The following is a 69,380-nucleotide window of genomic DNA, read 5'->3' on the forward strand; positions in this document are numbered from 1 at the left end:
GCCTGCTTTCACCTGGCTTCCTAGTGAGTTCATGAACCTCTGCCTGGGCTTTTCTCTTTTTTTTTTTTTTTTTTTTTTTTTTTTTCCTGCCCTTTGATGCCTCCAGGCTAATTCTGTGGGGGTCAGTGATCAGCTTCGGGCTTACTTTACCGGCTCCACCGTTAGTGACCACAGGCCTGTTGCAGAAGAAAAAAGCTTTCCTGGTGGGCTGTGTAATGGAGAGAAGCATAGAAGATCCGCTGCTCTTTACAGCCAGCTCTGCAGCCTGGCCCTCGCATCTTAGGGGTTCAGATTAAATAGAAAGTACCTTGTTTTGACTCCCTGCTGCATTTTGTGAAATCAAAAGTACTGTTACAAACTTGATGCAACTTGTTTGTTTATTACACGGGTGTGAATGGCCAGTGCGCGTAGATGATAATTATCAGGTATGGGATTTTAAAACCCTATTTGTTAGGTAAGTCGTAACAGTAGCTAATCCTTGTCTAGCATAATTCCCAGTTTCTCTAGATAGCGATGTCAAAAGACAGACTAGGAAGAGGTGCAAGCCCGTCGAGACAGTGCTCAGCCAGATGGTCGCAAATGGTGCGTGAGTTCGGTGGGGTTCCTTGCATGTTTCGCGTGGGATTCATTTAAAAGGAAGCAAATCCGTGAAGAAGGGAAGGAGGCGGCTGAAGGCAGGACCGAGGCAGAAGGAAAGGTAAAGGGAAGGGCACGAGATGTGGAGGAGAGCAGCGAGATCGAGGTGAAAGGGCTGAGCGCAGGAAGAAGCTGGAGCGAACGCCAGTCAGCGCAGGGCAAGGGAAGTCCTGCCAGAGCGCTGCCGCATTGGGCTGGCACGGCTTTATGCCCGAGCCAAAGCTCTGCTAAATCCCTGTGTGCTTCTTGCCTGGTTTTATTCAGCGATGATGCAACCCGGTTAGTGACATCAGAGAAATACACCTACAAGTGGTGTTACAGAGTCTAGATTGTGACCGGCAGATTAGTCAGCGGTGTCACAATCCGGTGTTTATATCATTGTCTCCTGAACGTGGAAGTGATTGCTGTGTTGATAACTAAGTTTTCATCGGCGGCTCAGGCTGTTGAGAAAAGCCGTCTCTTTTGCAGAGGCAACAGCTTTGATTTATTTGGAATAAAATCATGGTAAATTCTAGCCAAGTAGAAATACCAAGCGTGGCACATCACGAAGATTTTAGCAATTCGGGTGCAATGTAAACATGTGACTGAACTTCAGCACATACTGCATCTGGCTCACTTACAGCTACGGGGTAGTATTATTATATTTTATTGGTAATGAAAAGTATGCACGTGTGCCAAAAAGCAGCGATTGTGTCTGCACATCCCAGAATTCTACGAACGGAAGCGGGGAGCGTGAGGAGTGAGTAACACCTGAGAAAGTTAGCAGTCCTTTCCAATACTTGCAATTTTGAGCTGGTTTTGTAATTTGTTTCGGAAACAAAGCGAGCTATGTTTGTTTGGAAAAATGTAATTTTCTGACATCTTAATTGGATGTCAGTATTTTTTTCATATGTGGGAGCAGATAAGAAATTTTCTTCTACGTAATCTCGAATTAGATTTTAAAGTGGGTTAAAAATACAGAATACCTTTTATTGCATGTCATAAAGAACAATTTACATCGGTTCATTTCACTTTGTAAGGCAAGATCCTGCTTCAGTAATGATATTTATCTTTTGCCATCCTAATGGCAATGTTTGCAGATCCAAACAAAGCATTTTGTTTCTAGAACACTAGTTGTAATCCAGTCAGAGGATATTAAGCAACTTCCAGGATTAGACCCTTAGTGAAAGTTTGTTCGCTTTAGTTTCATATTTCTCTTCGGTTGGCTGCTTGAGTTATCCTTCTATAATTTTGCATTGGAGTATATCCTGTACAAATAGGGAACAGATTTTGACCTAGAAGGAGAGACCTCTTATTAGTGTGCATACTTTTAAATTACAGTAGCTATCTGAAGCATCTTGACATATGATAGATCGCATTGTTGCTATATGGGTTTGATTCAACTTGTTACTTAAACAAGCAACCTCCCACCCTTATTTCTCAAGGAGAAACTTAAGACTTTTCTGATTTAAGTTCATCTGCGCCACTTTGAATATATCCAGTGTATTTGTGCTGTTGCTTCTGCTGTTAAACCAGAGGATTTAGATGCATTTCTAGCAGTAACTCCGTCGTAAACCTCCCTTTCTCAGCTGAGGCACGTACCGATGCTAGGATCCACTGTGCTTTGGCAGCCGGCGCAGTGCTCGTGCGAATCCATGCACCTTGTGCCGTCTTTAGACTTTCCTAAAAATGGGTTTAGTGCAGGAAAAAGAAATAAGGTTATGTGGGGTGGGAGAGGGAGAAGGGAACCCCATTTTTAGGGCGAAAACGATCCCGTGAGGCGGTACCGGGCCTTGGGGCGAGCGGGCGGCCCTCGGGGACCCTCGCCTACCGCGGCCGGGAGCGGAGGGCTGGGGACAGCGCCTTAGCCCCCGCGAACGCTGTACGTGCCGGGGGAGAGGCGAAACCGGGGGGAAAAAGGGGCTTTTTCCTCAGGAAATCGGCCTTGGACAGCGGGGCGCGCTGCCGGGCGGGCTGGGGGCCGGACGCCAGCCGCGGGGGCGCACCCTGCCCGCCAAGTTTTACTCGTCCCTCACTTGCGCCGTCCCCAGCGTTGTAACGAAGGGGCCGCGGCCAGCACCCACCGCGGCCCGGCCCGGGCCCTCCGGGCCGCCTCAGCGTTGCCTCGGCCGCCGCCGCCGCCGCCCCCCGTCCCCCGCGGAGCCCCGCACGGGCGCCGGCACCGCCCCCCCGCGCCCCGCCGCCCAATGGGGGCGCGGCGGCTCCGCCCCGCGGTCGGCGGCAGCCAATGGGAAGCGTCGCCCGGCGCCCGTCCACCTGCGGCTGCGGGAGCCACCTGAGCGGGCGAGAAAAGCCGACAAAACCCGTCGGTGCGGCGGGCTGCGCGCTGCTCTCTCCGCTCGCCCCCGCCTCGCCCTCCCGACCAGCCGGGCCAGTTCTGCCGCCCGCTGCCTGCGCCAGACATGACACAAGACTACGACAAGTGAGTGAGCCGGGTGGGGGGAGAACCGGGTCCGGTCTGACCGGTGCTGCCGCCCCTCCGGGGGGCTGCGGCGAGAGGGACCCGCCGCCCGCTCTCCTGTGGGGCCGGGCCGGGGGGGAGCCGCTCTCCCCGGGGGCCCGCCCCCCTCCATCTTCACGGAGGAGTAACCGGAGGCTGCGGCGGGGCGGTGCGAAATGGCGGGGGGTGAGCCCCGGGGTGGGGGGGCCGGCGGCGCAGCGGGGCGACCCCGGCGGCCACCCCGCCCCGCGAAGGCGATCGGCGAGGCAGGGCCGGCTTTGAAACCCGACACCCGCGGCGAGGCGTGGGTCAGCGCCGCCGCCGTCCGCCCCCCGCCCCGCCGCGCCGCGCCTTAAATGCGGGCGGCGGCGGCGGCGAGCGGGCCGCGCCGTCGGGAGGAGCGGGCGCCGCCGCCGCAGCGCCGGGCTGCCCCTCTCCCGGGGCTGAGGGAGGCGGGCGGAGCCGCAGCGGCGGGCTGTGCCCCCCGCCCGAGCCCCGCGCCGCCGCCCGGCGGCCGGAGCGGCCCCCATGGACTTCTACGAGGCGCACCCCTCCGGCAAGGTGGATTTCGGCAGGTACGGGGGGCGGCGGGCGGGCCCCGGCCCCTGCGGCGGGCCCACCCCGCCGGCGGCCGAGCGGGGCCGGCGGCGAGCGGGGCTGCGGCTGCCTCGCACGACGCGAAGAGGGTGTTAAAGAGCTCAAACTGGGCCGAAAGCGCGTTTCGTGTAGCTTGGCGGCGTTGGACGCCGAGGCGTCGCCTTCGAAGGGGTCCCTGGCGGCGTTGGAAGGCGCGGGTTTGCCCCTGCGCCTGTCGCCGTGTCCGTCTGGGGGCGGCGGCCGTGGGCGCTGCGAGTTGATAGAAAACGGGATAACTCTGACGTGATTTGGAGAACCGATTATAAAATTACTGTATTTTGGACGATCGGTGACTCAAATGCACTCATTTCCTAGGGAAAGCCTAGGATTTTTACCAAAGGTGTTTTTTTTTTTTTTTTTCCAATATACTACTTTCTAGAAAGAGGACCTGTGCAGCAGCTCACTGACTTCACCCTGTGATTAGCATTTTTCGTATGTTTTTTTACCTGCAGTGATGCTTAATAGCTGAGGCCATTAGTAATTTAGGTACATGCGCTTCACTTTTCTGGCACGTAGAAGCCGGCGAAAGAAATCGCTTCTGCTGCCTCGGCGCTAAAGGTGTGCTCTGTGCAAAGACCAGGCGTAAAGCACAGCGCGGCCGAGGAGCTCTTGAGGTCTGGAGTTCAACTGCTGCTGCGCGGCGAGGGGGAGCAAGGGTGGGATTTGGGTCGGTGAAGTAAGTGGGAATGGTTTCTGTGATCCCAACGCAGAACGTGGCGGGCTGGGGGATCCTCGCAGGCAAAGAGAGACTGTCCGCTTTTTGTGATACTCCTCTGCTTCCACTTCGGTCGCGTAGAACATAAAATTCAGAAATTATTAAGGCTGCAGTAGGAAACTTATTTCCAGCCTTTGCTGGACGTGTCTGCTACTTTGTGAGCAGATCCACGTGCTAGTAATCTTGAAACCTAAAACTTAGGAAAAATAAATGTTTGCCTTCTCTTATTAGTATGTTCTCATTCTCCTGAAAGAAGCTGTGGTTCTGCTAAGGGATCGAGTTACTGCCAAACCCTGAGCTTCTCTTGATAATTCTGCAGATAATTCTTTCTATACTGCTTTTAGGGGGGTAGGTTACCTTTAGGGCAACGTGCATTATATTTAGGTGTTGCAATGACAAAGAAATCACGCAAAAATACGTAGTTTTTGCACTTGCTACGTTTCTGGTTAGTGGCTGCTTTAGTTCTCGGTATTTTTGGTTCTCCCTTGGTTCTCTCTTTCCATGTGAGCGTTGCATTGCTGGAGGGAATCAGCTCAGTGGTCTTGTGAGTCCCAGCAAGGCTGCCTTAGCCCTTCAGCTTGGCAGAGATGGATCAACTGAACTTCAGTTGCCTTTTTCTTTGCAAGTGACTTTAACCGGAGGATTTACCCGTTTGCTATGGATATTCGAGTTTTCTCTTATCACATTGTATAAGAATAGGAGCGTGTACCATGTCCCTAAAGAAAATTCCGCTTTGTCTTCTGCTGTGCAGTCTTTGGTACAAAGTGGATGTCCTCGATACCAGAGCTACGCTGCATTTTGGTATCTGCGTCAGTGTGTACACAAATATGTACAAAGACCTAAAGAAAGGGCTTGGTGTAAGAGCTTGTCTCTTTTGTTGTTGTTGTTTGCTTTTTTCCAGCTATATAATACTGATTTATAGCCACAAAGCGCTCTTACAAGTCCTGGAAACTCCCACTTGCTTTAAGTGTCTTCAGCTCAGTGAGACTCCTTGTGTAACTGATAAAGGATCGAACGCGTAATTTGCAAAGTGCTTTGCAATCTTTTTGGTAGAAGGTGGTGATAAATGTAGGATACTGTTAAGCTGATTATAGTGATTAGAGTATTTCACAACTTTATATTTCACAACGTTTTGTATTTGTAGTATATTTCAATCTCTGAATGCATCTGGGTAAACAGAAGAAAAGAATGCTTATCGACTGGGGAAGGGGTGTGATGGTGGTGGGGAGCTGGTTTTTGTGGGGTTTGTCTTTTTTAAATAATTACTTATTTATTTCAAACTATTACCAGTTCATTAAAAAAAATGCAGAGTTTGGGATTATTTAAGAAAATAAAAAAAGCCTCCCTTCTCTCCTGCCAGTCTGTGGTAAACTAATGTTACGCTTGCACTGGAAAGAAAACTGTTTGTTTGAACTAGTTTAAAAGGCAGATTTAAACAGCATTAGCTTTAGCTGACTTGAAGTGTATATTTTAGCAATAGACCCAAAGTATATTAAGTTGTCTAAGCTGGTAGGACAGCATTTTCTCCAGGTGTCCCACTTTCATCTGTGGGCAGAAGGTCCAAGTCATCTTGTTCCCAGCAATCTCAAAATGTTCAGAGTAAATTTTTTTTTATATATACTACAGCATAAAGGGAAAAACTCCCTTTTTCTCTTTATTCCCCAGTCATCTGTTGAGGGTGTTGAAACTAGTGTCACAGATTATTTCAGCAGTAAACAGGCAGGAGGTCTTTTGGCTTCCCTTGTCAGAAAAATTCACTGCCAAATTGATTTGAGGTCCCTTTGACCAATTTCCCTGTGTAGTTAGTTAGTTTAGTTATAACTAATCAGTGGCTTCTAGGTGGTGTTTTCAGGTATACTCTGAGAGGGAAGACACCTTCTGAAAGCTCTGGGAGAAAGAGATGTTTCATTAATTCACGTTTTCTAGTCCCACGTGGGAACTGGAGCAGGTTGCGGCTCGGTAGTATTACGTGGGATGTGCTAGAGGTTTCGTAGGTGGTAGGCCAGCAAGCGCGTGTAACTTTTTCTGGGTTGGATTCAGAGTGTGAGCAGGTCAGCGGTGCTCTTAAACGGCTTTGCGATTTTTATATAGGCTGGTGTAATCCAGCTGAGTTTGGTCAAATTAATCCTGATTTACATTGAGCGTGAGTGAGATCAGAATTAGGTTTCTGGGCTTTTTGTGTTGACTAATCCTTGCAGTGCACTGAATCAGAATATGAACCCTGTGAAATTGGGGCAGCTAATTTTGAAGAACTTTAGGAATGTTTTTCATGTGTTCTAACAGGTGGCCTTTTTCTTTCTGCTTTTTTTTTTTATGATTCAAGTAAAAGACCTGTGTTGGTTCTTCAGAATGACTCTCTCTACTCTCAGAGACGTCCTTACACCAGTGAAGATGAGGCCTGGAAAACCTTTCTTGAAAATCCCCTTACAGCAGCTACCAAAGCTATGATGAGCATCAATGGTGATGAAGACAGCGCGGCTGCCCTCGGACTGCTGTATGATTACTACAAGGTAGATTGGTGTGGGTGTGCTCTGGCAGCCAGCGGAGCTCTTGTTCCGCCTATGGAAAAGGTGTCATTTGCTAGAGGATTTTACAGAAGCTATGAATAGATCACGAGTGGGTTTTAAATGGAAAAAAATTCCATGTCCCTTTTTCTGAAAATTGGTTTATTTTTAGCTCAGTAAAATAAAATCCCCTGGATCTTAATGTAATGGGTCAAAAGCCTCAGTTGCACTTTGCCTGTCGACTCCAGGTTCTGCAGGAGGCAATGTACTCTAGAAATAGTCGTGAAGAATGAGACTTTGGGAGCATGTCCCTATCTGAATGTAAATACACATGGAGAAAGAAACTTCTCTCCTTTTGCTCGCGTGATCCCTGTTCTGGTGGGACTGTTGGCTTTTGCTGGGGCTTTGATGTGCTACCTTAGTCTCAGCTGATACTAAGGTATAACTACAGATTTTTGGTGGTGTGTGGGGCAGAAGTGTCCATGTGAAGGAGTTGCTGTCTGCATCCCTCTAACCTTCAATGAGCTTCAGCTGCCGTAATCTGTTAATTCTTTGGCAACTGTGGTTGTCTTCTCCGGTGGTCACAGTCTTCTCAGAGACATGTGCCTTCCTAGATGCTCACAGGTGAATTGAACACGGTCAAACAGATGACCTGGTTTGTGTGGGATACATTTTGCTGAGCTTTCTTTCCGAAATACCAAAAGTCTAGGCCAGGGTAGTTATCTCCGGTCCGTGTCCAAGTCAGTGGAGACCAGCAGGCACTTCCAGGCAGGGAGGTGTCCTGCTTGTGTTAGACACCTGCATTACAGTAGCCTGGCTCACCGGGTGGAGATGCCTGTTTCTTCTTTGCTGAGCGTGCAGGGAGGCCAGAAGGCTGACTTGGCTCGCGTGCCGGACGCTTTGGCTAGTGTCTTTTAACAGTAGTGAGTGCAATCGCCAGCCTCGCTATGTTCTTCAAGCACGAGGAGAGGCTGCCCTGTGCATACAAAATCCTTGCCTGTCCTTTTAAGAGTTGAACATGTTTTACGTATCAAAATATTCTTGTAATGCTTAATATGGTGATTAGCGCTCCACACACACACACGGCAAAATGCCACGAACTCACTGATGTGGATGTTATTCAGCTAGTTTTGTGAGAAAACTGGCTTTCTGCTTTGTGTGTGCACTTGCTATGCTCTTAGAAAAAAAACCCAACACTTTCACCAGAACGATTTTAATCCACAAAATCGATTTTGATTTCTAAACCTGTAGATTACAAAGAGAACGTTGATGTTGATCCTTCACGCTTGGCAAAGCAAAAGGGATTTGCTGTACATTAATGTCTAATTCGAGGTTTCCTCTTATGTTTGGGTATCAGCGGGTGTACAGAAAAATCAGTGGAAGAACAGGTATGCTGCACACTTGCGTGAAGCAAAATGGTTAGAGGTTGAAAGATTTATTGAGGGCTGTTAGGAAGTAACGCTAGAGGGATGATGTCTAGGCATTTCTAATACGCCCCCTCTGCAATATTAAAGGCAGCCGATGAGATCACCTTTGTATTTAAAAAAAAAAAAAAAAAAACGAAACAACAAAACCAAACAATTCAAGTTTTTTTCCATTTGACTAATGGGCTACCCTGATAGCTCAACTGTGGTTAATAAGGCCTTATGAGAAACAAATTTTTGATCAAAATTTAGAGTTTAGGAGTGTTGGGCTTGAGGCCAAACGCAGCTTGGAAGACCTTTTTTTTTTCTCAGTGACTAGTTAGCGTTGGCCTCCTAGCAGTCTCCAGCTAGAGGTTCTCCAACTTCTGCTGGTTACCGTGGAAACTCCAACAATTCTGGTGTTACTGGAGATTCCAGGTTATGTGGAAGAGCCAGGACTTAGGTTTTAGTCGGGGGCTGTTTAGAGAAATATGCTGTTCACACAGATATGCCATCAGTTTTTGAGTTAGCAGTAAAGCGGTGGTTCCCCGCGTTGCACCCAAGCTGGCAAATGCAGGCAGTATCTGAGCAGGCTTCAGCAAAGGAAAGCGGTGGGAATTTACTCCTCCTTACACCGCAGAGTGTTTGCTTTGCTCATTCAGGAGGTGTGTTGAGGATGACAAAAGTCCTGGGCACCATGTGTGTGTTCACAGAGGAGCTTGTGTGGACTTGCTGCATGGCCGAGAGGACCTGAGCACCACGGGCTCGTGCCAGCAGTGGCGAGAGCCGTTCAGGGCACTGGGGTGCTGGCTGTGTGCTCTGCTGAACTGAGCTGCCATAAGTCAGAGAGTTCTTCTTCTGCGTGCCTTGGCCTTGCAGCGCAGCCAGGAAAATGGCGTGCGTCTGCGTGTGGACGAGGTGGCTTGTGTGATCAGTGTTGCGGTGTGTGGCGTTTTCAGGGCAAATCCTATCCACAGCATAAAATACAAGGAGCAGTATTGAGCTGTCCTAAATCCAGAGCACTGGTGGTTACCTTTCCTTTATAAAAGATTTAATAAAGTTTGGGCCAGTGTGTTGTGTGTGGCCATGCACAAAAATGAGCTGTAGCATCCCAGTGCACTTATTGACCCTGGTCCTCCCTGAATCCCCTGGTCTCCGAGGAGAAAGGAGAGCCTCAAGTGGTCTTTGAGGAAGTGGCCTAGAGAGCACGTGTTCGTGGGGAAGGGGCTGTGGAGCAGCGTCCTTTCACAAGCCTTGAGCTCATCCAGCAAGCAGAGGAGAAAACCTGCCAGCCTGCAGAGGAGAAAACCTGCACTGCCAGTGCAAACCTTGGGGGCTCTCCTCCTGGTCCCGTTCACCCCGATGCTAGTGCTCCAGCTGGGGATGGCCAGTTTTCTGCACTGGTTTTCCCACCAGCCGGCGCTGGCAGGAGCCCAGGGCTGGCACAGCTGGCTGGGTCGGCTACATGGCAATCTGTGGAGCATCACCTGGGGTGGGCCTGGCATCCCAAAGCCATGCAAATGTCAATCAAGCTGTAGTGCTAATAATGACTGGTATCAGAGAGCAATGCTTTCTTAATTTGACCAAATGGCTGTGTTTGGAGGAGCTAATTTTTTTTTTTTTTTTTTTTTACGGGAGGAAGAATGCCATTATAGTATGTCTTGTATTTCCTAGGTTCCAAGGGAGAGGAGATCTTCAACAGCTAAACCAGAGGTAGAACATCCTGACCAAGACCATAGCAAAAGGTATTAGTTTTTATTATTCCGTGTCTGCTTACCTCCTAGACCCCAAAGCTGCTGAAGGAAAGTAACTTGCTGCGCTGTAGTGTTGCGCTGGAAGAGAGAAATTGTTTGCTTTTACTCTGTGCCCCAAATTCCTGTGCTGCCCCAGGAACAGGATGGGGGTTGGACCATGATGTGGAGAGCTGAGGCTCAAACTGCTTCTCATTGCCATCCTTCTGCTTTCTACGTACTGGCGTCATACAGTCAGTGTAGCAAAAGCTGCTCTTTTGCTCTTATGCTGCTCTCTTACATTAGGCACAGCCTGGTAGCACAGGCACCCCTTCCCAAGGCTATGGAGGTGACTGATGACCCTTTTATTTTTGCATGTGGTTGCTTCAGTTGCTCACTGCTGATTTTGTTCTCGGGCACCAGCAGCATGCTTCTTCGTGCATGGGCTGATAGGGAAGGAGTTCAAAGTGCTTGTGAATTAGTTTTGGTTTTGTATTGTTTATGGACTTCTTTTGTATCCTCTGGAACTCCTTTCTTTCTTCCTCTTCCTGCCCTCCCTCTCTTGTGCCTCCCAAGCAGAAGAAGATACTGAGTAAGTAAATATTACGAATGCGAGGTTCATTCAAGCCAGGCTTCCACTCCTACCATCCTCTTCCTTTGGACAGACTAGAATGCTTTAAGGACTGAAGGTGAGGTTTTGTGGTCTGGCTGAGCCGACTGAACGACTCGTTGAGAAGAGCGGTCTGGTTCCCAGCCATGTGTTCACACTGCTCCCCTCGTACCAGCTCCGGTCTTCCACTGACCCATAACCTAGCAGGAAAAAAAGAAGTGGCTAGTTTTCTGCCAGTGGAACAAGCCGAGCTGGCTAACCAAGGGGACAGGGAAGCATCAGAATTGGTGCAACAGAGAGGGCAGGACCCCGTTGTGGGGAGGGAGAAAGGGAGGGCAGGCTGACTTAGTGGCTACTAGCTATGAGCTCAGCTCGGCCACGGACCTCAGTGTCGTCCTGGCAGAAATGAGTGTGGTGGGGTGGAGGGTGTGAAGTTACGCAAACCACTCCAGGGAGTCTCGGTGTGGATTTTCTCGGGGGTTTGTGCGTGAAAGAGGGGTGTAATTTCCCTATTAGTGCTTCCCGGGTGGCGCGCAGTCCTAGGGCAGAAGAGCAGCAACCTTGCTCTCAGTCTTCCTCCATCCGCCAAAGAGCAGTTTCATGGAGCCCGTGTGTGCCGATGCATGGTGGGAAGGGCCTCAAAGTGCTTAGTTTTGGACCGCTGTTTTCCAAGCAGTGAGGATCTGGGCTGTGAACCCTCACCCTGTGCTCCAGGGTAGTTCATCTCTGAGGTGGGGTTGTTAGCAGTGGGTGAGGTTTCTTTTTTGAATTAGTTTCTGAGCTTTTCAGGTTAGGATTGAGCTGTTCTCCACAAGCAGGAGAGTTGATATCAGCTGTCCCTGTCCAAAAGGCTGAGAAGTATTTCTAGCTCTTGTTTAATGAGAAAACGAGCTGTATAATTTATGCATGATTTTTTTTTTCTTTGTGCTTTAAAGGAACAGCATCCCAAATGTGACAGAACAGTCGCTCATTTCTGCTGGAGAAAACAGAGTCCAGGTTCTGAAAAATGTGCCTTTCAATATTGTCCTTCCACACACACCCCAGATGGGCATGGACAAGAGAGGCCACCTCACAACCCCTGACACGACGGTCACGGTTTCAATCGCCACGATGCCCACCCATTCCATCAAAACGGAGACGCAGCCCCATGGCTTTGCAGTGGGCATCCCACCAAGTGTCTACCACCCCGAGCCCCCCGAGCGGGTGGTGGTCTTCGACAGGAACCTCAATCCCGACCAGTTCAGTTCCAACGCCCAGCCTCAAAACTCCCAGAGGCGAACACCAGACTCCACCTTCTCAGAGACTTTCAAGGAGGGTGTACAAGAGGTACCAAGAGAGGCAGTCGCTATGTGTGTGCGTGCATGTCTTGATCTGGATGGAGAGATCCAGTCCCACCTTTAATTGTTCTTGTTACATGAGCCCAAAATCTGTCCAGTGATTTAGGAATAGAAGACTTTCTCAGAAAGGGCATAAGTATAACTTAGTAAATAAAACCTTCACAACATGAAATCATTATCAAAAGCAAATGACTAATCTTACTAGTGACAGAGCCTTTGGCTTGCAGAGTGTGGAAATAGTTATCTTGATCCACAGCACTGGGCCAGGTTTTGCAAGAGCTCAGCACTCCACAGTGCCTTTGCAGGTACTGAAGTGACGATGTCTGTAAGCTTCCTCACTGTCAGTTTCTAGGCGTGGTGTGTGTCAGTGGAAAACAGTTGGTTTATTTAGGGGCCTTGAGTGAAAGTTAAACCTGGATGAAAATCCGTGTTTTTTGTTTTGTGGTACCAACTGAAAACAAGAGCGTAACTGTTCTGATTTTTTTTAAGCCAGACCTCAAGGAACTGTGTGGCTATGTCCTTTCTTTGAGATTTGGGAAGGCTTTAAAATGTTGCCCTAAGCTGAGTCAGAAGGCTTGTGAGATGTTGTGCTTAGCTGACACCCAAAAGTTTTGGATTAAAACCCTACTCAAGTGTCCTGTTTGTACAGACCAGAAATCAGTTGTTACCTGATGATCAGTTTGCCTGCCAGAAGCTCTGTGGTAAAGAGTATCTGTTTAATCTTGACTTTTCTCGTTGCTGCTCTGTTAATTGTTGTGTTGTTTTGTTTTTTGTCTACCCCAGGTTTTCTTTCCTACTGAACTGAATCTCCGGATGGCCAACATGAATTCAGAAGATTACGTGTTTGACAGCATTTCTGGGTAATGCTTTAAGCCCCCTGCTTGCCTATATCCTTCTCTTACAGTTGGCTTGTCCACGAGCAAGCAGTACAGCTCACTCCCTTCTGTGCTGATTCTCTATCAGTCACTGGGGATGCTGTGGATCTCAAAACCACAACAGTGCCTGCTCATTTGAATTTCACAGTTGAAAATCCTACCTGTATCTTTAAGGAAAACTATATGCAGGGTTGGAAATACCACCCTGTTTCAGTCAATGTCCTTGTACCAACTCCCTGTCCCATGGGAAGATGCAGTGCTGTCTGTCAGCTCTGCAGTGGTCTTGTAGCTGGTTTCCAGCTGGGTCCCTCTCCCTGGCCTGCTTGCCTTGCTCTCTCCCTGTTGGAAATCTACAGCAGAAATAGGAAGCATGAAACTCTCCTGAACTCCAAGGGAGGGGAATAAACTAGTTGTTTGGTTAGCTGCAGTTGACCAAGAGGGAAGAGGAGAAGACCGTGGCCACTGAACGGCTTATTAGGTTGTGAATTTAATTGCTAATAGATACTTTTCTGTTCCATGAGAGCAGCTTGCTGCTCTCAGTCTGAATAGGGAGCTTCCAGTCTTGCCTGCTGATGTGTCTTGGTATTTAGCTTGCCAAGAACTTTTCTTAAATGTTCATTCATGAAGGAAATGGTTGAAAAAGGGGCTCATCCTGTTTTCCAACTTCCTTGCCTGTTGATGGCTTAATGAGTCAACTAACGACTTTGGAATTTCTCCAAATTAAATGTGGAACGTTTAATCGGCTTTCCAGGAAAATACCTTAGCAATCACTGCCCTCTTCGCTCCGTAGGAATAACTTTGAATATACTCTGGAAGCCTCCAAGTCCCTCCGACAGAAGCCTGGGGACAGCACGATGACTTACCTGAATAAAGGTCAATTTTACCCGATCACACTGAAAGAAGTCAGCAGCAGTGAAGGAATCCATCACCCCATCAGTAAAGTCCGAGTGAGTGGCAGCTCTTGTGGTTTCTTGGGAAAGAGAGTGTGTATGAGTGGTAGCCTTAAACTGTCTCAAAGTGCAGTAATCTAAACCAGAGCATCAGCACTAAGGCCAGCTTACCCGCTCTCTTACGTCAGTGTTCGTTCCTTTGCTGTCCACCTACTTCCAGACCAACCCATCCTGGCTCAGTCTGTTAAGAAGTGGTGTCAGCACTTGTGTAAAGGTGATGCAACACCTGGAATGAGATCCTTGAACTCCAGTTAGGAGTGCAGTTCTGCTCATCTCTGTTTATGACCCAGAAAGCGCTGCTGTCTGCCTTCCTGTTTGGCGGCGGCGTGCCAGGTGTACCGCGGTGCGTCAAGTTGGAAAGCCTAAAGCAGAAAACCTGATACCAAGGAGAACTTCCAAAACAAATGTACTTTGTGGCCTTTTCTCTTTCACGTGTTTGCGCTTTTTTTTTTTTTTTTTTAATCTTGCCCCCCCCCCCCCCCCCCTTCAGAGTGTCATCATGGTTGTGTTTGCTGAAGACAAAACAAGAGAAGATCAGCTCAGGCACTGGAAGTACTGGCACTCAAGACAGCACACGGCTAAACAAAGATGCATTGACATAGGTAAGGAACATTCTCATTGCTGATGTCAAACTCCAAACCTAATTCCTTGGCAAGGTTTGGTTTTCTGCTAAAGCTTTGTTATTTTAAGGAACCTTTGGATCGCACTCTCTGCTATCCATAGCTTTGCTGAAAGCCCAGAGAGAGCTTTTGACTGCTTGAAGCTAATGTAGTTTTTAAGACTCCTTAAAGAGGCTGACTTTTGGAGGGTTTTGATTGGTGAGCCGTCTGAGTTCAGGGTTTTGCCCTGGGAGATCTAACACCCCCCTCCAAACTACAGTTGCTTTGGCATATCCCGGTGCTTGTAGCTAAATCACAGCTTATAGACTCTGTGGCTGTCCTAAATATTGTGTTTCTTCAAAGGACAAGATCTCTTAGAAATACCTCGACGCTAATGATCCTTCTTCCCACAGCTTCGCTCACAACTGGTCTTTGGTGCACACAAAAAAAGAAAACACTGCAAATTTCCACTTGCCTCCAGACAAGGCTGGGGCTGGCTGGCTTCCAGCCTTCTCTGGCTGAAGGCTGGGTTGTACTCCTAGTCCCTTCCTTCTGTGAATAAAAGCAGGGATTAATCACTTGGCACTTAAAGCAGACGCGCATGCAAATCTCTGTTATTGAAGGAGTTTTATTGAGAGCTTATGCCCTTGCTGTACAGGGTAGATTTTCCCGCACATAGCAGGCTGTGGTGCAGGACGTGGGATATTTGGGATGTCTGCCTTTCTCACTGGAGTTTCTAGTTTGGAATTTCTGCCGAGTCCCGTTTTTCTCCGTTCTTCTGTTTGTTGTATTTTGGTTTTGTATGAGAACCATTTCCAGTCTTTTTAATGATCCATTCTTAAGTAAGTTCAGCTTCCTTTGCCCCCAGGGGGTTGCTGAGGAGTTGCAGTTTCTGGCTGCTTTGTGTGATTAAGGACTGCAGATGGTATCTCCTCTTCCTCTCCCTCATGCATCCTTCTTTCTAACAGCTGACTACAAGGAGAGCTTCAACACCATCAGTAACATCGAGGAGATCGCATACAATGCCATATCCTTCACTTGGGACATCAACGAGGAAGCAAAGGTGCGTGACCACGATTATATTTCCTGTCCTTTTTGCAGATTCGGGGGCTGGGGGAGGGGAAGGGTGTGTGGCCTACCTGGTGATTAGCATGTAACAAGTTTGTTTACGCTCTTACATTAGGCAAAACCTTCTGGCTATTTCTTAAGAGGGTTTGCATGTGCAACTGCAGAGAGCTTTGCAACTGCTTTAAGGTTCTTGGCAGAACTGCCTACCTGACAGACAAGTACTGACAAAAGGAAGCGCCGAGTGTTTCCAGAGCAGATGAAGTGGCGCGGGAGGTGTGATGGAGCGTAGCTGGGCTCGGCAGGGAGCGCGGTCTCTTGGAGGATCCCTGCGGGAGGCAGGGGGCAGCTTCTGAGGGAGTTAAGACCTTCAGCAGAAGAGGGAGTAGCTGCTGCCATTGTGCTCCCAAAGCACGCATTGCTGAAACCGTGGATCCCAACACCCAGTGACCTGTTTTCAAGTTAGAGCAGCCTCCTGGGGAGCTCTGGTTTGATCTTATTTCAGAACTGTGGGAACTACGGTAGATGTGTAAGTACGGGCAGCTTCCCTAGCTAGTAGCCAACTGCAGCTGTTTGAAGCCACTCCAGCGTTTGAGAAAGGCCCGTACATCATCTGGGTGCCAGGACGGCAGGTCGGAGAGCAGAGCCACCTCCGTTCCAAAGGCATTTCCCACTGGTTTGTTGCTGAAGTCAAAGTGCAGGCATTTTCTTTGGAGAGTTTTGTTACTTCCTGGGTTTTCGTTAAAAATTGGGAATGGTTTCCTTCAGTTTTTGGAGGCTACTTGTTCCCTTGCTAGTATGTCATGTGCTAGTCACCAGTGTCATGGGGAAAACTGCTGGTGGCTGCAGAGCGCCATGCGTAGGGAGAGCCCTAGCCGGGGGGACATAAGAGCTCTCGGCAGAGAATGCAGAGGTCCTCTGGAGCCGTGTGCGCCGCTATGCTCTGCAGGAGGCACAAGGGATGGTGTCACTGCACAGAGCTCGCTGTCATCACGAGCTTTGCTCTGTGCAGCGCAAAAGCTTTGGAGAACAGGGAGGGGTTGTGTGGGGGCTGCTCTTGGGTTTCAGCTCTGTGGGAGAAGTTTGGTATGGTTGGCAGGCAGCAGCGAGAAGCTGTGTGTGCTGCTGATGAGAGAAAGTTCTGCCTTGCAGCATGCGTGATGTTGCTTTTGAAGCTGGCGTTGGGTGCCAGGCTTCCCTGTTCGCCAGACTTGGCTTCAGTCGGGTTGAGAGGGATGGCAGGGAGGGCCTTATCTGCTGGAGGATGCTAAAAGGCTGATGTGATTTTTGAAGCATGAAGCACTTCGCTATGTGAACAAACAGATGAAGCTTCAGAAGGGCTGTCAAAAGGAGGCAGGAAGTATTCCCAAAATGGTATCCTGCTGCCATAGCCAGTCTAACATTGTCCCGTTCAAGGAACTCTGCGAGGCACTCAAGGGCTTAGGATTTGTATGCAGGGGTGGGTCATGCCGACAGAGCGGTGATTTCAGGTCCCCAAGGAGTCGGAAGCCTTTCTCAGCTCTGCAGCTGCCTCTCTGCTGGCTGAGCCATCCTACTGCAGTAGGGACTGGCTGCCAACCCAGGAGCAGGGCTTAGAGCTGGTGCTGAGAACCCTGTGGCTGCCCCAAGGAAAGCTGTCCCTTCCCACCAGGGGGGTTTGCAGCCACATAGGCAAATTTACCTCCAGATTCACAGTTTTAGTGTGTGAGATCCATATACTTTGAGTATTGCTTTGTATGAACCTGCAGAGAGGACTGTTGATACCAAGAGTACAAGCCTTAGCTTCTGGGATCAGAATCATATTAAGGCAAAAATACTCTGGACTTCAGTGTTCAAAGAACTGGCATTTTTAGTAAGTGCTCTGTGTGTTTAAGCGTCTGTTTAACTTTTTTTTTCTTCCCTGAGTGGATGCGTTTTGTCAATGGTTGGATTTCTCACCAGTAGAGCTGCAGTTCTTTCTCAACTCCTGTGATCTTATCAGGAGATGCCTGAGCCAATTTCAACAATTTTTATTGCATGGTTCATTTACCTTGCATGCTCTCTCTCTCTCACTTTTATTCCGCCTCCCCCGTCTTGAAGTATATGAAAAGAGCAGGCAATAAAGAGAGCCGAGTTTCTGATGCTACAGAAAGTCCTCCACAATAATAAACACAGTGTCTTAAGTTTAATAACAGCAGCGGCGTTGCATAGATGATATGTTTAACCAGCTAGCAAGCCTTGATTATTAGAAACTTGCTTCCTGAGCCCTGGAGTTACCTGGACCAGAGCCAAATGATTCTTTTGGGGTTGCTGCTTCTCCAGTTTCCCTCTTGCTCCCAGTTTGCTGTGGGAATGATTTGGTCCTGTGCAGCAGTGTTAAACAGGAGGTGATGAGGCTCTGCGTCTGGGTTTTCTGATGTAATAACTCATTTAGGCAGCCAGGGCTCTGGGTGTGTGTCAGATTTAAGGGAGGAATAGCATATTATCACAAGAAGTTACTCCTAGCAGCTGTGGGACCAAGTGCTTGCCCTTCTTGTGCTATCCCTCATTGTGAGGATGTACAGGAATATTGGACCTCTGCCGCTTTGTCCCTGCAGGAGGGTGTCAACTGCCCGAGAGAGTGCTTTGCCAGTCCCCGTGGGGCACTTCAGGGATTTTGTAAAATACAGCTTTCTGGTGAAGAAACACTGTTTTCAGGTGGTACGAGGCATGCGCTCAGTCTGTAGCAAGGAAAATGTGTGGATTTTGCAGCTGTGGAGTTGGGGGATGGAAAGGATGTTTGAGATGCCCTCAGCGATCAGTATTTCCCAGTTGCGTGTTGCTAGGAGAGCCGAGGGCAATTCCAGGGCTTTGGACGCTGGATGCAGCAGGCAGGTCTGGCTCTGCACGGATGGAGTTGTCACGGAGCTGGGTGCATTAGTGTGCTGTTTGTGAGCCCATGTGTGTAGAAACCGGGAGTATTTAATGCATGACAGACACTTCCCACTGCGGGACCAGTGTCTGTGGGTTTCGGAGCAAATGCCGTGTGCTGCTTTCTGGCAGCTCCTCTCTGCCCTCTTCTGTTGCTTTGGCACATCACAGGAGCCGCTAGAAGCGGCCGCTTTATAGAAGAGTGGTGGCTTAAGTATTCTCTGACCTTCTCAAGAGTGTATTCAAGCTGGAAAAGGGCCCAGGATCCAAAGCCTCCTTGCTCTGAGACAGCGAAGGGAGCCGAGGGTGGGGAGGAAGGCCAGGCTTTGAGAGGGAAGGACAGACTGCCCTGAAGTGGTGCTCCTGAGATTGGAAGGGAGAGCAAGGTCAGGGTTAGAAAGATTGACAGGAGACACTGCGGAGTGGGGAAGCAGTGATTCAGGTGGGCTCCCAGGTGTCCGTGTTAGAGGTGAGGTCTGACCCCACCACCTGGGAGACGAGGGGAGGGGAAGAATTGGATGAGGAGACAGTCATGCTTTGTGAGAAGAAAGAGGGAGATGGTGAACTGGGAAATTAGTTGATGAACTGGTGAGTTTTGAATGGGATATTTAGGAAAGCCACTGTAGCTACTCAGTCAGGAGCCATCCTGGTGGGGTGGAAGCGTGGTCCGATGAGTCTGACAAAGATGTGTAGCTGATACTCACTTGCACACAACAGGTAATGCTGGAGTTACCCTGAGGCTTGTGGAGACTTCAAACAATTTCCCACCCTGTCCCAGATGTCTGCCATGTTGAGCAGACAGTCAAGGTGGGGTTCTTCTCCTGCAAAGAAGCTTTTTAGATGTCTGAACACAAGCTCGTCATCTTTCGCTTCTGTGACTTCATTAGGGATGGGGTGTCTAGAGCTGGGATGGAGCTTTCTCTGGAGGTGCCTGCCCCTCCTCGTTGACTGAGCAGGCTTGGCCATCTTTAAAATCGGGATTTTACAGGTAGGGTAGAGAAGAGGAATCCTGTCCTTGCAGCCCTTTTTTGCATCTTTGAGCTCCGTATGTCAATCAGGAGAAGCATTTGTAGGTTCAGGTCATGAGTTTTTGAGACTGGGATCCATCTCTTCCCAGGTCTGTGCGGCATGCCCAGTTCTCCTTCTCTTGGTTGGTACCCATTAGAGGTCTTCTAATGAAAATTGCCACTATGCGCATGGTTAAATGCACATTTCTTCTGAGTGTTTCTTGCTACTCTTCATAATGTTGGCCATCGTCCTGTTACCTCTGTTGTGTTACCCGTTAGGCTGTGAAGCAAATTCTCTATCCCTTAACGCTGGCCTGGGGACATGGCCTGCTCTCAGGTCAGTGGCAGTTGAACAATCTGGACAGATCGGTTTCCCCAGGGTTAACTGGCTTTGCTGGATCCCGCTTTGCTCAAATCCCGTCTGAGCTCCTGCCTGCTGGAGCAGGAGGGTTGGGGCCTCGTGTCTGAACAGGGCGAGCTGTTGTCTGCACGGTGATTGCAAGAGCCACCTTGCCCCGTTTTTGTAGTCCTAACAGCGCGAGGACCCTGCTGTTGTGCTGGGGCACCCCTTCTGCGCTTGCCAGTGGGTCAGTTTTGAAATGTAGTGTTGCTTCCAGCAGCTCCCGGAGAAGGGTCCCCATGGAGGTCTTCTGTCTGGCTTGCTTTAGGCTGGATGGTGGGACTGTAGCCAAAAATGATGTCACTGCACATTAAGGGCTCTATTGTCCTCCCACTCCTTCCCTCAACAAAAAAAAAAAAAAAAAAAGGCATTGTAAGCCAGATGCTCTGTGTGAAAAGACCCTTTCTACTAAAAAGGGATACATGATGAGGGTGTAACCGGCATTTCGAGCAGGAGAATATCATGATAGAGCTTTTTGCTGTCTTTCCATCAAAGGGAAGGTGATGTGGTATCTCTTAAGTGACGCCCTGAGCAATTAAATGATGCTTCTTTTTTGTGTGTGTGTCCAAGAAAGGTGGAACAGTCCTGTAATAAGGTAACTTGTGGCTAATTTGGGTTGGCCTTTCGAAGTAGCAGATTGGGCAACGAGGGTGGTCTTCTGGCAGATCCTCATGTGTGTTGACTGAAGTTCTTGGGCAGAATTTTTTTGTTCACATGAGCTCAATTTTTGGAGAGGGTGGATCTGTTGCTGCAACTTGAAGTAAGACTGGGGTGTGAACCGCTGATTTATTTCAAGAGTTTATTCCAGTATAATCCTCACTTGGTGTTCACTGTAGGAAGAATTTCACCTTTTTTGATTGATGAATATTGCATGCATTTATATGGATGCCATTGTAATGAAACAGCAGTCATATGCCTCATTAAAGAAGGTGTTGCCACCTTCAGCAGCATTGAGGAGGTACAGGTTTGGCTAGTTGGAAATGAAACTATGAAATATGATGAGTCAAACATACTTAAAGAAAAGAGATTGGTTTGAAGCCAAGGCTGCAGACCACAAGTACTTTGAGGCACAAGTACACGCAGCCTTTGGAGCAGTGACATAGGAAAGTCATAGCAAGTATTGCTTACCTGCCTCTTAATGCAGACCTCTCCCTACTCTGTCCTGGGTTTTCTTAAAAACAAGCATGTGTTGCCCTTGCTTTTAAGTGTTGCAAATTAGAAGCAGGTTTTCACCTCACAGTTTTTCTTCAGAATTTGGTGTCCCAAATTCCACCATCCAGCTGGTCTTCCAACCAACTACGGAGCTCACAGTGTATTTCCTAAAACTGAAAGAAAAATCTTCCTGACGTTAGCTTTTCTATAGAGAAAACTGGGAGGTGATGATTTTTTTTTTTTCCTTTTCTCTATTCCTCTTACACCTGATGGCAACACTTCCTTTTCAGCCATTTTTGTGCCTTTGTAGACTTAATTCTTTCAGTTTTGTGGCAGGTGTTTTTCTTGTTGTTTGTTTGTTTTGGGGGTTTGGTTTTTTGTTTGTTTGGGAGGGATGGGTTGTTTTTTTGGGGTGGCTTTGTTTGTTTGTTTACATATTGCCACTTTTTTGCCAAACTGCTGTTTTTACTTTCTTTCCAACCAGCCTAACAAAAGCTGACACCTGGCCCTGCACCTTTATCTTATCAGAGCATGGGGTGGGAGGAAGCATCATTAGGACTGGGAACCTCAGTCCCCAGGTTTCCCACGTGTTGCGAGCAGAGACATTCCTGTATTTCCTTGCCTCAGAACAGGTTGGAATAACAATCAGTGTTTCTCTTTGTGAGCAGGAATATTTATTTTCCTTTCATTACTATTCATTTTTGTTTTGTTGATGGAATGAACTTGCTAGGAGGATGTTCTCTTATTGGGGGCTGGGTCCTATTTCCCACTCAGCGTTCCTTGGTGTGGTGTGGGACCCGCGAGGTGTTTTGTGTCAGCCATCCAAATTCGGCTTGGTAGGTTTGACTGCAAAGTAACTTCCGTGGGCTTGCAAGCAGGACGGTGCTGGGTCTGGCTGAGCGGAGCTGGGACGGATGCGGCCCTATCACACATCTGCCAGACAAGCCTTATTTGGGACGTCCGATCCCGAAGGCAGGAGGCGGCTGGGGAGCCCACAGCTGCATGAGTTGCCCAATTTTTTTTATCTCTTTTTCCTGGCTCGCCTCCTGCTGATGCAAAACCTGCGGTGGATGTGGGAGGTGAAGAAATGAATGTGAGAGCAGTAAGATTAGCCACCTCTCAGGTGATCTGTACCAAGCTTTTTTTTTTTCTTTCCCTTCTTCTTTTAAAGACGGAACAGTCTTCCGAGCACTGCTTTCTTAGGACGTGCCTCCGCGGATGTGTGCAGGCAGACCTGTGCTTGCCCTGCCTGCACGCCGAGCTGCCTGGCCGTGACCCAGCGCCAATCCTGGAAGCCGTGCAGCTACGTTAGCACAGCGCGGTGCCCAGCCTGACAGCTCTGCCTTTCCAAGGGCTCAGAGCTGCGCTGGTGTCATTTATAAGGCTTTTGGGCTGAAGGTGATTTGCATCCAGCCAGCTCATGGCATAGATGAAGCACATTAAGGCCTGTCTAGTATACACCCATGTGGACAAATCTTTAGGAAAAGAACCTTTATTTTTCCCTTTTATGTTTATATTTGTCCAAGTCTTTAGAGAAACCACATGCTTTCAGCCATCAGCATTTAAATAACAACCTTTGAGCTTCCGGGTAATTTTTCTTTAGTGGAGGGCTGATAAATGAGTCGTTTGTGGAATTTAGGCCTAGGGCTGCTCCTTCAGCTAGCCAGCAAGGAGTGCTGTGACCAAATGGGTGCATACTCCTGAATTGCACACGCATCCACGGGAGACCAAGTGACCTGGCGGCTGCTGGGCTTTGCACTGACATTCCCAGAATTCCTGCTGGCAGCCGGGGTGGGGAGCGGCTGCATCCTGGCGTTGGCGATAGCTGTGTAGCTGGCGATAGCTGTGTAGCTTCCCGCTCCCCAGTGTTGGATGGTGCATGTCTTGGTTCTCCGAGGGAGTCTGTGCAGGCAGAGGAGGGATTTGCTTGTGTCCTCTGGTCCCTACCGAGTCCTTTTATTTAGGTCTGATGGATCCTTTACCTTATTTGTTCCACTGGTTTTTAATCTGCTGTTGTAGTCTCAAAGGCTTCTCTTCACATCAGTTTGGTTGAGGGTTTCTGTGACCCTTTGTCCTGTAAAAAGTGAAAATAACATGTGGATCAAGTCAGCCATGCAGTCACTGCTGCCCTTCCTAGCCGGAGAGCACGGGGAGGGCCTTGCTGCTCCGAGGGAAAGCAAAGCGAGACGCAGCGTAGGTCCCGTGGGTCCCGGCTGCGTGTGGCCTCAGGCTGGTCTGCCAGTAGGATGTGTGGTGATCGGTCCACAGGTGAGACACTGCCTTTGTGTTGGGGAAATGGTCCCAGGGCACGCTGGAGTCCTTTCACCTACTGTGTCTTGGGCAGAACAGTGAAATCATTTAGCCACAGTCAAGAAAAACAGTATCCAACTGCCCTCCTGGAAAGAAGCTCATCGCAGTTTAACCTGTCCCTGGTTGTTACGTTGTAGGGTCCAAACTCTGTGTTCTGTCCAAACACAATAATCCAAAATCAAAAACATCCTGACAATTTTAAGTTGAAGATAACATGAAAATGAGAGGCTTTTGCCTTCTAGTGCTAGAAAAGAGCTAAAGTTTTACCTGAATTCTCAATAGAGGAAGAAATACCCAATGGACTTGGATTATTAAGTGACATCTTCATCCTCTGGGTACAAAAATATAATGGAGCACAAATAGGAGGAGATGAATTAAATTTACCTGTCTTCGATTGAAATGAAAGCCATGCAGAGCAAGGTGATCAAACTGGAATAATCCCGAGTCTGTCTGTACAGGGTCTTATCCAGCAGGACGTACAAGACACTGCATGACGGGGGGATCTGTTACGTGGCCATTACAGTCTTACCCATGCCTGTGTTTGCTGGGGACTGGCCAGAGCTTGCCATGTGCCAGTACTCAGATGAGTTGCTTGCTATTATCTATGGCAACCGCAGACATTGTTGATGTGTACCTATATATTGTTCCTTTTCAACTTTGCTTTGCAGTGAGACCGAAGAGGCTGTACAAGATCTAAAGCTCATCTAAAGCTGCTGCATATGTAGCCTTTGGACTAATAAAAATTGCTGGTGCTTTTTGTGTGACAAAAGAGCACGGCGTCCAAGATAAACCAAGGAGAAGAGATCTGGGTATGCAAGCCTTCATTTAAAAAAGGCATCTTTCATCTCGCTGACAGCGAGGTTCCTGGAGCTCTTTGATTGCCCTTTAATTATGGCTGTTTTTCCTGGTTTGTTTGAAAGGCAGATCTTGTTAGAAAAAGGTGCTGTGTGGAAAGAACTTGGCTGTCTCTGCTGCCCTTCCTTGAGGGCACACAGCAGAGCCACCAGATTAATTTTTTTTTCTGCATTATTAAAATGGAAGATTGTTTCTCGTAGATTTGAACGTAGGCGCGGTGTGTTTCTCCTGAGTTAGGCGAGGAGAGGCGCGAGTGGTCGGGTGGTTAAAGCAGACTGGGAAGTCATGAGGTCTGGCTTCTTCCCACACTGACTTCCAGCGTGATCCCGGAGGAGGTGCTTTAATCCTTCTGCCCTTGGTCTTTCGCTGTGTGTGGCTGGGCTGCTGCTCGTCTGCCACAGGCTGCGGGAAACCCAGCCTGGTGCTGGGTGGAGGAGGGCCTGTAGTGTGTTGGGGTGAACATCACTAGATCTGGGGGCTTAACAGCTCATACCAGCTCACAGGTTTCATGCTGTGTGGTGTTTTTATCTTTAAACCTCGCCGTTGTGGAGTCATTTGTCTCGATGAGAATCTCGTCTTTCATTAATAATAATAAAAAAGCACGAAAAAAAAACCCAACAAAAAAGAAAAGGAAAATAAAAACTGGCTTTGATTGGAGAGAAAAGCCTGGAAATATGATTCAAATATAGACTAAAGGCTTAACTGCCAAGCAAGCAAAATAACTTGAGAACAGGTTTTTAATCCTTTTAGAAATCTCAGTTTTAAAGAAAATCTGCGTAACTTTGGAGGGCTTGACTCATGTTTGTAAGTGCTGGGGCTTGACAATGCTCTATTTTTAAGTGCTGTCTTTATGTTGAATCTTGGGAGGTGAGATGAAAATGGTTTTTTTAAAAGTAACAACAAATCTTAATATAGCTGAGAATGCGGAACTGCCCTTAGAAAAATAGGTTGGACACATGAAAAGGAATCTTGCTCAGCAGGCTGAAGACGCAGAGCAACTTCTGCGGTTACGTTTTTCTTTCTTCTGGCAATTTTGGGGTGGGGATGTAGCTGGCGCAGTCACTTGGCCTTACGTTTCTTTTAGAACGCAAGTCAAACCTTCCTGAACAAAAAGCACCTGGCTTGAAACTGTTTTAGCACAAACTGGAAAAGCTGTTTGCTACAGCTCTGTTTTTGTGGAACTTGAGGCAACCTGAAGTTGCTCAAAAACAGGAGTTACAGGATGGGTAGGGAGAAGTTGATGATCCTTTTGAGCTGGAATGGCTTTGTATGAACAGGAGAAGACAGGCTGGCTCTCTGTTGCTTCAGAGAGGTGATTAGGTTTTAGTTGTCATCTCCTGCCCGGGGTCCTGAAGACTTAAATGGCATGAAACTGAAGTCACCTGCTTAAAGCCAAAAAGTAATCAAATGAGGGAGACTCTAAAGTAGGAGGATAATCTTTGTCATCTGACAGGCAATCCCAAATTCCCATGAGATACCCACGCAGCTCTGCTGCCATAGCATGGGTCTGTTGTGCTGCGACCAACGCTTCTACCTTGAGCCCAGTGTGCTGCATGGGCTTTGTGTGGCTGGTGAGCCATGAAAACTGGAAACATAGACCTGAATTATCTGGTAAAGAAGTGATACTGCTTTCTAGGGAACTGGTGGCCAATGCTGTACGTTGAGTCCGCTGGTGTCCAGTGGTTTGAAACTCAAACGAGGGATTTCACAGAAATTTTGAGGCTGTGGTGGACCTGCTGGCACAGCTGCTCGGGCATGTTTTCTTGAAGAACGCAGTCATTTCGCCATACAGACGTGAGAGTTGTGTGTGAATATTCAGTACGGGTAAACAAATCTAAAATTAAAATTTAAAATGTAAAAATATGCAAACACCAGAGCTGAGGCTCTTTTTAAAAAACAAAACCCCTGCTCAGGGAACACAATTATTCAGGCTGTGCATACATCTGATTACCTAGCTCCGAAGTGGGTGAAAGCAGCTCTTCAAACTCCTTGAAGCTTTCCCCCGGGGTGTGCCAGCGCTGCGGGCAAAATGCCCTTGTAAAGCTGAAGGTAGCAGAAAGAGAAGGGGGGGTGGATAAAAGCTGGCAAAGCCATCATTTGGGTTAGTCTGGGGAAGATTGAGAAGAGCTTATTTTAAAATAATTTTCCTGGCTGCAATTTGGAATGTATTTAATGCTTTCAAAAAAAGTTGTCTTGGAATAGCACGGGTTTGGGATGCTGAGACACAGGCTGGAAGGCGAGTGGGCATTGCATGCTGGCTCACCTTCGGCGCTGCTGTCCCTACGTGCTGTCCTGGCTTGGGCCACCGCAGAACAAGTGGCGGTGGCTGGGGATGGGGCTCTGCCGGCATGATCTACATGTTGTTTTACACATTTCAATTCCCCTTGGCACAAGCGGGACTCGGCGGGGGCATTGCCAGCTCCGTGAGGCGGTGTGCGTGCACAAGGGGAGGGATGGGGACTGTTGGCCGAGCTGGTGTGCTGGCACCTGCCTCCCTGCTCTGGGGCAGCTGGGGCTCACAGGGGCTGCAAGAAATTGCATGTGAATCTTGGACATTCAGAAAAGTTATTACGAGAGAAGATGCTTATCTATACTATTCTCCCCCCCCCCCGCGCCCCGCCCCAGCTTTTTGTTTTACTGTATTATATATGGGGAATAAAAAAAAAAGAGCTTATATCCCTAATCTAGTGATAGTTATTATATTTCCGTTTCCCCTCTTTTGTTAAAACTAGTAAAGGATGTTGCAGAGCCTGTGTGAAGAAGCCCATGATAAGCACTTTGCAAAACCACAAATCTAACCCAAACCCCTAAGCTTTTCAAAACCTGCCTTGAGACTTTGCAACACCAGGACGGCTCCGGGAGGTGGCACTAACTCACTGCAGAGGCTGCCTGGCGGGTGCTTTGTGGCAGTAGCACAATAAGTGAGCAATCGGGCGGTGGGACAGTATTCCTGCAAAATCTCTGGCAAGGCGCTTCTGACTCCCAAGGCTTTGATTTCTTTTATTATTTTTTTTAGCAGTGGGTTCCCAGCTTTGTTCTTGAGGCAGAGGAGCATAGCCACTGCAGGTCTTGGTAGCTCGTAAATTCCTGGTAATTAATCATTGCAGCTTCTTCTGAGGCATGCCCATAATGAACATTGTGTCTGGAGAAAAGCCCTAGCACACAGCAAGCCCATGTTCTGGATACGAAGTACTTTGGTCTATGAGCTCATATACGCACAAGGATATTTCTTCCTTCCATTAAGCAGCATTGGATTTGTTCCCTGGTTGTCGGTTTGTGTTTGGTTTGTTGTTTTTTTTTTTTTTTTTTAGGCGATTAGGAAAATGAAATTAGATATGTTGAAAATCACTCTTAATTCTTTTTTCCCATAATTAAATTTTTTTTATTAGAATAATGAAAATATTACTCTTTCCCTTTTGATCTGAACATTAACAGGGTATTGTAGGTCTTACTGGGGAATATTTGAAATGGTGTTCATCTTTTTAAGTGTAAAGCCCAGAAACTCTTTCACTGAAATAATGGCATTATTCCTGTGTTTAAAGATAACGTATTGCCTAATGTTTTTTAAAAGCTTCTAATATCATTCAGAAAAAAACAACAACAAAAAACCCCAAGTAGTTTCAAGCACAAGCTGTGCTCACAGCAGCTTATGTAAAACTCATGGAAAGCTTTGTTGTAACTTGCCCAAAGTCATGTAAACTTTTCAAAGCATGGTTGTATTCTTACCAAGATGGTAAAACATTGGCCAGTGAAGGCTGGGTGTAGGAGGATTCCTGTTGCTAAAAGTTTGATGATGACATCTGAGATCTGTTGGGTGGGAATACGTGGGGGAGATGGGTGGAGTCTTCATAAAGTGTGGAGAGTTGAAATTCATTCTGGACAAAGTGGTTTTGTGCCCTGTAATGGTTTATATAAAGAATTAAGAATGTCATACCGCTTCTTGAGGATTTTACCTGATCTCTCAGAAGACAGAAGGTCCTGTTTGTGGTGACAAGGACCAGCATTGAGATCTCGGTGCTCACTGAGTAGTCCCTTGCTCAGCGCCCAGCCGGGGGTCTATGTGTCACTACTGACGGGTGCTGCTTTCCTCTTCTGCAGGTTTTCATTTCCGTGAACTGCCTCAGCACAGATTTCTCCTCTCAGAAGGGAGTTAAAGGCCTGCCCCTGAATCTTCAGATTGACACCTACAGCTACAATAACAGGAGTAACAAACCTGTCCACAGAGCCTACTGCCAGATTAAAGTCTTCTGTGACAAGGTAAGGTTGGGTCAATATGCCAGTGACCCTTTGGGAAAGGCCATTCCACAGCTTAGCAGCTTTTTTTTTTTTTTTTTTTTCCTTCTAATTCTGCCGCTTGCTATTTTGGCTCTCTGAAAACTCCCATCTGTGTTCAGCCTTTGCAAGGAAAAAATTTCAACCCCTTCTACTTGGCTCATAGATGTTATGATGACCTCAGATAAATTTGCTGTTCTCAAAATGCTGGAGTGCTGAGAAGTGTTCCTGAGCATTGACTTTGGAGAAAGGTCAGTCAGTGGTGGAGACTGGCTGTCAGTACTCCAGACACTGGAAAGCCCTGCAGAGTGCCTTCAGTAGGAGAAATCATTGCAATTGATTGGAGCAAGTGGAGGCTTGTCTTTTTGCCGAAGCTGTGTTGTGTTGGTCCTTTTAAATTTCTTTGTGTGTTCTTACTGCATTTTTTTATTAAAAAACCCAAACAACTTGCACCTCTTGTGAACAGAAAATGTTGCTGTTTTCATTGTGCCCCTGTGAGATACAGCAGTATAACGAAGCCCATTTACAAGCTGGATGGGTGCTGTAATTTGACTACTCTGCCTAATGCATTTAGCACACACAGAATTAACACCTTTCCCAAAGCCACTGTTCACCTGAAGCTGTGAAAGAAACACAGCAGGAGCTGAGCTGAAAGCAGTTGTAAAAACTTAACTGAGTTTACAAAGAAAGGACATTTCCCCAATCTTTGTAACCCGTTCCTCCCAGAACAGTCTTTTGAAGGGCCAGAACAAGTAATGTGCAATGTTACTATTTCCAGAGTGACCAAGATCTTTCTAGGCTGGGATGAGCGCTGCCTAGACTTCCCCAGTCCCTCTTTTGATCACTGAACCACTCCAACGTCCTGTTCTGTTGCATCCTACTTGATTAGAGCCTCTCATTCTTTGCATCCATACTGTGTCTTCATTGCATGTGACAGCAGCTACAGGTCTGAGGCAGGCTTGTGATCCCCACTCTTGAGTCCTGTGCACCAGTCGCACGCTGTGCGGTCTGGCCTCGTCATCCCCCAGGGGACTGCTGCAAAGATTAATATTGGGAGCCATTGCTCTGCCTCTACTTACCTCCCAAAATATATAGAGCCCTCTACAGTCTGCCTCTGCTGTAGCATCCCATTGACTCATCCTGCCACGTTTTATTGTCCATATATATGCTTTTAAATAGGCCCCTCTGCTTTCCTGCGTGGTTGGGAGAGCTGCCTGTAGCTGCCTGCCAGTGTAAAGCTACTTAGTCATCTTCCTTCAAGTGCCTCCTGTTGTGATGATTTCTGCAAAGAATTTACCAGGGAGTTAATGAATGCTCTCCAGAGCTATCTTAAAGACTTGCCAGTAAGCCTAAGAGGCTTGGTTCTCATGGGCTTTCTTCAGGCCTTTCCCCCTGCCCCCCTTCTTTTTTTTCTTTTTTTCTTTTCTTTTTCCTCTAAAATGAGACTGAGGCAAGTGTGTCGTCTAAAGCCCTTTCATTGTCTCGGAGTCTTGTGTGTTATCAGCCTGTATTCTCTACAATACCAGTGAGTATAGACTTGCTGCAGGGAAGGGGGGGGATCTTTTACTCATAAGTTGTCCAGTCAATTACTGACACTGTGCTAAACTTACTGACAGGCTCATGCCACTGCTAATAAGACAAATTGGCTAATAAAAGGGCAGACGTGTAGTCAGTACATAGCTTAAAGGAAACCATTTGAGTCTATAGCACAAGTTTCAGCAAATCTAGTAGTACAGTAATGCCAGTGTATCTTTTATTTTCCTTTGGGATTTTGACCTTTTCTCCTGCTTTATTCCTCCAGATACTTTGCAAATTGTACCTGAATTAAAAGAGGAGGGAGGGAAGGAGGAAAGATGACTTTTCTGTATTTAGTCCGGCTGTTGTTCATTCTGTGAACGTGCAGCCAATGTGAGGCTGGTGCCTGAAGATTCTGCAATTTGCATTTTTAGAAAGGGTGTTGAAGTTTGCTGCCTTTCAGATCCGGTCTGGGTCCGTCAATGAGAGCTGGGGACAGACGCCAACAAGCTGAGTACTATTTGTCACCACGTTGAATCAGACTCTGTACTCAAACGCTTGTTTGAGACGCTGGGCGAGTGCTCCTGTGAGCAGACCTGTGGCTCGTTGTGGTGGGTTGACCCTGGCTGGATGCCAGGTGCCCACCAAGCTGCTCTGTTACTTCCCTCCTCAGCTGGGCAGGGGAGAGAAAGTATAACGAAAGGCTCATGGGTCGAGATAATGACAGGGAGAGATCACTCACCAATTACTGTCATGGGCAAAACAGACTTGACTTGGGGAAATTTAATTTATGGCCAATCAAAATCAGATTAGGATAATGAGAAATAAAACTAAATCTGAAAACACCTTCCCCTCACCCTTCCCTTGTTCCCGGGCTTAACTTTACTCCTGATTTCTCTGCCTCCTCCCCCCTGAGCAGCGCAGGGGGACGGGGAATGGGGGTTGTGGTCAGTTCATCACACGTTGTCTCTGCTGCTCCTTCCTCCTCAGCGGAGGACTCCTCACGCTCTTCTCTGCTCCAGTGTGGGGTCCCTCCCACAGGACACAGTCCTCCATGAACTTCTCCATCATGAGTCCTTCCCACGGGCTGCAGTTCTTCACAAACTGCTCCAGCGTGGGTCCCTTCCACAGGGTGCAGTCCTTCAGGAACAGACTGCTCCAGCGTGGGTCCCCCATGGCGTCACAAGTCCTGCCAGCAAACCTGCTGCAGCGCGGGCTTCCCGTGGGGTCACAGCCTCCTTCGGGCATCCCCCTGCTCTGGCGTGGGGTCCTCCACGGGCTGCAGGTGGATGTCTGCTCCAGCATTAACCTCTGGGCTGCAGGGGGACAGCCTGCCTCACCATGGTCTTCACCAGGGGCTGCAGGGGAATCTTTGCTCTGATGCCTGGAGTACCTCCTCCCCCTCCTTCTTCACTGACCTTGGTGTCTGCAGGGTTGTTCCTCTCGCATATTTTTACTCCTCTCTTCAGCTGCAGTTGCCCCCCCCTTCTTAAATATGTTATCCCAGAGGCGCTACCACTGTTACTGATGGGCTTGGCCTTGGCCAGCGGCAGGTCCATCTTGGAGCCAGCCGGCATTGGCTCTGTCGGACATAGGGGAAGCTTCTGGCAGCTTCTGATGGAAGCCACGCCTGCAGCCCCCTGCTACCAACACCTTGCCACACAAACCCGATAGACTCATAGACCCCAATGCCGGCCATCTTCTCCAGGCTCCTGTAAGAACACTGGCATTTCAGAAAGAGCACCCATTTTCTGCCCTGCTTTGAATCTTAGGTAATCGGTCAGCTGGTCTTGAATGTTTACAGGACCATCGTTACTATAGTATCCACACGTATTGCAGTCCTTAATGTGTTTGTGCTCATGTGGCCGCTCTCACCTGTAGAAGTGCTGTTATCCACGTGTTCTTCGTGGAGGGCCAAGTCTATAGTGTGGAGGTCTGCTGGAGAAAACAGCACAAAATGATGATGCTGTGGCTACTTAACAGGGACGGCTCTGTGTAGGTCCCCTTTATTCCCTTGTCTGTTACCGCTGTGCTTGCATTGCACACCTGAACTGACTTTGAACCCAGATGCTGGCATGGCTGTCCTCTGCTGTCTCTTTTTTTCTGTGTACAAATTGATAGATATCCCACAAAAGGTCAAACAGTTTAGTTAATGTTGTGTGGTGGCCTTTGCGTGGGAAAGGAGTGAAGGAGGAGGGTCCCTATGCTTGGGGTGGAAGGGAAAGCTGCCAATACTTGTTTCTAGTTTTTGGCTGCTGCCTCTGAGACCAAGTTTCTTCATGTGTTTCTGTCTTCCCCTTCGCGCCCTCTCTGTGGAAAGGGGGTCCACAGGTGCCCAGGACGTTTGATTTTCATCTAATCCTATGTGGCTTCAAGACCTGAGTAAAGCAGTATGAGCGTAATGGTGTCATCCTGTAGCATGTTACAGCATAAGATTCGTTCAGGCTTGGCCCAGCAATGTTTGGGCTGTGCAGGGGTGGGGGTGACCCATCCCAGAGGAAGGTGACCTCTGCTGTAAATGGCGCCTCAGCTAGCATGCATATGGGGAAGATTAAATACAGGATTTCACAGGCTACAGCTAGTGTTGTCCTCTGGGACCTGCTGTTACTCTTGTAGCGATGGGCAGTGCTGTGGGAAGGTTTTTGCGGGAAGGTAGGAACCAGCGAGAGAGATGGTGCAAGGCAGCTGGAGGCAGCATTGATGCAGATGTGCAACAGTCCTTCTGTTGCGTGATCACAGAATCACAGAATGGTTTGGGTTGGAAGGGACCTTTAAAGATCATCCAGTCCAACCCCCCTGCTGTGGGCAGGGACATCTTCCATGAGATCAGGTTGCTCAGAGCCCTGTCCCGCCTGGCCTTGAACACCTCCAGGGATGGGGCATCCACCACCTCTCTGGGTAACCCATTCCAGCACCTCACCACCTTCATTGTAAAAGAATTTCTTCATGTCCAATCTAAACCTACCCTCTTTCAGTTTAAAACCACTGCCCCTTGCCCTGTCACTACAGGCCCTGGTAAAAAGCCTTTCTCCCTCTTTCTCATAAGCCCCCTTTATGTATTGAAAGGCTGCTATAAGGTCTTCCTGGAGCCTTCTCTTCTCCAGGCTGAATAACCCCAGCACTCTCAGCCTGTCTTCGGAGGAGAGGTGTTCCATCCCTCTGATCATCTTTGTAGCCCTCTGAACCCACTTGAACAGGTCCATGTCTTTCTTGTGCTGAGGACCCCAGAGATGGATGCAGTACTCCAGGTGGGGTCTCACCAGAGCAGAGCAGAGGGGCAGAATCACCTCCCTCGACCTGCTGGCCACGCTGCTTTTGATGCAGCCCAGGATACGGTTGGCTTTCTGGACTGCAAGCACACACTGGCAGCTCACGTCCAATTTTTGGTCCATCAGTATCCCCTGGCAGCTCAGCTGCTGGGGCCACAGGGCAGGAGAAGAGCTTGAACAGTTCATGGGCTGTGCGCCAGAGCTGCACCCAGCACGAGAGGGCGTGCAGAGAAGTGCCAGGGGGCAGCCCTCCGTCGTCGGAGCACATCCGACTGATGCAGCCCTTGTGTGGAAACGGGGAGTCCCGTGGTGCCATGAAGGGCCCAGGTCCCACTGTGCTGTGACTCGACATCGCATGCTGTCCCTGCATCTCTGTCGCTTATCAAATACATCATGTTTCTCTGCGGGAGGGAGGGATGGCAGCTCTCCCCAAAATGCTGCTTCCCTTTCTCAGCCCAAGAGTCCATTACACAATTGGAGACTTTGAGGGAAAGAACAACAAAAAATAACCCTGCAGCCTTTAACACATAGACAAGAGTGTGAAATCTTGCTTTTCAGACTGTAGGCTGTTCTCTAGGTGATGAAGTTGGAAAAACCTCTTTTTACAAGCTTATTTATTCTGTAATTGTGGAATACAGGATTGCCAGTATCTTTTCTTCAAAAGTGTCTGATCCTGGCTGTCACTGAGCTCTGCTGACAAGGCAGAAAAGCCTGTTATCGAGACATGACTTTATTTTTTTTATGTGGGTTTTGAAATGTGTTTACTTGGGCCCCTGTAGCCTGGAACACGTTGACTTTCAAGCAGAACTCTGGCTGTAGGTATGGAACGGTAGAGGTTTTCTCAAAATGTGTGCTTTTGATGGATTAGCCTGTTCTCCACAAGGAAGCAGGTGCTGTTCTGTAGCACAATGTTTGAGTAGCAGAACTTTATTATTTCCACATGAAAGGTAAAAAACAGGTCTGGATCCAAATCTGATCTTCCTGCTGTCAAGCTGAGATGTTGTCACTATTATGGTCAGGCAATTTGCAGAGGGGTGCAGGTCTAGCTGTGTTGAGGTGTCGGTGGGATGTCTTCACTACAGTGGGCTATATCAGCTTTATGGGGTCAAGCAAATCTGGCAATGCCTGTGTCTTCGTTAGTAATTTTTCTCTTTTTTACAGCAGCTGCCTGAAGCTGCTTGTGTCCCTGTTGTTAGGTGGGAGAAGAGGTGATATATGTTAATGCACGTCAAATATCTAGGCTAGTTTTCCTTTTTATTGCTAGTGCAGGCATGCCCACTCCTACCCAGCAGGCATAGGCATCCTGTCACCTACAGGGTATTGATTTACAGGGAAGTTAGGAGGGCTGTTGCCCTTCTCCCATGCTGTGTCCTGTCAGGTACCATTTCCCACCCCGTCGCCACGTGCTTTTTGACATCTCACTTACCATAGCTAATCTAGTCTTCCCCCAAGCACCGTGCAAGGATGTGGGTGTGTTTTGGCAGCTTTGCAGGAGTGGGAATGAGAAATAATGGCTTGCTGTGGCCAGATAACTGTTACCTTTTACCCTGCTTTGCAGGAGGGTGTTGGGAGACAGGTAGAACTTGTGTATACCAGTTTGGGCAGTGATCTGGTGGTAGTGCCAGGATTGAGTGTTGGGGATCTACTGTGGGCTTATCACCTCATGCAATTGGCAACGTGACATTTCTGACTTAACCCACAGTCACGTATGAGGTCTGGGCAGAGCTGGAGGAATGAACACGATTCCAATACAAACCTTCTTCCTTCCTTCTCTCTCTCTGTCATAGCTGCCTGCACCTTGCAGAAAATATGGCTCTCCCCACTGCTGCTTGCTTTGGAGGGCCGTGGAGGAATTGCGCAGGCATGAACCCACTCTAGGTATCTGTGGATTCCACCATAACCTGGCCCTGATAAAAAGAGAAGAAATAATGTCGTCTTAAAATGACGCATGGCTACAGCTTGAGATCGGTGGAGGCTGGTATAACTGCTGCCGACGCCGTGTGCAACATGCAGGAAGGTATCTTGCACTTGGTGATCCAAGTGTGGTGTGACTTTTGTAGATCAGGATTTAATGATGATCTAATGAACTCTTAAACTGAGGGAACTTGCAATTTTTTTATTGTTTTAAACACCTCAGATGTATTTTTATCTCACGCTTTATACAGTTGTTATAGCTGTGGGTATCTTTTGTCATCGTATCCCCATCTGACTTGAAAGAAAAGCAAGGGTTTGTATCTTAGCTATGGTTGTTGGATTTCATTAGTTGACAGGACTCAAAAGTAAACGCTCTGGCAAACCTGCAGCTCAGGTACCGTGGAGCTCCAGAAACACAGCTCTGGAAGAATCAGTGGTCCTGCTTCTGCAGCTGAAAACTGCCCAAAAAAACTAAAAACACCTTCTCTCTCCCCCTCTCCCCTTCCCTTAATCTCTTGTCTGGCAGGGAGCAGAGAGGAAGATCAGGGATGAAGAGCGAAAGCAAAGCAAAAGAAAAGGCAAGTGCACTGACCCCAGCTCTCAGTTGAATGCCTGTAAGTAGAAATTATTCCATCGGTATTTTAAATACTAGATCTCATTTTGGTTACAAATAACTTGTGCAGTAGATCTCTTAAGTCATTTTTTTATCCGCTATGGAATAGTGCTTGTTTTAAGCAGTTGCTTATGGAGTCATTAATCGTGTTTTTGCAACATACTGGGTCACTTAGGACTTCACTTCTACATAGTTCTTCCTGTCCAAGACAGGGTCCTGCTGTGTATTCAATCAGGTATGGGTTTTAGCAGTTGAAGTGACAGGGTGAGGGTGGGATTTCTGGGCACGGCTGGAGCCCCTGCAGCTCCAGGTGGCAGCGAGAACTGGAGCTGTTCCAAAGCTTGATCCTAAACTTAGGCTTTAACTTACGTTAAAAATGTGTTTACAATGCTGCAGCAAGGCAGTGGCAGCCTTGGGACTGAGCCTCCAGCCTCCCAGCCATTCTTCTAGAGCAAAGTGGTCTTTAGTAAATAATTTCAATAGAAGTTGCTTCTGCACATACGAAAGATGTGAAGGCGTCAGCACCATAGCATGTCAGCTTCTTCCTGCTGAGTATCTTTCCTTTAACTGCTGCAGATGACTGCAACAGATCCTGTGTTTGGATGACTAATTATTCACCAGCAGAGCTGCTTAGAGAAAAATGTGTCTCCCTGTTCTTCCTTTGCACGGGGCAGGTGCGTGCTCTCCCTGGCTCTGCTCAGTGTGCTTGTCAGAGCTGTGCTACTAACAGTCCAACTGGTTCAACAGGCATGCACCTCACAGCTTGCTGGGCAGGATTTTCCTGACGCAGCAGGTACAGGCTGCTGGAGCAGCTTCAGAAGAAGATAATGCTACAAGGGAACCCATTTGCTCAAGGGCAGTTGCAGAAAGGGCTGGGGTTTTGGTTTTTTTCCCAAAGTACATCATGAAAGGTAGGTTTAGCACACTTAGCATTTCACAAATGTAGTAGCCCCAATGGCTCCCAAAAGATTACTGCATGCAGCCCTTTGCGTAATGGCTGGAAAGTGCAAACAGTTTCAATACAGATTTCCAGGACCTTATGATTTTACAAAAGCTACTTTCCAATATGAATTTCCTAGGCTTGGGATTAGCCTGATGTGTCCTTTGTTTTCCTGGAAAGTACAATCCATTGTTATTTAGTTCTTGCGTGGGAAGTTTTTGATTGCTTTAAGCCATAAGCTGCTTATACCCACCTCCAGGATCACAAATGCGATGCGCGCATGGACTCATCAACAGCAGAAATAGTTTGTGGCTTTTGGGCAAAGTTATTTTTACAGGGATTGAGCAATCTTGAAAAAAATCAGTTTTGCAAGGGAAGAAAAAGTATATTTTCCACTAGGGACATGAGAAATGAAGTGTTTTGTTTGCAGTTAGTTTGACCCAAAACTGAAATGTTTCCACTTTGTAAAATGAAGTCTTCAGTTGGGGTCAGCCTGACATGAACGCGTCTGAAGTGCACCTTAAGGCACCTCCTGCCTCACTCTCTCCCAAGCGGGTCTTTGTGGGTGAAGTCTGTCCACTTGGTGCCTTGTGTCACGTCAGCTGGAGCATCGTGAGAGCCGAAGTGCTCCGTGGGAGACAGTGCTGGTCCTGCTGGGAGTGAACTGGGGTCTGGCAGCTTGAGGTGACCAGGATGAACAATGAGATGAACAAAAATGTAAAATTTGAAAGTGTGGAATCAAAATGTAACTCTAAATATAGCATCTTGCAAGAAACAGTATTTGTACCACCTCTGTAGTGTGATAGTGCTTCTGTGGTGCTGTTTCTTTGAGAGGGTCCCAACTGGAACCACGTGGGTTGTGAGTTGTCTCTTTGTCTTCTTTCTACCTTCCTGGTATAGGAAATCTGGCAACCTTTTGAGGGAACGGATAGGGAGAAGGGGGAACTTGGACAAGCTTTTGCCCTCTGTTTGGATGGTTTGCTTGGTACGTGGGACACCAAGGTTCCTCTGTTGGCATGAATGGCCAGACCGTTCCCCAGCCCAGTTTAATATCTGAACAAAGTCAAGCAGGTCCCTTGGAGAGATGGAGCAAACTTCTGCTCTGTGAAACAGGGTGTTTTCTCAGAGTCTGGGCTCTCATCTGAGAGACAAGACAACCCAGGTTCAAACTTCTCTACCACAGGAGCTTCTCCCTTTGACCCAGACTGCAGAGTACCCTTGTTCAACAGCATATGTGCCTTTTAAATGATGTAGGAAAGCCACAGCCCCATCAGTGCCTTCACTATCCTCTGTTCCAATCTTTGGTGTCTGCAGTTTCTGATGTCAAAGTGCCCATGCTTCCCTCACACAAACGTACGGACATCACCATCTTCAAGCCCTTCATGGATCTAGACACTCAACCTGTCCTTTTCATTCCTGACGTTCACTTTGCAAATCTTCAGCGTGGGGCTCACGTAAGTAAAGCTCACGGGTGTTGGGGCGAGGAGGCTGTGGGCTGTAGTTGCAAAAAGCCAGGGGTGCATACACATGAAATGACAGACTGTCTGCATTGATGCTGTAAACAAATACAGGCTGAGTCTCATGTGAGTAAGAGATGTTGCTCCTAGATGCATTGGCTGAAGTTAACCGGGGATGTTTTCTGATTAAATTATTTTCCTATGAACTCCTGTTTCCATGATCCTGAAAGGATTTTTCCACCAGATCTCCAGACGAGAGTTCATTGAACAAACTGCAGGCTGGCTTTCTCTTGTAAAGTCCGCTGGGTTCCTGCTGCGCTGCTGTAGACTGTGGGCTCCTCCAGCCTGCTGCTGCAGTGTGAAAATCCGCTCTGTGGAACTGGCAAGTGTGTCAGCTCTGTGATCCGCTGCCAGAGCGCCCTGCCTCAGTGTTCCTGGAAAGTCCCAGCTGACAGGAAACTGGAAGGGAAAAAATTAGAGTGCAACCAAGTTTCAAAATCTTGAACTTTTCTGTGCCGGGAGTTCTGGCATGCTCTAACGTAATCTAAACGTTACTTTTTAAGAGCATTGTCTAAACTCCTAGCAGGGATGGAGAACAGATTTGCATCCGTAAGGCTGACTTTTCCGCATGTTTTCCTACGAAGGCTCTAGTGCTGAGATCTGTCAGAAGACTACGCCAGTCCAGATGGAAAGCTGGTTAGCTCTTGTACGTTACTGCCTCTCTCATTTGAGGTCCTTTAATTTCCCTGTATGAAAAAAGGTAAAGAAGATGCTTACTGGCTTTTGGGAGATTGAGCCAAAGTGTTGTTTGGTACAGGGTTCAAAAATAACAAGAGGAAATTAATTCTAGTTCTGGATAAAACTTTCACAACCCTAAGTGCAAGTATTGTTTGTGTATTAAAATGAAGGCCAATGTTTATTGCTCGGACCAAAGTATCTTACTTCTAGTAGTGTAGTTGGGGCTGGCTCCCTACTTCACAGCCTTGGTGTCCCCTACGTCCCGTACTGATGTGGCTACAAGTGAGTTGGGTGGATGAGCCATCTGCCTGTCCCTTGCAGCGCCTGCCGTGGGCTCAGAGGTTCCCTCTCCTTCAACGCGATGCTGTTGGACCTCTGCTTGTGCCAGGTGCAGCAGGATTGTTGTTCTATGCCAGTGACGCTGTAATGCAAACAGAGCTATTGCTAAGTCACTGTTAACAGGTAGCACTTAGAGGGACAGGGAGAGCATTGCTGACAAGACCATGTTACGCCAGCTAATGGGTCTGTCCTTATGCAACTTTGTTTTGTAGCGTTCAGAGCCCTTTGTAGTGTTTTCTGAGGACTGGGTACCACATAAGGTTCTCACTAGTTAGCTAATTCAGTGTGTGTTTTTCTGCATATGTCAAGAAAATCTCCCCTTTGTTTTAAAAGGTCCTCCCTGTTGCTTCAGAAGAACTGGAGGGTGAAAGGTAAGAGCTGCACTACTTCAGCCTACTGAATTCTTGCCCTCAGACGAAGGGGTAAGTCCCTGTAGTGGTACCACTGCTAACTTTTTGTCTTGTCGCAACGACAGTTCCAGTCTGAAGAGAGGAGCCTATATCGGTGAAGAGGACTTTATTGCTACTCCAAATAAGATGGCCAGAATAGAAGAACCAAAAAGAGGTATCATTTTCTTCTTTCAGAGACTGAATTATTGGTGTATTTGTCCATCAGGATAGAGAGGTGCATCTGAGGTTGAAGAGTTGTTTTAATTTATTTTGGAGTATACTTCAGCCTGATTTTTCTGGCTTTGAGTAGTAATAGGAAGAGTTTGTACATCAGGATGTAGTTCAGCTACGCAAATCTTTTACAATGTCAGAATTTCTGGGTTTCTCTGCCAATTCAGACACCAATTGGCTCTGAACCTGTAAGGAAAGAGACTCGGAGGAGGTGAGCAGCTTATCAGTCTCCTTGGTGTATTGGGGGAGAGCATTCATCACGTAATCCACTACAAAATATTTTTGAAATCTTCTCTAGGACTTTAAGCAACAAATGCCAAGAACTGGCTCTGGGTATAAAACTGTTGCATCTTTCATGGTGTTGGAAAATGGGCTATTCACCGCTGAAAGCCAGACTGAGAGAACATTCTGCTTATTTTTAACCTGTTGTCAGCCTTTGCAATTTGATGTGGGATTGGATGTTGCTGTGGTGTTGTGGAAGGAGATGAGAGGTCCCTTAGGAGATGGTGTAGAAGATTACCTGCCTGATGACCGTTGTGTGCGGAAAGACTACAACAAAGCTCAAAGGGTTAAAAAAGGAGGATTAAACTTGTGATGCGGTGAAGGTTAAGTCTAGCAAGTCTGACCTTAGTGGGGCTGCACTTCTGTAGTCTGGATAAACTAGTGAGGAAGGATGGATTTTAAAAAGGGAAATTAGACTTCTTGTTTTTTCTTGTTGCTGTATGCCATAAAATGAGACCCATGGGATTCTCTCTCCTTTGGCTGGTGTATCATCCGACCTGCGCTGTAACTGAGAGTGTGTGCTGTCTTCATTTTTTAAATCTACAGTCCTCCTTCTTTAAACCTGCCTTTAGCAGAGGAAATCCATCAAGGTCCTGTGCTGTCCTGAGTTCACCTTGTTCTATTAGATATGCCAGTAATTGTTCTGTGTTGCAGGTGTGTCAAAGCTGTGGCTGAGGAACCCTTGTAAACAATTCAGGCTGCAATACCTAGTCATTAGAAGATGGATTAAAGGCGGCAAAGCTGTTAAAAGTCCAAACTTTCTTGCTCTCATGGCTTATTCCTCAGCCTTAATGCAGTTTTTAATGAGGTGGCTGTTACATACAATGACTCTCTGGTAGCTTGAGAACGCTAGGGATGCTTACCTAATTGGGTTTCTTACTCTTTCGTTCCCCTCCTAGCAGCAGACTAAGTCTGCATTATATGTCAGCTGTGGTGGTATGAGTGTTACTGAAACATGGCAAGGGATAGGAAGAGAGATGAGACAGCGTAGGAGGAGCAGAGGACTGTACAAATAAATTATTTAAAAATGAGGAGGTGGCCAGGATGGCTTCACCCGCTGTGGTGGCATCTGTCAAATCATTTTATTGTGCAAAGTCTTATGGCAAATGACCTGTGAGATATGGAGGGACCCAAAAGTCTCAAAGCTCCGTGTTTCATGTTCGTCCTTTCTGTGTTTCAAATATGGCCTTTTTTCAAATAATAGAGAAAATATCTAATAGAAATTATAAAGTATTTTGACAGTAAAGATGCTTAAGCACGCAGTATTTCTGTGTGCAAAAAGTATGTTTTGAGCTAACCTAGCTATGCATGTTCACGATGCAATCTTCAATGTATATTGAATGCATGTATGTATATCTCTTAAGATCCCCAGTGTATTTTACTGTGTGCTTAGCCACTATCATATACAGATTTCTTCTGAGGAGAAATTATGCAGTTAATTCCTCTCTCCAATTTGCTTTTCAGTGTTGTTGTATGTCCGAAAAGAGTCAGAGGAAGTCTTTGATGCACTAATGTTGAAGACACCATCTCTGAAGGGTCTAATGGAAGCGGTAAGTAATAAGGCTGTTTTACAGTCCTTGCCTCCAGTTTGAGAAAAAGCGAGTGTAGTCCCTGGCTATCCACTCCTTACACACTGGACAGTCACAGGAGCTAGACTCTTAATTGCAGCTTGTGTCCACATATCGCTCCTCTTCTGGATAAGAAGCATAAGGCTGATTTCCTTTCAATAATATGGAAATTAATGTAAATAATGCTTTAATTCATTATTAAGGGACTTCAGGAAGCTTCCTTTTTAAGTACCTTACCCCACATCTGTGGGGTCTGGGTGTAAAAAGGTGTTTCTCAGCCTTCCTGAAAATCCAGGTGTGTCAAGCTTGATGATACCTGAGATAGTCCCAAAATGACAGGCGCTGCTGGAGAGAGCCTTCTAGGCTCGCTTCTTATGCAGGCTCTGCTTTGGCCAAGCTCCAGAAGCAGCTGTGTAGGTCTTTTCCTAGCTGCATCAAAAACCGGTCAACAGAGTCCCACTGTGGATGTCCCTCATGTCAGAGTGTATTTTAATTAGAAGATGGAGTGATTTCCATAATGTGTTCAGTGACTTGGGTTTATTTCAGTCTTTGAAAGCCTGTTTTGGGGGCCTCCCCTCCCCTTTCACAACCTGCTTATGAAGAGCTCCAATTCCCAGCTCCTGAGTGTGCTCGAAGACTTATATATATGTGCACATGCGTGTGAAATTGTTCTCTGGTACTTGACTTCCAAAATAGCCTTCCGCTACCCCTGCTGCTGCAGTGCCGCAAAGGAAATACAGAGCTTAACTCTGAGGAATGGTGTAATGTTTGGCACGAGCTCAAAACTGACGTTTCTAGCTGCCTGTTTCTGTGACTAATGCCTCGTTGATGCTCAGAGGACGGAGGCTTTGGGGCTGTACAGCCAGGTCTTGCCATTAGCTTTGGGACCCAGAGATGGTTCTGTAATCTGAAGCTCTCTCTTCCTGACTGTGGGGCTTTGCCAGCACAGGCAGGCTGGAGGTGGGGGCTAATGGGGAGGGGGATGGAAGGCTGTGAAGTCCTTCTTTACCCTATGGTCCTGAAGTGAAGCTGCACCTTTGTTGTTTCACTTGGACTTCTTAAAGCCAGGAACCAAGAGCTCATAACTGTAGCTTGGAGGAAACCCCCTGTGCTTTCGTGTCCTGAAACGGCGTATGGGCTTGGTGCTTGCTATCAGTGTGATAGAGCAATTTGCCAAAATAAACCAGGCTTAGGTTTCTGACCTCATGACTTTCTGGAGGTTTGTACGGTGAAGTGGCCACGGTTAGTGGCTGTAGTTTCACACTGAGGTCACCCTGCTGGGTAAGGGGGACATTTCTGATCAGCTCGTGTCCCTAGCAGCAGAGGTCTTTGCTGTGTTGCTATTTTATTCCTGCACCAGCCTCTGTGATGACTAGTTTTCACTTGATCCCTCTGACACTGAATTTAAAAGTGGTTTTCGGTATGCTAAGAGGAGAGAGAGCCAAGAGAGGATGAGAACCAGGGTGTGGGGCGGTCTTTTAATGCGTGGGCTTTTTGGTGTGGGGCAGGGGGTTGCTGTATGAGAAGTCAGTGGCCAGCTTTAGAACATGATTAAATTTTTTGCCCAGAAGTTGGCAAACTGCAGAGGAGGGGTTCTCATCTGTAGGCTTATGCTATAGTTCAGGATTTAGTATTGCCTTTATAGGGCAGAGCAGTTGTTTCCATCTGCTGACTTTTTTTTTTTTGTTCCTTTCTGTAAAATAGTAAGTGGAAGACAGTGCCAGCAGTCTCCTTGCTTCACCAATGCTTGCTTTCTTTTGTTCTAGATATCTGACAAGTATGATGTTCCTTTTGATAAAATAGGAAAAATCTTCAAAAAATGTAAAAAAGGGTGAGTATGTACCTATGCAGCAACTGTCTGAGAACATGAACTCCTTTCTTCAAACCTGTAGGCGAATCTGCTTTATGATTCCTTCATGCACTGCACGTATGCAAATGCCATTTGCAGATATGTGTGTGTGCACACAACGTACACACATTCCAACGTCATTTGCAGAGCTGAAAACCGGAAGGGTCCTATAGAAATATGTAGTCTGACTTCCTGGGTAAATACAGGTCCCGGACCTCTCTGAGATAATTGCTGTTTGAACCAAAGTTGATCATGTCAGAGAAAGAAGAGTTCAGTTTGTTTAAAGACTGCCAGTGATGACAGAACCTACTTCAACCCATGTGAAATTGTTCCAGTGGTTAACTGTACTCCCTGTGTCTGCATTTGGCTACAGTTACTAAACACGGTTGTCTTTTTGTGGGCTAAATTGAAGAGAACTTTACTGTGAAGCGCTTGTTCCCCACAGAGGCCACACTCCCCCATCTTTTTTATTTTGTAGCATAATTAATTTTGTTCCTGAACATTGTCTGCTTTTGTTTTACCTTTTAATCTCTCAGTAATTTTCTTGGTTTTTCTCTGAAGTCACTTTGGTGCCTCAGCCCCTTCCCCAAAGCCCCTCCGGCCAGAAAATTATGTCCTTTAATCACCTTTGGAATGTGGTTTCAAGGGTTGCGCTTTCATAGCAGAATTACCCCACCAGAATAACTGCAAAAGTTTCGAATTGATGGTAGCTATACCACTGCCAAGGACAGCTTTGTGTGTGTGTGTGCGTGTGGACACGCACGCTCACGTGTGTGGTGCACACAAACACACAAATATTGACCTTTCTGGCAAATAAAAGAAGTGGCCAAGCATCGGCGGTTTCTTCCCTGCAAGCTCTGTAGGGTTTTGTGCTGATTGTTTATACTGTGAAACAAACCAGTTCAGAGCCCCAAGGTTGCCCAAGTGTCTGCAGCTTCAGAAGGATTTCTGCCAGTTCCAAGATCTCTCTCCCTCCCTGGTCCAGGAGCCAGAGTTAACCCTTTCATTCAGATCCTAGAAACGCAGCTGCAAGCCTTGATGGCAGGTTTGGGTAAGGTCAGCTAGATCTGCTGTAGGAAGCAAGGAGTGAGAGATAGGTGAGCAGGGATCTTGCATTACCGCTGGGCAGTCCGGGCTCTCTGAGGTTTGAGGGCGCCTTCGCTGTCTTTGGCATTTAGAACTGTAATATATCCCTGATTTATTTTATTTTTCCAGAATTCTGGTCAATATGGACGATAACATCGTGAAACACTATTCTAATGAAGATACCTTCCAGTTGCAGATTGAAGAAGTTGGAGGATCTTACAAGCTCACTCTGACCGAGATCTAAAATCACGGATGCTCTGTGGATTTTAAACAAAGGTCTCAAGTGAACATTTTCCCATAATTTAGTATGTTGGGCAAAACACTAATCACCTTCTCCAGAAGAAAGCCAGGTGTTGACTTGTTCTGGGGAGCAGAGCAGTGGTTTTGCTTAATACATTTGTGTGTCTGGTCTTTCCAAAGAACATTGTAATGCTCATGACCTTATTTGCACTTGAAATGAGCGAACAAAGATCAGCGATTAAATAGAGAGCATGTATAAAACACTAGTAAATACGGGAGGGGAAAACTCCTGGAAAGTGGCCTTTTAGAGTGGTGATATCTTATTTATCTATTCAGTAACCATGTTTGAGCCTGTTATCAGCGAATACCATTTTATTGGACTGTTTTCTGCTAGGTCGAGCTGCAAAACTACTAATTGATACTAGTAGGCATTGCGTGCAGGTTGGAGAAAAGTCTTTATAATGTTTACTCTTGAACAGGGCAGACTGAAATCACATGTGTCATTTGGGGGGAATGTAAAACTGCCTTGCTTATGAAGAACTCACCTTAGTAACTGTGTGAACTCTCATCAGATGAAGCTATATTGTATATAAGTGCAATATATTTTTGAAGGTTTGTAAATGTGTACATACAAGTGATATATAATATATATAAAATATGGTGTTCTGTATATACAGTGAATATATGCAATGAAGCCCATCTAAAAGGATGCCATATACAAAGAAAACAGATATTTAACGTAGCTATTTAAAAACGGACAAACCCTTAACACGCACCAAAGGTGAGCACATGTTTGTACGTTCATAGAAGGCGTGAGAGACCTGCTTGTTCAACGTGGATCTTCCTGTGTGGAAGGAAAAAGGTACCAGCTCTCTCCTAAACTCTCCTGCACAGCCAGGCGACGGCAGTCCTGGCTTCTCTTGTGAACTGCCAGTTTGAGCCCTGAAACAGCTGCGTACTGCTGCCCTGGGAGGTGATTCGGGCCGAGTCTGAGAGCTGGGTCCCAACAAGAGCTGAGCAGATGCAGGTTCCTTGAAATCTCACTTCTGGGGGTCAGGAAGGTCTCCCGGAGGGTGGATTTTTTTTTCTGTAGCAGTGTACTTTAAGGCTCAGCTGGATGCTGCCCGCAACAGCAGCTCAGGCTGGATGAACCCGTGGGTCGGAGCCAGCTTGTAAGGTCCTGGGATGTCGACATCTGGAAGTGCACAGGCAAGGCTTTTGAGAGAGGAAGGCGGCATCCCGGTTCAGCAGGCCAAGCGTTAGCGTGGACTAGGGGCTGCAAGCAGGTTAAGCGTTCCTGGTGTACGTACATCGCATTGACCCGCTGCTGAGGTGGAGACCAAACAGGGGCAGCTGGTAGCAGGCATCCTGAGCCCAGCCCCAGCTGGGAGTGACAAACACCTCCAAAAAATACTGCTCTGCAGTAGATCGTGCAGTATTTACTCATCGCGTGCATGTGCTTATGAAGGAGAGGCACCCTCTGGTTGGTAGCAAGTGAGAGAGGAACATTTAAACAGCAGCACGTGGCTCTAAGGCAAAAACCTGCATTACAGGGTGAGCAGATGAGCGTGAGTACCAGGTCCGGTGTCACTCAGTGCTTTTGTTAGGGATCTGGATAACAAAAGAGAGCTTTATAACATTTTCAGACAGGACAAAGCTGCACGTGCCTCACCTAGGATGTGAGGGTCAACCTGGATAGGCTGGAGAAATAGCCTGGAAAAGTAGGATATGATTCTACTTAATGGTTAATGATTCTACTTAACGGTTAATGAATCGTAACTGAATGTTGCTCTGCTGTGTCATGCTGCTGTTTGGAAGAGGGAGGCAAATGCCACGTTGAGTTGATAAACAGGAGCACGGCCTGCAAGAAACAGGAGACCCGCCTTTTGCTCTACTTGGCATGGCCAAGGCCTCGGCTGGAGCGCTGTGCCCTGTGCTGAGCCCGGCCCTTCCAGCAGAGCCTGGTCCTATCGGATGTCCCAGCGAGGCCAGGCCTGGTCCCTCAGCCAGTGCTCGTGGCGGCTGAGGAGGAAGGGCTGGATGCGTCGCCTGGGGAGGGGTCGTCTTCAGAAGGGAAGGTCGAGGGGAGCAGCCTCCCAGCACGTGGAAGTGCTCTCCCGGTCCGTTGCAAGCACAACGAGAAGCAGTGGGCGTAAACTGCAGAAATTCAGGTTAGGCGTCAAGGCGGTTTTCTCTAGTGAGAAGAGCAGGTTGCCCAGGGAGGCGGTGGAGTTCGGCATCGGAGGTCTTGGGAGCCAGGCTGGGCAAAGGTCTCTTTGGACTGTCACAGCTATAGTTGATTCTCCCTTGGTGCTGAGACTAGGTGACCACTTGAAGTCCCTCCCCACCATATTTTTTTGATAATTTACATGAAACATAGTATTCTGGGATTTGTGTTCGGACCAATCCTGAGCTGGTTTATAGACCGCTCCATTCCCCCCTCCTTCCTCCTCCTCCGTTATCGGGCCCCACGAAGGCTTGCCGACGCTCTGGGCACCGCGTGCTCCTCTCTTCGCTCTGCGGCTGGAGTTGAGCAAACTCCATGTGGATGCATCCGCGGCTGGGCGCGTGGACGGAGCCCGTGGGCTTGAAGCCGAAGGAGAGAAGCTGGCCTGCAGCACGGCGCTGAAGAGGCTTGGCCAGGGCACGCCAGGCGTACAGGAATCCACCGCCTGCAGAGCAGAGCAGCCGCGGGACTCGCACCCAGCCGACAGCAACCCGCCGCTTGGGCTTCCCTTCATCAGTCACAGGGAACAATGTCGCTATGGCAAGGGAATTTTTTTTTTTTTAAGCTTGATAAATAGAATACATATATATTTACACATTTTTATTGAAAATGGAAGTTTTATTACAGAAACGCAGTCTAGGGTCAGGGAAGTAGATTTAGAGTCTCCATAGAGGTAGGATTGACATGGATGTTATTTCTTTTTACTGCTTAATGAAGTATGTGAACTAAATCTGACGATTGTTTTCCACTATAAGATATTCTGGGACACGGGTCTTGTAACGGTAGCAATGTCACGTATGTTTTATGAAACTGATTTTTTTGGTTTTGCCTGCTGTTTTTTAATTGAAAATGTATTTTAAACCAAGCTATTAAATTTTATATGTTTATTTCTAATGATGAGTCTTTTATCTAGTAAACGCATCTGCCCTTTCCCCTTTATTTTTTTTCTTTGACGGGGGAATCTATAAAACAAAACCCAAACCTCAGTGATCATGTACCAGTTTCTCTTCTTTGCAGAAGTAAATAATCCCAATGCCAGCCTTGCTGTTATTCCCACATAAGCAAGGGTTAGTCCCATTCTCATTCCCTGCTTGATTTCAACCAACCTCATTCATTTTTGAGTATGGGGAGGCTGTGTAGCATTTTGTTGCAGTAGGACCCTTTCCTTTGGCAGTAAAACAAAACCAAAAAAGCCATCGGTGAGCTGGGCTGCGTAGTGGGTTGGCGATGCCCGGTGGTCTCTGTTGGAGGTTGAACAAAAGCACGGGGGACAGTGCTGTCTTCCGTGCCCCGTGGGGCGCTGGATGGGGTCTCCCGTGGCTGCAGGCGTGGAGCTGTGGCTCGCAGCAGTGCCCGCGGCTGTCCCTGGCTGCCGGGTCCGAGGTGCTTCGTGTAATCGCCAGCCTGCAATCGCTGCCGGCAGCGGTGGGTGCCTTTCCAGGAGGAGCTGTTGTAACCGGCGCTTCCCAGGCGGCACAGGGGACCAGTGGTGAAGCTGCAGCCATTGACTTTCCTGATAGGAAAACTAAAGTTAAAGTCTACACTAATTCTCGACTAATCCGAATGCTGCTGTTGCTGTAGTGTCTGGAGAGGTCTTCACCTCCTCCTTTTCACTGTTAGAAACTGTCTTGACAAGCTTTTGCGTTAGCCAGCTCCCCAGTCCCTGCAGCCGCGGCAGGGCGCTGCCTTGGGGCAGCTTCCGTGCTGGCACCTTCCCCATCGCTGGGCTTGCGTCGGCGCGCCCGGGGCTCAGTGGGGAGCAGCGTGGGTGGCAGAAGGTGTCTGGGCTAGAAAAAGGCAGGGTGACACTTTTTATCTGTATTTATTTATTTAAAGTTCTGGTATGGGCTGTGCTTGCAGAGTTTGTGTCCCAGACGTAGGAAGATGCTGCAGGATGTCGCCTAGCAAGTCCTGGGGTGCCCTGGGTGATGCCAGAGCGCCAGGTGATGCCGCATGTCACCTCCAGCCCAGCTGGTGCCCACTGGTTTAGCCCCTGCGCGGTCGGTTTGTGGCGTGGCGGCCATCTGGCAGTAAACCTCAGCGTGAGGCCGGACCCGCTGCAGGGCCGGCTGGGAAATGGCAGCAGTGCTACTGCCTCTTCGGGCAGGCGATAGCTTCGTCTTCCCAAGCCTCCGCGTGCTGTGCGTGTGTGCGCCTATGCCATCCCTCCTTCCTCCTGCTGCCACCCCGCTGGCCCCTTTCTGTTCATCTAGTGAATTTAAAGAAAGTGTGTTTTTAAGCAGCTGTTACCTGCCTCAGTGGATGAAAGGTGAACTCCCAAAGATGCAGGTTTGAGCTCCCAACGCTGCGGGTTTGAGCTCCCAAGCCAGGCAGCCTTACAGGGAGATCCGTGCTGCTTCCCTGGGGTGTGACTTGGGGCTTTAATATCACAAATGTTTAGTTAAGCTTTTACCATCCGATCTTTTTTTGTATGGGAAAGCTGAATTCTGCAGCTTATTCAAGGATCTTTTGTCTATACGAATTAATTGCAGGAGCTTTTTCTCAAGGCTTTGCAAGAGCATGGAGATTACCTGCTCCTAATTTTGGTTGGTTTGTTATTTTAGATTATTTGATTTGTTGTTATGATTAAATTATTAAATATTAGATGATATTTAGATGACCCCTCAACTAGATGAATTGCTCTAATAAAAAAATAAGAGCTCTTACAACTTGTTTTGCTGTTTGTCCTTGGACTACCCTACTACAGCACCAGGTGCTCTTCGTTGGGTGCCTTTGCATAGGTCACAATACTGCAGAAGGGATATTCTGGCTTTTCTCTTCTTCTTGGCTAGTTTCAGTTGCTGCTGTGGCCAGGGTGGTTGCGCAGTTTTTGGTGCATCTTGCAGTTTCTTGTTTGCGCAGGGCAATCCTCCATTACCTCATCAATCTGTTTGCCTGCACACACAGGTTGTGGACGGATGGCACGCCTGCTGGCTTGAGCGTTATTTATTTTGCCATCTCTCCGGTGTGGCCATCCTGCAGGCTGCAGATGCGTGCGCAAATACCGGCTGGTCACCAGTGTCAGTGGCGTTGAACTTGTGTGCTTCGCTGCAGCGCTGGTCGTCTCGGGCGGCATCCCGAGCCTGGCGCTGGCCTGCAGGTCGGTCACCTCCGCCGCAGTTTGACAGGTGGGAAGCACGTGCCGGGCAGAGGAAAGGTGCGTGGCTGAGCCCGGCAGCAGCTCTGAAGAGTGGGAACACGGTGGAAAACTGTTTGCAGCTCTTGGGTGTTTGACACCTGGAGGTGGGGACAGCCCCCGGCTCAGAGATTGATGGTAGTGAGGGATGATGGAGCATGGTGTGTGGGTGGCTGCTGCCACCAGGCTGGAAAAGACAGTGTAAATTGGAGTGAAATCTGGAGCGGGGGCGAAGTGACGTGGGGAAAGGCAGGCGAATCGAGTCCTCTGGTTCCCCAGCACCAGGGAAATCAAGTCCCGTGGTTCCTCAGTGCCCGGTGGGCGAGGGGAGCTGGATGGAGCCCTGGCCGGGCAGCGCTGGCCCTACCAACCTCTCGAGTCTGCACCCACAGTTTCTGGGCTTGATGGCTTGGGGCGAAGAGGCCGCAGTCCGGCCGCTGCTGCCAGGCAGCCCGGCTTGAACCAACTTGCCCGCTCCAGCCATTGGCACGTGCACGGGCAGAGCCCGGTCCCCTGCCCGCAGCGGCGCGTTGGCTGCCGTCGGTAGGGATCACACCGCGGGGCGATGCTCAGCCCTGTCCGCGGGGGTGGCGGGTGCCCGGGGACAAGGGCGCAGGAGCACAGGGATGGGCACCAGCTGTGCTGGGCAGCTGTGCCGGCGGCACCGGGGTTGTCAGCGCTTGATTTGATGCCGCTTTTAATTCTGTCATGATAAGGTTTGCTTGATTTTTTTTTTCCTTAAAGTAAATAATTACATGAGCTTTGCAAACATTAATAAGTAAATAAAGTAAAAATGATTGCTCGGTGGTCAGCTCTGCAGGTCGTGTCTCCACAGTCTCTGCTCTGTGACCCTTCTCACTTGAAATGCTTTGCTTTGAGCCCAATAGCCAGCGCTGGCCGCGGGCTTTCAGGGGGCATCTTGTCCATGCCCCCCATCTTGTGGGTGTCAGGGCCCTAAACCAGCCCTTGCTCTCCTGCTTGCTTCTGCTCAAAAAAGAGCCCAGGCTGCAGGCGAGAGGCTGGTCGAGACTTGCTGTGTACGAAGCCCCAGGTCAGGATAACGGCCAGGACAGTTAGAAAAGCAGCGATGGCAAGCTAAAAAAAAAAAAAAAAAAATCTGTTGCTGCTTGCATCACCCCTTGCCGTGCCACGCGGCCGTTCCCGAATGAGCTGGCACCTCACGGCAGTCCTGTGCGGAGCTTCGCCTGCGAGCGACGCCCAGCCCGGCCTTGGCAGGGGCTGAGTGGTGCCCGCGGGGATGCTGCGTGCCCGTGGGCTCCCCAGAGCTCAGCAGGGGCGATGGTTTCGGCGAGAGAGGGGCCCAAATCCAGCCGGTCTCTGTGGAGGCGCAGCTCGTCCCCGCTGATCCGTATGCGCTGCGGCACCAGGGGCGCGGTGCTGCCCAGTCTGTGGCCGGCAGCTCCCTCGGGACCCCACGCTGGCTTCTGTTGCTTTTTCAGAGGAAAATTTTGAGCCCTCCTCTGGGGCTGCAGAGGAAATTTGGAAGATGCCTCAAGAGGAAGATAAATGAAGAAGGTAATTATGACCCTAAATCACTCTCTTTTGCTTCTTTTTTTTTTTCTTCAGGTCCATCTTCCAATTCCTAAATGCTTGGAGTTAACGATGCCTTTCAATGCCATCAAATTTTTCAATAATTTCTTGGCAGAATTTCTCCCCATCACCCTGCTTTGAAAAGCCTCTCTCTCTGATCCTCAAGGTTTTCTTCATGCTGCATTACACCTATCCATTACCACGCTGTTATTTTGCTCCAAAGGTACATCTCGAGGCTTTTACGAAGCATATTCGAGCTCCCTGACGACGGCGCTTGGGTGGATGTGATACAGCGTGACGGACCGTGCGAATGCCGTAAAGCGCAGACATGGCAGGTGGAAAGCTGGCCGGCGGGGACCTGGCTGCCTGCAGCAGCGCTGGGAGTTCATGCCCAGGTGAAGGGAGAAGAAGGACCTGGCCTGAGACTGATAGAGCTGGGGAAAAAAATAAGCTTTCAGCCGGGCAAGTCTGTCTTTGGCACTGAAATGGAAGCGCAAACCTTCAGGTTAAGGGCATTAGGATCTCCGCTGTGCAAGGGGAGTAACGGCAAGGAAGTCCGAGCAAGCACCAGTTATGAGAAGAAGCATCAAGTGCTCTTCAGCAGCCCAGCCTGGCGGGATACTTTATCAAAGCAGCAAGTGGGGTACGTTCTGCTTCTGAGCAAGGGGGTGGAGGAGACGGAGTCACCTGTGGCCAGCAATACTGCTGGGGAAGTATCAGGAGAGCAGGAATTCTGGTTTTCCAGCTCCTTAGCTGGGGCAGGGATGGGATGCGGACATCGCCGGGGTGAGACGCCCCCCTTAGACACTAGGACAGGGATTTAAGCTGTTAAGTGACTCAGTTGCTACTGACTTTCCCCCCCAAAACCCCAAAGGCTCAGAAGAACATAGGTGGCTTTTATTTATTCCGCTCTTAATGGAAAAAAGTATTCGTCAGCAGTAAAATCCTATACTTGATTGTGACTGTTGTTAGTTCAGCATTATATATATGGAGGGCAGTCAGCGAACATAATTATTAGTTGTATAGTTTGATTGCAAGCGTTGCGGGGGGATATTACCCTTGCAAGCAATCTCATCCCCAGCTTGTGCCCTGCTTTGCTTTAGCTGCCGTTAAACAGGGACGCGTCCTTGTCCCCGGGCTTGTCGTCCGTCCTGCCACCTGCAGCTCCGCTCGGCCCCCAGCGGGAAGGTGGCATTGGAGAGGGACACAGAAACCCTGTCACCCATGAGGGAGCAAGGGCTGGCTCAGCTGGAGACAACACGTTTTAAGAGCACCACTGTTTTGCCTGCCCAGCAGCGTCTGGGGAGGCAAAGGGAGGCGTCAGGCGAGCACAGATGGAGACCCTGCGACGAGGAGCAGAGACAGGAGTGGGCACAGCGCAGTCCAAGGAAACTGGGAGAAGGTGATGCCATAGCCACACTGGTTGGTGAGGAGTTTATTTATAAACATAATGGGTTAGCGATGGCACCTCAGTTCGGATGTCAGTGTAGTGTGACAGCTAGCTGTCATGGGGAGGATTTTATACAGCAAAATTCGCAGCGGCACTCACTCAGACATTATTTCAGGCATTTATGTTGTTATAGGAAGCAGCAAGCGAAGCTGAGCATGCAGAGCAGGGGTAGTTCAGCTTTTGTCTCTTGCTCATCTGCTCCTGCAGACCCTGTGCATCTGCGAGTGGCGAGCTGGTGAGGGCCGTGCTCCCGCTGCGTTGGTGGCCCTGCAGCCCAGTTCTTCGGCCCTGCCCGGGAAACGTCCGGCGGCGAGCAGGGCCGAGCCTTGGTGCCTGTGAGGACGTCCAGTGCAGGAGGGCAGCGCTAGATGCGTGTTTGGTGCCGAGGTCGGTGGCTGGAAGGTGGCCGTCTCATCTGTCCCCTTCTCTTCCACACAAGCTCTTGTGCTTACTTCTGTCCAAGCATGCCCTGGCTGGTCTCCTGGCCTCCTCAGCCCCCTCATCGGTCTCATTTTCAGTGATGGTCATTAACTGCAACCCAAAATAGTTACTTCTTTATGTGGATGTTCCTTCTCCTTAACATTTTGCCAGGAGAGGGGCAAGAAGGCAGAGGGAGAGGCGCTCTCTGCAGGGCTGGGGAAGGGAAGGGTGGGAGATGCAGCTCCAGGGTGGAGCAGGGGAGGCTGCAGGATGGACGATGTGGACCAGGGACGCGTGAGGGATTAATTCCCTGGGATGCGCAGGGTCAGGAGTCACCACGGGGTGGGGGGAGAAAAAATACAGATAAGGCACTAGACCAGAAGCAAAACCGACAACTATTTTAAGACCTGCTTAGAGACGTGACCCAAGAGGCAGTAACTTTTCATCGGGCAACAAGGTCTGGGATGTCATGGCCCTTCCCAGGCACATAAGAAGGGTCCATTCCCAGAAAGAGGTGTTGGGGAAAGCCTTTGAAGATGCTCGGTAGTGTTGCCTCAGGTTATCAAACATGATGGGGGACAGAAGTTGCACGTCTGAGCCATGCAGAAAGCCCCTCTGGTATCAGCCAGGTAATCCAGAAGCGGTGCGAGGAATGGGAAAAAGTGCCAGGATCTTAAACAAACCCCATTTGGTGTCAAAACACTCCCAGTGAGCTGCCCACTGTGGCCGTGTGGGAAGACTGCGTCCACCATCTCTTCCGACCACACAAGGAGCTTGGCCGAGAGCCAGCGAAGAGATGACTGAAGACATCTGATGAGACAGCCGGACGCCTGCGCTCAGCAAATCCCCCCACCCACAGACCTCCCCTGGGCTTGGCACCATGCTGCGCTTGGTGATGGACAGCCATGCAGGTCAACATGGACAACGTCCTGGAGGAGATGGCAGCGTTGGTACGGGAGGACCTTCTCTCTACCTGCGAGGATGCCATTGCGAACTCCCTGTGCGAGGCCACTCCTGCCCGGTGAAAGGCTGTGGTACCAGTCACCCGCAGCTGTGAGCGTGAACCATGTCCGACGGTCCAGAAGTTGGTCTCTGGTCACACAGGACATCTTCCCAGCATCCGAGTGCTGCACGAAAACACTTCAGAGCTAATAAAATGTGAAAGATGATTCAGGATGAAACACATGTTTGCACATAGGCTTGATACCTGCCCAAGCAAGTCGTGAGATGACCAAAAGAGGGGAACATCTGTCAGCATTGCTAATGCTTTAATATACTGTGTGTCAGAAAATACACGTGGGTTTAGCTAACAGTAATATTGAGGTCAAGAGAACAGTGAAAACGATGAAGACATCCACTTAAGCAGAACAATAAATAAGTAACGTGTCATTTTTATTTTTGCTGGTATTTGAATCTATCTTCTGGTGCCACTAAAATAAGATCAGGGCACGAATAGCAGCAGTAGAAAAACCAGATGGTGCACTCGAGCGAGCAGATGGTGCACTAGTGTGTCATACTTATTACTGTCACTTACTTTATTATTTCTATTATGGTGGATCTCTGGACAGTCCTCACCTGTAATCAATATTTGTGTACTGGATTTTTTTAATTCAGTAAACATTATGGTTCACATACTTGGGAAAAATCTGGTTGAGTGGTGATTTCTTTCTGTAGTACTGCCAGGTCTCAGGAAGCGTTTGATGCAGTCGGTATTTTTTCAGGTAGAAACATGTTTTTGGGGGTGGAGAAAAAAAAACTGGCAGCGTGTGTTTATTCTATAAGCACCCCGGGTCCAAAATAAAGTGGGAAACAGTCTGTGTGGCTCTTCTCTTAAACCCTTTCCTTTGCTGTAACCTGGCTATGTTTCCTTACGCCGTGCTGTCTGCTTACCCGCTCCTTGGACGCTTATCCACATACTGAAAGCTCAGCCTGTTTCTGAAAGCGAATACAGAAGATGCAGGTGAGGAAGAAGCCGACTTTTCCCTCACACCAGTTGGGGATGGCACGCAAGGACCGTGCTTGTCGTCCTCCCTTTGGGCAAAGGCTGCTGTGTCACAGCCTGTCCCTGCTAGCAGACACGTACGCAGTTTGCCAGGGAGGGCTGGGGCTCCTCGCCCAGCGGCAGGGGGGATTCGCTGTGCTATTCGATAGCCCGCAGCGATAAATGAGATCTCCCCTTCGGCAGCTGGCCCACATGCAGCGTGACAGCGCGGAGGGACTGCACGTCTGCACTCCCCTTCCCTCTTACGCACTGTCTAGCACCGCGCTCGCCTCTGTCGGCATGTTGGGAGCGTGTCCCGTCAGCTCCGCAATGCTGCCGGGCACGGCGACAGGCGCGAGAGCAGCCAAAGGCTGAATGGTCTGTATGGCTGCACCCGTTTGCTCGCTAGGAAAGAGGCAATCTGTCAAAACATCGTTCAGACAGACCCTCGCTGTCGGCTGGGGCCAAAGTCTGCATAAAAGCCCCTGGATTTATCATCGCTTTTGCATTCAGAAATTATTCTAGCGAGAAATACTCCTTGTTGGTCTGTCTGCTTTTTTTTTCCTTCTCTTTTTCTTCCTTTCCCTCGCTCTATTCTTCATGGATATCTGATATATCCCTTTCCCCCTCTATTCTTCACGGACATCCCATATATAACTCTGTAACTATAAATCCCTTCTCTAACGCTGCGATTCCCACTGAGGTTGGTGCATTCACCCCCTGGGTGAATCCCTCCAGTTCCGCTTCTGCCCTGGGCTGGGGGCTGCTGCAGCCGTTTCCATCAGCTGGTGTCAGGCAGCACCTGGCAGAGCTGCTTCGTTTGCTCCGTGGCGGCGAGTTCCTCCTCTGGCTGCTGCTGTCGGCCCGGCAAGCGTGTTTTGGGGCAATCCGGGGCTGCGGCAGCTCCGACTGCTCCATCCTTCAAGTGCACAAGAGAAGGAGAGTAAACGGAGAGACGCATCCTATGCATGCATGGCAGTATGCATTTCTTCTGATGCATCTTCTCACGTCTCCTGTACGGGAGCTCTGATTGTAATTATCTGTATTTATTTAATCCTGTCCCATTTGCTAGGCTGTATGTGTTTGCTACAGTAGCCTGCTGCTCTATTCAGCCAGACCAGATGCTGCTGCCAAATTGCACTAACTCTAAAGCTGCGCCCAAGACAACTGCTTTGGTCTATTTTTAACTGCTGGTAAACATTAGGAAAACTGTCTGAGCCAGTAACAGTCTTCCTCTAGTCTCTTTTGAATTGTTTATTGTATGATTATCTGCAAAAAGGGAATGGAGGAGAGCTGCCTGTGTGCCCTTTTGTTGTTTTCAGTCTACAGTATTAAATATTTTCCCTCCTGTTCGCACGCAATGTTTGATTCTTTTCTTGTCTTCCCAGCCGAAAGGATAAGATAACCCGAGTGGAGCCTTCTCAACCCTCCGCCGAAGCAGCTTACATCTGCTCCTTCCGACGCCGGAACAAACACGTTGTCTGTCTTTGACAAAGAAAGCTTTTCTCTGAAGTGTTTGCCAACAGTCTGAGTTAAATACGCCTTTATAAAACCAAATGGTACTCGGGGAGCCAGATCGCGAGGACACCGGAGCAGCAGCAGCACCGTGGCTGGGGAGGGTGGGGGAGGACGGCTCTGCTGGGCTGGGGGCTGCACTGCCTCAGCCAGGCAGGGCAGGGGCCCCGGCAGCCTGCAGCCACCGACAGGGGTAGGCTCCTCCAAGCTCTTCGGGAAGGAGTATTGCAGATATTTAGGTCCTGTTCCAGGTCACTAGCTTCAGGAGGGAAACCACAGCCAGCGTGGATCATCCCGATGAGCACGCTCGTGGGTCGCTCAGGAAGCTGTGCTGCTGGTTGAAACCCACAGGGAGGTTGGTGGGTGCAGGCAGAAGTGCCGAGGAGCGAGGCTGTATTAACGGCGCTAACATCCACCCTCGTGCAGCCGCGGGAAAGGAAAGAGAAAGGGGGAGAAGTAACAGCAGACTGAGCAGGAGAAGCTCTCGGCTGTAAGGGCTGGGGGCTCGGGCTCCGTGGCATTCGGACCCGTGCTCTGCTGCTGACATCTGATGCGAGGATGAGGAAGATGCTCCTTCCTCATCTAACACTGCCTCAGCTGGCAGCAGGAGCACAAGGCAGGCCAGGTGATTTTGGTAAGAACTTTGAGAATTGTATTAAAACCTGTAGTTGCCATTTTTAGCTCAGCAAAGGGAACACAATCAAACACATTTTCCCTGTGGTGCAAGTTGGAGTGCAGACATAGAACACCACTTCTTTTAACGGATCTTGCATGCATACGCTGTAGCGAGGACCCCCGGCCCAGCAGCTTCCACCTGGGGACTCAGAACACGCAGGCACAGTCTGTGGTATGTGACACGGGACAACATCCCGCTGGGAGTCGGGAGGAGAAGCGATCCACTCTGCGTACCTGCGACCGCTTCTTCACTGGCGAGGTTGCTCTGCTGCCTCCAGATGCTATTGCTCAATTAAAAATTTGTGCTGTAAATGAGTAAGGCTGTGCGTGTAAGCGCTTTAAGCAGAAACTGCATGTGTTTCAACAAGCAGCAAAGAGACAAATACGATTGTTTCTGAACTACAGCGGAACTGGAGAAAATGCAAAATAGAACGGCACAGTGTTTTCCTAGTTTTATAATTCCCTAAAGGGTTCCCTCGAAATGGGACGGTACAAGTGGCTCTGGTCTTACAAGGAACAGCTAGAGATTTATAGAAGAGGCACGTACCCTGTGCCCCCACTGTGCTACCCTTCATCGTGCTTTTTAGTCACTGACAGCATTTTCCCCGAATTTCTTTCATTCCCTGTCACACAACTGATTTCCTTTTGCGAACGTAACTAACGTTGGAGCTGGATTTGCGGTTTGAATTATCAGCATTTTTCTTATTGTCATAAGGCACGGGGCCCTGCCACACAGGCTACGGCTCCAGCATGGCAGCTACCACACAAACACAAACAGAAAGCTGCTCGGAACCTGCGTACAGCACGAAAGAGACGCCGGGCAGAGGCACGAGCTTGCAGGTTGCAAGACGCGGGCAGGAACAACGGCGTGCAGGAAACCCCGTGGGACCTTCTGGGGTGAAGGGCTTGGAATCATAGAATCATAGGATGGTTAAGGTTGGAAAAGACCCTTAAGATCATCGAGTCCAACCGTTAACCCAGCACTGCCAAGTCCACCACTAAACCATGTCCCTGAGCACCACATCTACCCGTCTTGTAAATACCTCCAGGGATGGAGACTCCACCACTTCCCTGGGCAGCCTGTGCCGGTGCCTGACTACCCTTTCGGTGAAGAAGTTTTTCCTGATATCCAACCTTGTAGCTGCACCGGCTGCCGCAGTCCCTGTGGGACCCCCCCGCGGGGGAGACGGTGGTGGGAGGCCTGGTAATGGGGAAAAAAAAAAAGAGAGGTTAGGTTAAATACGGGAGGCACCGAGGAGAGATGCAAAGAGGCAAGGGGAACGCCCGGATGGACGGGCCGGGGCGATCATTTTGATCTGGTGTCTGATGGGCTGGGAGGCAGTAGCGCTGGGGAGGCTAAAGTACATGAAACGTGCAGGGATGGAGACCGGGGCTGGGCACAGTACGGGGAAGCTTCAGAAGCTACGTGGACAGCGGGGAAGGACCAGGATTCAGAAGAGCTGTGATGGAAAAAATGAGCCGCAGTGGCCAAGCGAAGCTAGCAGCGACAGGAGGTGAAAGACCCGAGGCGATCCCTCCCACGTCCTCCGCGTCGCCAAGGAGGATGTCGCGTCGTGAGAACGCGAGGCGGGAAAAGCGGCGATAGGCCGGCAGGAGCACAAACGCTCGTTAGGGCCCGCGCTGTGTTTCCGCCGGCAGGGAGGCATCCAGCGGGGCCGGGCTGGGAAGGCGCGGGCTCGGCTGCGGCTGGGGGCCCCGGTCGGCCCCTCGGAGGCCCTGCGGGAGCCGAGCTGCCCGGGGGCCGGGGCCGCCGCTGCTGCCGCCGGGGCTCGGTGCCGTCCGGTAACGCCGCGGGCCCTGCCGGGAACCGGCTGGCTCCATTAAAAACCAAGCGGCTGGGCACTGGAAGGTGAAAACCCACAGAACACACTTTTTTTTTTTTTTTAATACGTTGTGATTTTAAGACTTTTTGCAGGACGCCGGCCGGGCTGGCGCAGGGGGGCCTGAGGGGTCCCGGGCTCCCGCCTGAGGGGGCGGGGGGGGGGCGGGGGGCGGCTGCCCGCGTGCCGCGCCGCACGCACCGCGGGAAAGGCGGGGGGGGGGGGGGGCCGCGCCCCCGCGCGCGCCCCGCCCCGCCACCCCCCCGCCCGCCCGGGCATTCCCGGCCGCCGCCCCGCCCCCGCCCGCCCTTCCCCCCAGTTCCCAGCGCGCGCCCGAGCCCCGCCCCCTCCCTGCCTGCCTGCCTTCCCGCCCGCCCTGCCCACGCGCCGCCCTTCCCGCCGGCAGCTCCGCGGCACGCCGCGATCACGCCGGCCGCCGCCGCTCATTGGCCGGGCGCGGGCGGCGGCGGGCGGTGATTGGCGAGGAGTCGTTCCCCCCCCCGGCCCCCCCGCCCCGCCCCGCCCCGCCCCGCCCGCGCTGTCTGGCGCAGGCAGCGCTTCCTCGGCGCGCGGGCCGCCCGGCTGCCGGCGGGCGGGGCACGGGGAGGGGAGGAGGAGGCGGCGCCGGCTGCGGCTGCTGCTGTGTGCGCTGCTCCCGCGGCGGCTGCTGCTGCTCCCGCTCCCGCTGCGCCCCGGTCACACCGCCGCCGGCCGCCGGAGCCGCGCCATGCACGGCTCGCCCTGCTCGGAGATGGGAGATGCGTCCGCGGTAAGCGCTGGGCGGGGGCGGCGGGCGCCCCCCGAGCCGGGGGCAGCCGGCGCCGGTCCGGCCCGGGCACGTGCTCCGCGGCGGGCAGGGGCGCGGGGACCGTTATGGCCTCAGCGGGGGCGGCGGCCCCGCGGGACCGGCGCTCGCCCGGGGCGGGGGGCTCGGCTGGGACCGTTACCCGCCGCGGGGGCGGGCGGCCGGCGCCGTTGCCGCCGGAGGGGCGGCCGTGCCAGGGCAGAGCCCTCAGGGGCGGGTGTTGCCCCGGTCACCTGCGGGGGGGGGGGGTGTGTGGGGTGTCGGCCCTTCCGCAGCGGCCGTGCGGGGGCGGCGGCAGGGCGGGAGTTGCCCTCCTCCTCCTCCTCCTTCCCTTCCCGCCATCCGCCCCTCAGCGGCGCCGCCCGGCCGGGGGCACCCGCCGTCAGGCGGGGAGCGGGCGGGGGTGGCGCGGCCCCGCGGGCGGGAAGAGGCGCTCCCTGCCCGCACCGTCCCTGCCCGCACCGTCCCTGCCCGCGCGCTGCCCGCGCACGTACGGCCCCGGCAGCCGGCGGGGTGATGCGAGGACAGGCGGGCAGGCGCGGTTACCCATTTCCCTGGCAGCGGGAGGGACTGGGCTGCAGCGCTCGCCCTCAGAAAAGGCTTTTTTAGGTGTGTTCTTTTTTTTTTTTTTAAGCAGGGAATATTTTTTCGTGTTTCTTTAGGGAAAACTGCTCTTCTAAAAACGTAGGATTGGAAAAAAAGATCTGCTGGCTTGGTTGCCTGCGATCACACTTCGAGGAACACTCACAGGCTTTCTGGCTGCTGAGTGCAGAGCCTCGCCTGCCGTGGCTCCTGTTTGACAGGTGGTCTAGGTCCAGGCTTGCAGGCGATGTAATTTTTTAAATTTTTTTTTCTTTCCCTCGTTCTCATTGTTTTCAGTGGAAATTCTTAGAAGTCTCTCTCATGGCAGTTAATCTCTTGGATCCCTGTTGTAGAGTGCTTTACCCCTTCCTGCCCCCAGCCTTGACATCCCCATGCGTGGTACCTCTTGTTTTAGGCAAAAGTCCTCTGTGAGTCCAGTACTGGTATTTTGGATCCGTTACGTGTAACGTGTTTGCCATGCACGTCCCTGTAGTGGAGACGGTGTCGCACAGCTTTGCATCTTTGTGACACTGTTGAGCCAGCATCATTCCACGTTGCTTAACTCAGTAACAGAACTTGCTGACTTAGGTGTGTAAGGGATGTCCCCCAACAAGTGTCGTTCCCTCTAGGGCTTCAGGCCACGCTAACGGTGTGGTGGTGCTTTTTTAGTTAAAATTAAGTTTTGTTAAAATTAAAAGTTAAAATTCTTTTGCTGCAGTATATAAGCACCCTGCACAACAGCATTAGGCTCAAGAATCTTGGTCCATGCCTCACCAACAGTGAGTTGGTGTGCCTAACGACTGGAAGAGTTTGGACACCCAGTTGAGACTGAGCTAGCACGTGAGCGATGAACCAACAGCGCAATGTGGCTTTTGGAATCACTGCCAAGCACTGAGAGAGCTTTATGAAGTTTGGGTGTCCTTTCGCAGAGAAGTCAAGTGTTTTGCATGCGTGCGTACACATGCACACACAAATTTTCTGTGATGCTTGCAGTTGGAAGCAAATCAATATGATTACGTTTGTCATCGTGTTGCTCATAGTGCGTTTTGGGATACCTAGCATTTATGTAGTATCATACCTTTCTAAACTACAATACGAATAACTCCCCCTGCACTTTGAAGGCTATTTTCCTTCCTTCCCCCCACCCTGGTTTCCCTATTGGTAAAAATAAGATTAAAATACTTTTCCAAGGTGTGGTACTCTGAATCAGTGATCATACCTTAAAACATCTTACTGTCAGCTGAAATTTATCTTCTAAATGTTACCAGAATGAGATTACTGCTGAATAGCTGTTGTCTTTTGGGTCCAGGAAACAGCCTTGTCTAAACAAGGTTGGAAGTCAGGATTTTTTCCCTCTTTTTGCTTGTACGCAGGCACAGGATGTGTTTTATTTAGAGCAACGTAATCCAGGAAAGTAGCTCTGGAAACGTGAGCTACACACATACCTGTTCCTTTCCTGCAAATTGCACTTTTTGGGTTTTTTTTTTTAAAGAGTAGGAGGGGTGGGGAGATGAGCTGGTGGGGGGAGGGTAAGAGTTGAGCTGGTTGGTAAAAGTCTTGCTGCGGGCTGTTTCATCTGTTTCAGATGACCTTCATCGGGAGCAGACAGTATGTGGGTGGTGTCGGCTTTGTTTTCTGACTTGTCCTAATAGCCAGTAATCCGATTACCTTTAGGTTGACATTGTGGACATCTATGAGTCTATCCGTGAAAGGCAGCGTCATGACAGCGAAAGGTCTACCTGCAGCACCTTGGAGCAGAATGACATTGAAGCCGTTGAAGCGCTTGTTTGTATGAGCTCCTGGGGTCAAAGATCGCAGAAAGGTGACATATTAAAGATAAGGCCACTTACGCCCTTCTCGGATTCTGGTGATTTCACAATGCATGCTGAGGCTACGTCTGAATTACCAAAGGACTATTTATCTACACTGGTAAGAAAAACATGAAGGCAAAATAAATATGCCCGACATCTGGATGTTGCACCTCTGCAATGTTTTAACTTGGCTGGAAAAGATAGCTTGCTTGTGTGTCCCTGTGTAGAATAGCTAAGTGCTGTGTGTATGTGTGTGTACATAGAACAGTGAGGCGGGGACGTTGAGTTTGGGTTTTGCTGCTGTCTCTGGAATGGCAAATGTAGGAGTTTGATCCCTTATTAAACCTAGAAGCGAAAGCCCTTGCTGACAGGAAATTTAATTTGACAGGCGCGCTGAGGATGCTGTCCGGGTGGCTGTTGTAGGTTTCGTGGAGCACTTTGAGTAAGAATGGCAGAATGAGCCTCAGTGATTCGGCACCGACTTATCTGCAAGCACCATATGAAAAAGGCTTTTGATGACATTTGGCTTCACTCTGGTCGTTATAAGAGAAAGTACAGGTTACCGTGATGAAATAGACAATGTAATTAGTTTCTATGCTATGTGTTTGTACATGTAGTCTGTTATTTCTCCAGAGCATTGGTCTACTCTGCCTGACTAATGTCGGTTGAATCACAATTTTTTTTGTTGCAATTTATGTTGTAACAAAAGTAGGTGTTAAAAAAGGGCTTGGTGCCACTTGGGTTTCAGACGGTTAAGGCCCATTTTAACCAGTAGGCTTCTAGTATGCCGTTATGTCAGGAAAAAGGGGAATAGTAAAGAGGCTGAGGCGATATGGCAGCTGGTTGGTGGACTTGTCTCGTACTCCTGCTGCTCAGTGTTGGCACCGTCCCTTGAGCAGCACAGGAGATAGGCATGAGTTTTCAGTGGTAAAGGAGGAAGGAGAGGTGGTGGCAGCAAGAGAGCGTAGAGAGAAATGGATGAATAAGAAGGGAGAGAGCAGTTCCATTTGTCTTTTTCTCAGAAGTAGCCACCAGCTGATGGGGTAATCATTGACAAAAGATCTAGGGCTTGCTGGAAGCTTGACACTGAAATGGTGCAGTATCGCTGTCTGTTGCTAGTCTGTTTTCTGTGAACAGCACAGCGCTCATAGCCTCTTACAGCTGCACCCATTGCTAAGGAGAAAGGAACGAGAGTTTTTTGTAGCTCAGTGAGTAGATGTGCAATGTTTTATGCCGGTTTACATCTGCCTCATTGCCTTCCTTTTATTAATGTGTTTTTGAGCATACTCAGAATGGCCATCAGATGAGGCAATGTATCCTTTAATCAGTTTGTCCCAAGAGGCAGATTCTGAGATTCTGGGGAGGGGGTGTAATTGTATTTTTCACAGTAAAGATAGTGAAAAACTGTGCTATGAAATTACACTGCTGTATAATGGTGTTTTCTTTTTTTTGCAGTGCATGACCCCTCCGCACAGCCCTGACTTTGTTGAGATATCAGCCGCTATGCTCCTCTCCTCACAAGTCACTTACTCCAAACCCAGGACTGTCATGGCAAGTACAGCTGCCTGCTCAGTCACATCAGCGACCGGTGCCTCTCCCGTACCCAAGCCATCTGTTATCAACATGGAGCGACAGTGCAGCCAGAAGCCAGTGGTTTCTGAATCCTTTGCCCCTCAGCCTTGCAGGGCCATGGCAACAAGCGTGATACGTCACACAGGTGATAGTTCTGCTTACCATCACATTCCTGCTGTGCAAGAGAAAACAAAGGTAACTTCAGGCTACAGCACTTCCAGAGACTTGTGTGAAGCAGGTGACCGAAGACATTCCAGACTGCCACAGGACACGTGTGCTGCAGATGATTTAATTAACAAAACCTCTCCGGTACATCAACCTTGTGCACATGACTCCAGTGATATTGTGACCAATCAAGGACAGCTACCAGTCCGGCCCGTTTCGCCGCAGGCCCACTTACCAAAGAATTGTGAGAATGACTTGCAAAAAAGAGCTACCCCAGTGACACCTGCCCCCGTTTCAAGCCCCCAGCTTCTCTGTCAAATGATCCCCTTAAATGGACAAAGCAGTATGATCAATGCCTATGTCAAGCCTTCAACTCCAACAGTCTCAACTCCCATGAAACCTATTTTACCACAGACAGCCCCGCTCTCTCAGCCTGTACTCATGGGACCTTCTGTGCCTCAGGGGACCGTCATGTTGGTTCTTCCACAGACTGCTGTCACGCAGACACCGCAGTGCCCGCAAACAGTAATGACTGTTGGGAACACCAAGTTACTGCCCCTTGCTCCTGCTCCTGTGTTCATCGCTTCTGGTCAAAGCTGCACCCCCCAGATGGACTTTTCTAGGCGGAGGAATTATGTTTGCAACTTCCCTGGGTGCAAGAAAACCTATTTCAAAAGTTCCCACCTGAAAGCCCACCTTCGCACCCACACTGGTGTGTACGACAGGGCGGGTCCTTTCTCGCTCCAGCACTGGCTTGTGTTGGGGTGCTGAAATGCACATTTTTGGGGGGAGGGGGCAGGAAAGGGAAGAGGTAGGTGATCAGGAAACTTCTGCTCATCTCAGAGAAGGGAGGAATGTTCATTCTCTGTGGGCAAACAAAACAAGACAGACTTTGTTCTGAGACCTCAGCTGACCCCCTAGTGTTAGTTGAATTTCACGTGCTTTAGTTGGAGCGAAGCTTTGCCGTCTGTGTGTGTGTGTTGAGATTTGCGTGGAACCCTGCCATCTGGACTAGATCGAAATGAGTTGTGCAAGTCCCTTTTTTTGGGGTGTGGAGAGGTCTGGTGTAAGCAAACCATAGTATGGGTAGTTGGTCTTAATTGTTACGTGAGTAAAAGAAAAGAGAGAAAGTCAGAAGCTGCACATTTTTCCAGAGTGTTTTTTAAGGCTAAATGAGAATGCATTGAGATTTTGGGATACTGTGTTAGGAAGTAGAGCTGCTACAGGAACGTAGCAGTTTATTCAGTTAAAGAAAGGGAATTTGAAAGGCAAATGAAAATTAATTGTAATGAATCTGAGCTCATTTTCTCCATTAAAATCTGGTTGATGTGGAGACAGTATACATGTGTTTTACTTATCCTTTTTCTAGCTCCAAGATCCTCTTAAGTTAACACTAACTTTGAGTTCTCAGGGACTGTTTTTGATGTTGAGGGACCGGTGTAGTGGGAGATTGGTACAGAATAGCTCACTGAAAAGTTTGTCTAATTTTGTTTTTCCTTGGCTTTTTTCCCCTCACCCTCCCTTGCCCCACAGACACTGTGGTTTATTGGATGTCAGCTTCCGTGACAGGATTTGCATTAGTTTGCCAGCTTGTCTTTACAGTTCCTTTAGGGAAAGAGCTTAAACCTCATATGAAGCTGATAATCCTTGTAAACCAGAGCTCAGAGGTAGATGATGCTTCTGCTTCTGGCTTGAGAGTGAGTGCTGCAGGCTGCTGAATTTACCTGGGACTACAGGATAAACATAGATGAGCAGCAAGTGTCTCGCTTTCAGCGTGTGCTGTTGCCAATCCATAGGGAAGCTGTGTGTCTCCCTGTATCGTGATTAGGACTAGGATGTCTATGGGAGGTGAAGCACACTGACTGCTCACTAGCCAGTCCACTTCACGGGATCGAGGGGCAGAGTACTTTAGCGTTCTCTTTCCACTTTTGTCCTCCTTGCTGAGCAGCTAGGTGGTATCATGCATACCAGACAGAGAACTTTCTCCTCTCTCTGAAATAAGAACAATGCTTCTGTGGTGTTTCCTTTCTGCTGGACACTTTTGTTCCGCTCCAAAATGTTACCATAAATTTGAGTCATGTGGTAGATGTTTATCTTGAGCTTTACGGGGGTTGCAGGCAGTAGATCCCATTGCTTAGGATAGGTTTGACGTTAAGCAGTCGCCCAGGACGAGCAGAAGCTGACGTGGACAGCCTTCCTGACTGCTGTCATTCCTGGGCGTGCAGAACTCCCCTAGCTGTCTGTTGGACCTCGAGCTGCATGGGGGTGGCAGGACAGGCCGTTCCTCCGTAGTACTCGCTGGGGCAGCGTGTTTGTGCGCAGGGCTGGATCGCTGGAGCGGCAGGGCTCTGAGACTTGATCCCAGGCTTCCAGTTTGCCCGCAGTGTTTGCTGATGACACGCAGCAGCCGTAGAGCTGGGGATGGGGGCAGGGGGGTGCTTCTAGTTCAGTCAGCAGATAAGGTAGCTTTAAACCCAGTTTGAAGAAAAAGATGAAGAATCTTGGATAACTGGAGTTTTGGAGAACCGAAAAAAGTACTCAGTTAAATAACATTTGAAGAGTTATGAGGGAATAAGTACAAACAGTACATACAGTGTTTCTTTGGAACACAACTTAAGCTAATGTTGACTGCACGCATGAGCAGTTCTGTGGAATTCATCAGTTTTTGCAAGGCAGGATGTAAGTTAGTTCTTTGATAAAACTGTAGCACAGCTTCTCAAAAGTACGTTATGCTTCTTTTATGTCCTGCAGGAGAAAAGCCTTTCAGCTGCAACTGGGAAGGCTGTGACAAGAAGTTTGCCCGCTCAGATGAACTGTCACGCCACCGCAGAACTCACACAGGAGAGAAGAAGTTTGCTTGTCCTGTGTGTGAGCGTCGCTTCATGCGCAGTGATCACTTGACAAAGCACACCCGCCGCCATATGACCACAAAGAAGATTCCCAGCTGGCAGACGGAGGTTGGCAAACTCAACAGAATTGCCACAGCAGAGAAACCGAAAAGCGGCAGTGCTCTGAGTATGCTCATCCCTGTGCCATCGTCTGTCTGTCAGGGCTAGTGTGAGGAAGCACCTTCTCTACAAACTTTCTGAAGATCAGGAAGAGCTCTGATGGCTTCAACAGAACTGACAATGGCTTTTTTCCCCCGTGTTGTGCATACTTTAGTTTCCTTCAGTTTAGGTCCTCTGTTAATAATGCTATGTGAGAAATCTATCATATCTTTCCTCGTCCCTTCCCTATTTGTTTTTTGTTTTTTTTTTTTCAATACTTGGGCAAATGCAATCACCAGCACTTCAGGAAAGCAGAACTCTTTGGAAATGATTTTGGCAATAGGTTAAAAAAGTCACTTGTAATGCTTGCTGTTAATATTTTGATGGACAGTAAAACAGGGTGATTTTTAATTTTTATACTAGTATTTTCTATACCAAATATATTTTGTATTTATTCATTTTGGTCTTGATATGCAGGCAAATTACTTGACCTGCATTAGTAGGGGTGTGCAGGATGAGACCCAGAGTTTTGGAAACTCCTTTTCAGTAAACCTGAAGAATGGCATTCAGAGCATTTTATAAACCCATAATATTTGATAACTCATAGTGGTTGGGATTTTCACACTTGCAGATCCTGATCTTGCAATGGGCTGGTGCTGTTACACCCTCTTTACGCAGGTGACATTGGAGGTTTGAGATCAAAGTGTGTCATCATTGTTAAAACAAACCAAACCAGAATGACTTTCTTTCAGAAAACAAGTGTTGAAATCCTCAACGTTTTGTAAATCCATACCTTTTGCAAATGGAAGCCGTTGTGACTTTCAGTAGAAGTTTGACATACTGGGCATTCCTGAGTCCACACTCCACCGGAGCAAAGTCTGGAGGAGCCAGACTGCTCTGATGGAGGTAGAAGCACAAACACTGTTTAGAAACTTTGACACTAAAAATTATGCTTTACTTTCAGTCCTACTAAACCAGCATATCAAAATCTACAGAAAAATGCAAAAATGGCAAGATAACCTGTGAATAATTAGCTGGGTCTCTGCTTATATTTTTTTTTTTTTTTGAGTACAGGAGAAATAGAAAATTAAGGTTTTTTTATGTATCGTGGATGCTTGTGCACCTTATAGGAAATTGTTCAAGGCTTTCATTTACCTGTATCAAAGCACCAGAGCAACTACTAATCGTGTCTTGACTTAAGAAATAGCCACCATGTCAGCTTGATGATGCTCTTCATGTGGCCTTATACTGCTCCACAGTACTTTGTATAAAATCACCCTTTTCTATTAAATGAGATACTCTCCCTGTTGAATGGATTTTCTTTTACACCAGGTGTAAATATGGCTAAGAAGTGGAATCGCTGGCTGCAGGAGTGCTGTGTTGTAACGGCATGGTATGAGTAATAAAACAAAATGCCCGTAGCACAGTCGGACTGCTTGGTTTCCGTGGTGCGGAAGGATGTGCATAAGTATTGTAGCAGAGCTGACAGCAGAGCTGTTGTGCTGTGAAGCACCAGGTGTTGTTTGCTGGGAACCGGCTCACCTACTGGATTGAAATATTTCTGTAGTGTTTATTCCTTCTGGACTCTTCTCCCTTCAGCCACCTCTACACCGAAGCTTAGTTGAGCACTGAGGGGGACTGTTTTTCCTGGATGTGTAAGATGTGGATAACTAGGAATGCGCTCGCTCTCGCACTGCTTTGTTGTTCTGAAATCCTGGTCTTGCTTCTCGGTGCGGGCAAAGCACGGTTCTCGTCTATGTAAGTGCAGACTTGCTGATCTCAGCTAGCGCTTCCCTGAAATCGGCGGAGACCTGTTTCAGCTGAAAGCAGAATATATCATTATTTTT

General features: G+C 48.9%; 2 protein-coding genes across 3 annotated transcripts in view; both read left to right on the forward strand.

Moving 5' to 3' along the window:
• Nucleotides 1-2,936: 2,936 nt before the first annotated feature.
• On the forward strand, nt 2,937-47,902 carry GRHL1 (grainyhead like transcription factor 1). 2 transcript variants are annotated; one of them, XM_087776316.1, is made up of 16 exons: nt 2,937-3,058; nt 6,751-6,937; nt 10,009-10,079; nt 11,610-12,000; nt 12,795-12,871; nt 13,677-13,833; nt 14,327-14,438; nt 15,404-15,498; nt 28,212-28,370; nt 35,610-35,697; nt 37,951-38,090; nt 39,504-39,541; nt 39,646-39,734; nt 41,537-41,622; nt 43,407-43,471; nt 44,705-47,902. In XM_087776316.1, exons 1-16 carry the CDS (start codon nt 3,039-3,041, stop codon nt 44,817-44,819), a joined length of 1,890 nt encoding a protein of 629 aa, XP_087632442.1. In that variant the 5' UTR covers nt 2,937-3,038; the 3' UTR covers nt 44,820-47,902. The 2 variants fall into 2 exon arrangements, with proteins under 2 accessions (XP_087632442.1, XP_087632441.1); XM_087776315.1 differs by lacking the exon at nt 2,937-3,058 and adding an exon at nt 3,492-3,651.
• Nucleotides 47,903-60,215: 12,313 nt separating this feature from the next.
• The window catches only part of KLF11 (KLF transcription factor 11), a 9,338-nt gene continuing 173 nt past the window's right edge, over nt 60,216-69,380 (forward strand). The window contains exons 1-4 of the mRNA XM_087777009.1: nt 60,216-60,380; nt 62,673-62,927; nt 64,265-65,258; nt 67,298-69,380. The exon at nt 67,298-69,380 is cut by the window's right edge and continues 173 nt beyond it. Of these exons, the coding sequence (XP_087633135.1) occupies nt 60,339-60,380; nt 62,673-62,927; nt 64,265-65,258; nt 67,298-67,602 (1,596 nt within the window). The 5' untranslated portion in view covers nt 60,216-60,338 and the 3' untranslated portion in view covers nt 67,603-69,380. The remainder of the gene's footprint in view (nt 60,381-62,672; nt 62,928-64,264; nt 65,259-67,297) is intronic.

The sequence above is a fragment of the Nipponia nippon genome, unplaced genomic scaffold, assembly GCF_047370975.1.
Source record: "Nipponia nippon isolate SJK-2023a ecotype South Korea unplaced genomic scaffold, ASM4737097v1 scaffold_4, whole genome shotgun sequence".
In the NCBI taxonomy this organism is placed as follows: Eukaryota; Metazoa; Chordata; class Aves; order Pelecaniformes; family Threskiornithidae; genus Nipponia; species Nipponia nippon.

Excerpts from the sequence above, each read along its gene's own strand:
- GRHL1 (XM_087776315.1), top strand. The coding sequence starts at position 3,605 with ATGGACTTCTACGAGGCGCACCCCTCCGGCAAGGTGGATTTCGGCAG. Across the intron at positions 12,001-12,794 it reads TCAAGGAGGGTGTACAAGAG|GTTTTCTTTCCTACTGAACT; the intron begins GTACCAAGAGAG and ends TGTCTACCCCAG. Across the intron at positions 13,834-14,326 it reads ACCCCATCAGTAAAGTCCGA|AGTGTCATCATGGTTGTGTT; the intron begins GTGAGTGGCAGC and ends CCCCCCCTTCAG.